Below are 68324 nucleotides of genomic sequence, written 5' to 3'. Positions count from 1 at the left end.
CTGCGCTGTGGAAAGCAGCCCCTTGGGCGTGCAGGGCTTCAGGAGCTGAGGCAGCTGCTCCCAGCTCTCCTGCCTCAGCTGCCCCAGTGCTTTGGCTCAGGCCTTTGGCCTGTGGGCCCTGCGGCAGCAGCAGCAGCAGCAGCAGCAGCAGCAGCAGCAGCAGCAGCAGCAGCAGCAGCAGCAGCAGCAGCAGGGTGGGCTTGCAGTGCCAGGGCGGTGTTGGCGGTGCAGCCGTCCATGGCTTTGCAGCGCAGCCTTGTGTTCCACGCAGGCCAGGAGAATGTGCAGCCTTTCTGAGAGCCTTCTGGAGCTGCTGGGTGAGGCCGATGGAAAGGTGGTCAGCATGTCCATGCATGTGTTGACAAATGTGCTCCAGGCAGACATGCTGGTATCCAGCTCCACTGCCCCCAAGCTGGCTGAGGCACTGCTGCTGCTCTTTGACCACGTAAGGCTCTGTGTGCCCAGCTGCGGGCACTGGCTGCTGCCCAGAAACTTTGGCCAGGTGAGCGTGGAGTATTTGGTGTAAAGGCCTGATCCTCTTGCATTCCTCCAGGACAACAGCTATGTGCAAGTGCTCTCCCTTGAGCTCTTCTTCAGGGTGATGGAGTCGGTAGTGGAGGAGGGAAGAAAGCCCCTTGCGAAGGTTTTGAGCCAAAGCCTCCTTCCACTCTTCTTCCAGTGCCATGATGAGAAGCGGTGTGTGGCAAAGGTGAGGTTTTGTGTGATGCTGGTGGATCTTGGGGAGGGGGCTGGGCTGCCTCCTGCCCTGGCACCTCCAGGAGTGCAGCCTGGTGCAGGCCTTGGCACAGGGATGTGGGTCCTGTGCCTTGGCCCGTGGGGCCATCTGTGGGTGTCTGGTGCCCTGCAGGCCTCTCGGGAAACGCTGCTTGGTGTGGCCAAGTTCCTGAAGAGGAGGAAGCTGAAGCAGCTGGTGAAGAAGGGGCAGCTGTCAAAGTTCAGCGAGGTGCTGGTAAGGAGGGCCTGGAAGGCCCAGGCTGAGGCTGGAGAAGGCCCCTGAGGGCGGTGCTCAGGGTGCGGGGCCGGGCAGCTGTGCCCCTGGCCGCTGCTGCAGGCAGAGGCCGCGCGGGCTCTTCTCCAGGCTCCCGTGGGCCCGAGGCGGGTGCCCATGGAGCCCCGGCCCGGCGGGGCTGCGGGGCGGCACGGCGGCTCCCCGGGCAGCAGCCGTCCCTCTGCCCCCTCCCCTCGGGAGCCCTTGGCCAGCGGCTGCTGTGGCCACGCCTCAGGGCGGTGCGGGCAGGGGAGGCCGGGGCTGGGCGCAGGCAGCGCCCGGCCCAGGGGCTGAGCCCGCGCCAACGCTTCCCTCCTGCCGCTCTCTGCAGCTGGCAGAGGACAGGAGCCGAGCGGCCGAGCACCTGCGCGGGGCCCTGCGCTACCTGCAGAGCCCACAGGAGCCCCTGCGAGAGGCGGCCGTCAGGATCATCGGTGAGTGCCGAGCCCGGGCTCCCTCCCCGGGCCGCCGCAGCTCGGCCCCGGCCCCGCCTGCTGCCCCGGCAGCGCCGGCCGGGCCCGGCGCCGTGGAGCCCCGGCCGGGCTGGGGGCTGCTGCCGCCCTCTGGCAGCCGCGCTCTGGGGCGGCAGCGTGCGGCAAGGGTGCGGGCTGAGCCCTGCCGGGCCAGCAGCCCGTGTGGCCGCGGCGCCGGCAGCGGCGCTGGCAGGGAGCTGCGCCGCTGGGGCCGTGACAGGCTCTGTTTTGGCAGGGATGGCCGGGATGGTCATGAGGGGCCGCAAGGAAGAGCTCCAGCTCCTCAATGAGGGTGAGTGCGGGCAGCGGGCTGACAGCGGGGGCTGCCGCTGGGGGAACTGCAAATCCTGGCCTGGCTGCGGCAGGCTTCGCTCCCTGTGTGGACAAGCACAGAGAGATCTCAGGGAGACGCGCAGGGGAGATTGGTGGCCAGCACCTTCTAAGCCATCTCATTGTCTCCTGCTGCCTCCTGTCCATGGCCAGAGTTAGGAGCTATGGCCCTGGCAGGAAGGCCTCCTTGGCTACCTGCAGATCCAGGCTCTGACCGTGGCTCTGCTCATGTCTCTTGCAGCCCTTCAAGGCCTGAGAAGAGATGACAGCCCTTCCCAAAGGAACATAGCGCTTCAGCAGAGAATCATGGAGAGATCTGCAGAACTCCGTTTATCTGGCGGCTCAGAAGAACCATTGCTGCTAAAAGGCCTGAAGACACCATGGAAGAGGAGATCACCTGGAGAGACCAGAAGAGACCAGGAGAGACCAGCTGGAGCTTCAGGCACAGCTGATGATTGGCACAGCTGAGCCTGTGGGAAGTTGCCATAGCTCCTGCCTTCTCCCTGCCTGTTGACAACTGCGTGCCTCCCCAGCCCTCAGACCCTGCCCGTCCCCTTTCTTCCCTCACCACTCCTCCCTTTGCTTGGCCTTCCGTGAATAAACAGTTTGGCTTCTTCACTTTGCCCGCATGCCTGTGGAGGTGAAGCAAATCCGGGGCCCTGGGACACACAGGCCCCTGCTGCCGTTCTCTGCCACGCCGTGTTTTGTGCACAGAGCCAGAGGAACAAGGGCAGGCCAGGCTGGAAAGGTCCCTGTGCTGAAGGTGCAGTTGCAGAGCACTGTGCAGTTCCAGATCTTGCTGAGCACACTGGAGGCCAGCAGTGGCACAAGGAGCCTGTGTGTCAGGACCAAAGTGGTGTCAAAGGCCCTGCCATATTTGGACACACGCTGTTGTGCGTGTCAACAAGATAATGAAGAACAGACAATGAAGGAAACCTTATGGTTTAACTGGTGGGAATTTGACCCTTGAGGGAAACAATGGACTGGTCAATGGATGGGAAGCTGTGCCACAATGGAGCTGTGCTTGGCATGGAGGGAGTATCACAAGTCATTGCAGCCTCATCTCACGCACTGGCCAAGCGTGAGATGACGTTGTAACGGGAAAAGCTCCATTCCAGAGGAGGAGATGTCAGGCCTGGTTCTGGGCTGGAGGGATGAAAAGGACAAAATGCCCGTCCTTTTGACGCAGGGCATGGCCTGCATGTGGGTGGCCGGCCTGCCCCTCCCACTGGAGCAGCATGCTGCGATAGGCTGAGAGCAGCCCGGTGCTCCTTGCTCCTCTCTGCTGAGCCGGGAGCGTTTGTCTGCTTTCGGCATGGCCCTGGCTGTGTGTCAGGGCTGCTGCGTGGACACGAGACAGCCGGTCCTGTCCTGCTGGGTGCCAGCGGTGCCTGGCAGCAGCCCTGCATCCACATCAGGATGCTGGCCAAGAGAGGCCCTGGAAGCTGAGGCAGCTGATTTGAAGCTTTTGCGGATACGCACAGGAGATGGCCAGCAGCGTTCCCTCAGGATACAGCAGTGCTGAGGGGTCTCCCCAGAGCTGCCCGATGCCACCCAGTTCTTGTGGCAGCAGTGTCTTTCCTGTGGGATGTTCTAGCTCCCCCAAGAGTGAAGAAGGAGCTGGAGAAAGAGCTTGCCAGGCTGCTCTGGATCCTTTCCCAGCAGGCCTGCCAGAGTGGAGAAGTGCGAGCTGAGCGCAGATGTGCCCATGGAAGAGCCGTGCACGGGAAGGCTGGCTGGCAAGGATGACCCAGGAACCATAGGCCTGGCAGGCTGGCTTTGCTCCAAGCCAGGGAAGGCCTTGGAGCAGATCCTCCTGAGTGCCATCCCACGGCAGGTGCAGGGAAGCAGGGGCCCTGCTGGAGGCTGGGAAAGCTCTGCGGAGGGACGGGCAGAGCTGGGGGTCCTGGCAGGGTGTTGAGGGCTTCTGTGGGGGTGTTTGGGGGGGTGGGTTTTGGGGAAGGAGTTTTCTGGAAGGTGAGAGGTCTGGGCTTGAATTTGAGTCCCTTTGAAGGCAGCATCTGTGCTTTGGCACAGCTTTGGTTCTGGAGGGCAGAAAAAAATCTCTGTGACTATTTCTTTTCCTGGTCCTGTTTCTCCTGCAGGGAACAAGAGGGGAGAGCTGTACTTTCTTGGCCACTTAGATATCTGTACTGGGGGAGGATTAGCCCTTTTGCCATCTACTCATTTGTTTGGGTTACTCTTGTAACGCTGAGTGGTCTTTCATTTCTTGAGAGCTTTTATTCCTTTAAGAGAATGAGGAGATGATCATCCCTTCTTGGAAAAGCACTTGCCAATCAAAGAATGGCCTTCTTTTTGGCTCTGTGTAGTGTTATGTTTGGTCAAGTGACTTGCAGTGGATGATGTTAAGGCAAAGGAGTTGCTGCTTTGAGAAGGGAAGAAACTTCCAAAGCATTCCCATTCTCGTGGCTATTCATTGGAGAAGTTTGCAACTTTTGCAAGTGCTTGAGTTGAGCAATGGGAAGTAAAGCTTTCCTGAAGTGAGGATTCTGAACTGGCCCGAGCCCACAGAGCAGGGCAGCATTTGCTGATGTTTGGAGCAGTTGCAAGAGATCCTGTGGGGCTGCCTGAGACACGTGGGCGCAGGGATTGCTTCCAGCCTGGGCCACTTTGGCCGGGCTGGGGGCGGCCCCGGGGCAGGCGGCAGTGTGTGCAAGGGCCCTGGCTGGCACGCTGCAGCAGGGTCGGCGTTGCATGGAATGGAAGCCGGTGACCAAGGGCCCTTTGTGACACGTGGGAAATAGAAGCTTGCCCGGGTGCTCGGAACAGGCGACGGGACAGAAGGGGACAGAGCGGTGCCGTGAGGAGCCCCCGCACAGCTCGCTCCTTCCCGTCTCAGCCGGAGCTTTTCCGCAGCGTCATTCCCGCAGCTGAGCTCGAGGCCAGCCTGCGGGACTCTGTGACTCGGAGCTTTTCCGAGGCGTCTGCCATTCCTGCGGCCAGCGCCATCAGGTCCAGACGGTGGGATTTGGTCACCTGAATGGCTTAGGAGGAGTCTCCTGTCATTGTGGCAGGAGCCCTCAAGACCACAGTGCAGGACTTGCTGTCCTGCAGCCTTCCTGAGGCTTGTCTGTCACAGGTGCCTTGAAGGCACAAGCGCAGTTGTTGACTTGGTGATATCCTGAGGCATCTCTCTTGAAGGCACCCTCAAGAATAGACTCTGGCATGGCAGCCAGATTGCCCAGCTTGTTGAAAGTGTTCAGGGGGGAAAAAAAGAGAAGGCCTGGAGCCGCCCCAGCACAAGAGCCTGAAGACCCGGAGCAGATCCAGACGCTGCAGGATGGTGAGTAGCAGAGCTGGGCCATAGGGCTGATGGCTACAGCCAGCACGGCCCCATGCCATCCCATCCCATGCCCTGGGGACATGCCCATGGACAGGATGGACGAGGGGCAGAGCAGACAGCCCACAATGGCCGCGCTCCATCGCCTGGGTCATGCCGGGGCTCTCCCTGCCTGGGGAGCGCAGGGCTGGGCTGTGTTCTCCGGCCTCTCCCGCAGCCCCTCAGCTCTGGCCGCGCTCGCTCTTTGCCAGGTGCAGCCCTGGAGAAGACACAAGAGCAGGAAGCCGGCCGCAGCCGCTTGCTCAAAACCCTGAAGGTACCTGCAGTTACTCCCGGCTGGGCTGGGCCTGCTGTCCCTGCTCAGCCCAGCAGCACGCTTGGAGCATGCCACGGAGCATGCCTGGCTTCCCTGCCCTTTATTCTCCTGCAGATGTTTGGGAAATTGCTGCGCATTCGACGACGTAGAAAGGTGGGCCCCACAGCAGCTGAGGGCACAGCCCAGCCTGCCTCGGGGCTGACCGAGCTCCAGGCAGAGCCTGATGTCAACCCAGATTGGGCTGAGCGCTCAGCAGACTCTGAGGCTGCAACGAACGAGGACAGGGCAAAGGCAGACGAGGCAGCGAGTGAGGATGTGGCCGTGACGAACAGCAACACCGCCGAGACCGAGGACATCTCAAATACTGGCAGCGGGCCCACTCTCACTGGGATTCATTCTCCCACTAGGGATCTTTTGGAGGACAGTGCTGCTCCTTCTCAGGAGCAGGTAAGCAGCCTGGGGCCGGGCCTGGAGGCCTGCCAGGATGGTGTGTCCCCTCAAGCCATGGTCCCTGGGCCCCTCAGCCTTTGAGGCCAGCAGAGTGTGGCGGGAAGGGAAGCACTTCTTGGGGGAAGCTGGGCAAGTTGCTCCCTTGGACAGCACTCCAAATCTCCCCCATGCCTCCTCCAGGTGCCGGCCATGGTAAGAAACATCCACCAGACTCTACTGTCCCATGGCACTGTGGATGCCAGGCTGCACAGCCACATTGTGAGGCTGGCTGAAGAGCACCCTGCCGACGTGGTGCTGACCCTCCTGCGCTGTGCCCCAACATGTGACAGGTACGGGGCCCACGTGCCTGGAGAGCTCAGGGCTCAGCAGCCTTTAGGGCCCGTGGCCCTGCGCAGCCTGTGCTATGGGGTCTGCCGGACAGGCAGAGAGGTCCAGGAGCCTCGGGCCCCTCTGTTTCCTGAGCCTGCTGCCAATGCTCCCCCCTGCCCCCCAGGGCACCGGGGCTCTTTCACCTGCACTCGCACAGCTGCACAGGGCACGGTACTGTGACTGAGATGCCCCTGACACAGAGATCTGATCCCACAGAGCTGCTGCGAGGATATGGAGAAGCATTGGCTCGTCAGGAGTAACAATGCAGAAAGTGCTGCCAACACTGCTCCGTGTAATGGAGGATTGGCCACTGCACAGCGCATGCGCCTCTGCTGGGGACGACAGGGACGTTTTTGCCCTGGCTGTGAGTTTCTGGGCCCATGCTCAGGGCCGCCAGGTGGCCTCTGCAGTAGCTCTCAGTGCTCTCAGTGCCGGAGTCACTGGGCTGAAAGCTGGGCTAGGGGCAGGCTCAGGGGACACCAGGCCCGCTGCTCCTCCTGCACCTGCCCTTGGGCCCTGCCCCATGGACACCTTGGCACTGAGCGCTGTCTCTGGCTGCTTCTTTTGCAGGCAGCTCTAGTGACTGTGCAGGTGCCCGGGTTGCTCAAGGCCATGATCCCTTATTCTGAGCAACTGTTTCTGGCACTGCTCTTCCATATTGTCATCACTACGCAGCAGCCGCCAGCAGAGGAAGTTGATAGCTTCTGGGGAGCGTGCCAGGAGGAGCAGCGCCTTCCCATCACGCTTAACAGGTGCCAGTCCTCCTGTCCTTGCCATGCCCTTGTGGCCAGCGCCAGCGCTCCTAGTGTGACCTGGGCTTTGCTCTGCACACAGGTTTGCAGTGCAGGCCATGAAGGTTCTGCTCTGCCGACTGCGGTGTGAGCACGTGGTGATGTCTATGGAGCGCAAGTGTGCCTGGGAGACGCTGCTGTGTGCTGACAGCCAGCACTATGCCATGGCTCTGCTGGCCAGGTGAGACCCCCTTGTCCCCGCTGTCCCCGGCATTTGTGCCCTGTGCTCCAGGCAGTCCCTGTGGTCATGGGCCACAGAGGCTCGTCACTGAGGGACGGCCAAGGAGGCTGAAAAAGGCTGGGAGAGGAGAGTGCCCAGAAGGGGCCACCTCCCAGAGCAGCCACATCCCCTGCAGGGATGCTGGGGAAAGAGCAGGCCTCTGTGAGTCAGTTCTGGGAGAGGTTTGTCCCCCACCTCAGGCTCTCGGTGCCTTTGTTCCCCCTGCCAGGGAGATGCGTTATGACTTGAGCCCACTGTGTTCCCATGTGGCATATCGCCTTCTCCTGCTGCTCAGCAGTGAAAAGCCAAGCTGGGATCTGCCCTTGCTGGCATTCCTTGTGGAGGTGAGCCTGGTGGCCAGCAGTGCCTGGCTGAGCTGCCTCGCAGCTCTCTGGCCTCTCAGAGCCACAGCTGCCTGGGCCAGTGGCCACGCCCTGTGCTGCTGCCTGGGCCCGGCCCTGTGGGGTTCTGGGCTCCTGCTGGATGGTTCCCCTGTCACTGCCCCGTGCCTTTCAGGTCCTCGAGTGCCTGCACTTGAGGAAATGTGCTGGCACTGTTGTGAAGATGATGTCAAGTTGCCTGCAGATGGAGTGCAGGGAGCGGCGGCGCCTGGCGCTCAGAGGCCTGGTGGTGCTCAGCAGGGAGCCCTGGATGGTGAGAAGGGGGCTGCGGCTGAAGCTGCGCTGTGCAAGGCAGCCCCTTGGGCGTGCAGGGCTTCAGGAGCTGAGGCAGCTGCTCCCAGCTCTCCTGCCTCAGCTGCCCCAGTGCTTTGGCTCAGGCCTTTGGCCTGTGGGCCCTGCAGCAGCAGCAGCAGCAGCAGCAGCAGCAGCAGCAGCAGCAGCAGCAGCAGCAGCAGCAGGGTGGGCTTGCAGTGCCAGGGCGGTGTTGGCGGTGCAGCCGTCCATGGCTTTGCAGCGCAGCCTTGTGTTCCACGCAGGCCAGGAGAATGTGCAGCCTTTCTGAGAGCCTTCTGGAGCTGCTGGGTGAGGCCGATGGAAAGGTGGTCAGCATGTCCATGCATGTGTTGACAAATGTGCTCCAGGCAGACATGCTGGTATCCAGCTCCACTGCCCCCAAGCTGGCTGAGGCACTGCTGCTGCTCTTTGACCACGTAAGGCTCTGTGTGCCCAGCTGCGGGCACTGGCTGCTGCCCAGAAACTTTGGCCAGGTGAGCGTGGAGTATTTGGTGTAAAGGCCTGATCCTCTTGCATTCCTCCAGGACAACAGCTATGTGCAAGTGCTCTCCCTTGAGCTCTTCTTCAGGGTGATGGAGTCGGTAGTGGAGGAGGGAAGAAAGCCCCTTGCGAAGGTTTTGAGCCAAAGCCTCCTTCCACTCTTCTTCCAGTGCCATGATGAGAAGCGGTGTGTGGCAAAGGTGAGGTTTTGTGTGATGCTGGTGGATCTTGGGGAGGGGGCTGGGCTGCCTCCTGCCCTGGCACCTCCAGGAGTGCAGCCTGGTGCAGGCCTTGGCACAGGGATGTGGGTCCTGTGCCTTGGCCCGTGGGGCCATCTGTGGGTGTCTGGTGCCCTGCAGGCCTCTCGGGAAACGCTGCTTGGTGTGGCCAAGTTCCTGAAGAGGAGGAAGCTGAAGCAGCTGGTGAAGAAGGGGCAGCTGTCAAAGTTCAGCGAGGTGCTGGTAAGGAGGGCCTGGAAGGCCCAGGCTGAGGCTGGAGAAGGCCCCTGAGGGCGGTGCTCAGGGTGCGGGGCCGGGCAGCTGTGCCCCTGGCCGCTGCTGCAGGCAGAGGCCGCGCGGGCTCTTCTCCAGGCTCCCGTGGGCCCGAGGCGGGTGCCCATGGAGCCCCGGCCCGGCGGGGCTGCGGGGCGGCACGGCGGCTCCCCGGGCAGCAGCCGTCCCTCTGCCCCCTCCCCTCGGGAGCCCTTGGCCAGCGGCTGCTGTGGCCACGCCTCAGGGCGGTGCGGGCAGGGGAGGCCGGGGCTGGGCGCAGGCAGCGCCCGGCCCAGGGGCTGAGCCCGCGCCAACGCTTCCCTCCTGCCGCTCTCTGCAGCTGGCAGAGGACAGGAGCCGAGCGGCCGAGCACCTGCGCGGGGCCCTGCGCTACCTGCAGAGCCCACAGGAGCCCCTGCGAGAGGCGGCCGTCAGGATCATCGGTGAGTGCCGAGCCCGGGCTCCCTCCCCGGGCCGCCGCAGCTCGGCCCCGGCCCCGCCTGCTGCCCCGGCAGCGCCGGCCGGGCCCGGCGCCGTGGAGCCCCGGCCGGGCTGGGCGCTGCTGCCGCCCTCTGGCAGCCGCGCTCTGGGGCGGCAGCGTGCGGCAAGGGTGCGGGCTGAGCCCTGCCGGGCCAGCAGCCCGTGTGGCCGCGGCGCCGGCAGCGGCGCTGGCAGGGAGCTGCGCCGCTGGGGCCGTGACAGGCTCTGTTTTGGCAGGGATGGCCGGGATGGTCATGAGGGGCCGCAAGGAAGAGCTCCAGCTCCTCAATGAGGGTGAGTGCGGGCAGCGGGCTGACAGCGGGGGCTGCCGCTGGGGGAACTGCAAATCCTGGCCTGGCTGCGGCAGGCTTCGCTCCCTGTGTGGACAAGCACAGAGAGATCTCAGGGAGACGCGCAGGGGAGATTGGTGGCCAGCACCTTCTAAGCCATCTCATTGTCTCCTGCTGCCTCCTGTCCATGGCCAGAGTTAGGAGCTATGGCCCTGGCAGGAAGGCCTCCTTGGCTACCTGCAGATCCAGGCTCTGACCGTGGCTCTGCTCATGTCTCTTGCAGCCCTTCAAGGCCTGAGAAGAGATGACAGCCCTTCCCAAAGGAACATAGCGCTTCAGCAGAGAATCATGGAGAGATCTGCAGAACTCCGTTTATCTGGCGGCTCAGAAGAACCATTGCTGCTAAAAGGCCTGAAGACACCATGGAAGAGGAGATCACCTGGAGAGACCAGAAGAGACCAGGAGAGACCAGCTGGAGCTTCAGGCACAGCTGATGATTGGCACAGCTGAGCCTGTGGGAAGTTGCCATAGCTCCTGCCTTCTCCCTGCCTGTTGACAACTGCGTGCCTCCCCAGCCCTCAGACCCTGCCCGTCCCCTTTCTTCCCTCACCACTCCTCCCTTTGCTTGGCCTTCCGTGAATAAACAGTTTGGCTTCTTCACTTTGCCCGCATGCCTGTGGAGGTGAAGCAAATCCGGGGCCCTGGGACACACAGGCCCCTGCTGCCGTTCTCTGCCACGCCGTGTTTTGTGCACAGAGCCAGAGGAACAAGGGCAGGCCAGGCTGGAAAGGTCCCTGTGCTGAAGGTGCAGTTGCAGAGCACTGTGCAGTTCCAGATCTTGCTGAGCACACTGGAGGCCAGCAGTGGCACAAGGAGCCTGTGTGTCAGGACCAAAGTGGTGTCAAAGGCCCTGCCATATTTGGACACACGCTGTTGTGCGTGTCAACAAGATAATGAAGAACAGACAATGAAGGAAACCTTATGGTTTAACTGGTGGGAATTTGACCCTTGAGGGAAACAATGGACTGGTCAATGGATGGGAAGCTGTGCCACAATGGAGCTGTGCTTGGCATGGAGGGAGTATCACAAGTCATTGCAGCCTCATCTCACGCACTGGCCAAGCGTGAGATGACGTTGTAACGGGAAAAGCTCCATTCCAGAGGAGGAGATGTCAGGCCTGGTTCTGGGCTGGAGGGATGAAAAGGACAAAATGCCCGTCCTTTTGACGCAGGGCATGGCCTGCATGTGGGTGGCCGGCCTGCCCCTCCCACTGGAGCAGCATGCTGCGATAGGCTGAGAGCAGCCCGGTGCTCCTTGCTCCTCTCTGCTGAGCCGGGAGCGTTTGTCTGCTTTCGGCATGGCCCTGGCTGTGTGTCAGGGCTGCTGCGTGGACACGAGACAGCCGGTCCTGTCCTGCTGGGTGCCAGCGGTGCCTGGCAGCAGCCCTGCATCCACATCAGGATGCTGGCCAAGAGAGGCCCTGGAAGCTGAGGCAGCTGATTTGAAGCTTTTGCGGATACACACAGGAGATGGCCAGCAGCGTTCCCTCAGGATACAGCAGTGCTGAGGGGTCTCCCCAGAGCTGCCCGATGCCACCCAGTTCTTGTGGCAGCAGTGTCTTTCCTGTGGGATGTTCTAGCTCCCCCAAGAGTGAAGAAGGAGCTGGAGAAAGAGCTTGCCAGGCTGCTCTGGATCCTTTCCCAGCAGGCCTGCCAGAGTGGAGAAGTGCGAGCTGAGCGCAGATGTGCCCATGGAAGAGCCGTGCACGGGAAGGCTGGCTGGCAAGGATGACCCAGGAACCATAGGCCTGGCAGGCTGGCTTTGCTCCAAGCCAGGGAAGGCCTTGGAGCAGATCCTCCTGAGTGCCATCCCACGGCAGGTGCAGGGAAGCAGGGGCCCTGCTGGAGGCTGGGAAAGCTCTGCGGAGGGACGGGCAGAGCTGGGGGTCCTGGCAGGGTGTTGAGGGCTTCTGTGGGGGTGTTTGGGGGGGTGGGTTTTGGGGAAGGAGTTTTCTGGAAGGTGAGAGGTCTGGGCTTGAATTTGAGTCCCTTTGAAGGCAGCATCTGTGCTTTGGCACAGCTTTGGTTCTGGAGGGCAGAAAAAAATCTCTGTGACTATTTCTTTTCCTGGTCCTGTTTCTCCTGCAGGGAACAAGAGGGGAGAGCTGTACTTTCTTGGCCACTTAGATATCTGTACTGGGGGAGGATTAGCCCTTTTGCCATCTACTCATTTGTTTGGGTTACTCTTGTAACGCTGAGTGGTCTTTCATTTCTTGAGAGCTTTTATTCCTTTAAGAGAATGAGGAGATGATCATCCCTTCTTGGAAAAGCACTTGCCAATCAAAGAATGGCCTTCTTTTTGGCTCTGTGTAGTGTTATGTTTGGTCAAGTGACTTGCAGTGGATGATGTTAAGGCAAAGGAGTTGCTGCTTTGAGAAGGGAAGAAACTTCCAAAGCATTCCCATTCTCGTGGCTATTCATTGGAGAAGTTTGCAACTTTTGCAAGTGCTTGAGTTGAGCAATGGGAAGTAAAGCTTTCCTGAAGTGAGGATTCTGAACTGGCCCGAGCCCACAGAGCAGGGCAGCATTTGCTGATGTTTGGAGCAGTTGCAAGAGATCCTGTGGGGCTGCCTGAGACACGTGGGCGCAGGGATTGCTTCCAGCCTGGGCCACTTTGGCCGGGCTGGGGGCGGCCCCGGGGCAGGCGGCAGTGTGTGCAAGGGCCCTGGCTGGCACGCTGCAGCAGGGTCGGCGTTGCATGGAATGGAAGCCGGTGACCAAGGGCCCTTTGTGACACGTGGGAAATAGAAGCTTGCCCGGGTGCTCGGAACAGGCGACGGGACAGAAGGGGACAGAGCGGTGCCGTGAGGAGCCCCCGCACAGCTCGCTCCTTCCCGTCTCAGCCGGAGCTTTTCCGCAGCGTCATTCCCGCAGCTGAGCTCGAGGCCAGCCTGCGGGACTCTGTGACTCGGAGCTTTTCCGAGGCGTCTGCCATTCCTGCGGCCAGCGCCATCAGGTCCAGACGGTGGGATTTGGTCACCTGAATGGCTTAGGAGGAGTCTCCTGTCATTGTGGCAGGAGCCCTCAAGACCACAGTGCAGGACTTGCTGTCCTGCAGCCTTCCTGAGGCTTGTCTGTCACAGGTGCCTTGAAGGCACAAGCGCAGTTGTTGACTTGGTGATATCCTGAGGCATCTCTCTTGAAGGCACCCTCAAGAATAGACTCTGGCATGGCAGCCAGATTGCCCAGCTTGTTGAAAGTGTTCAGGGGGGAAAAAAAGAGAAGGCCTGGAGCCGCCCCAGCACAAGAGCCTGAAGACCCGGAGCAGATCCAGACGCTGCAGGATGGTGAGTAGCAGAGCTGGGCCATAGGGCTGATGGCTACAGCCAGCACGGCCCCATGCCATCCCATCCCATGCCCTGGGGACATGCCCATGGACAGGATGGACGAGGGGCAGAGCAGACAGCCCACAATGGCCGCGCTCCATCGCCTGGGTCATGCCGGGGCTCTCCCTGCCTGGGGAGCGCAGGGCTGGGCTGTGTTCTCCGGCCTCTCCCGCAGCCCCTCAGCTCTGGCCGCGCTCGCTCTTTGCCAGGTGCAGCCCTGGAGAAGACACAAGAGCAGGAAGCCGGCCGCAGCCGCTTGCTCAAAACCCTGAAGGTACCTGCAGTTACTCCCGGCTGGGCTGGGCCTGCTGTCCCTGCTCAGCCCAGCAGCACGCTTGGAGCATGCCACGGAGCATGCCTGGCTTCCCTGCCCTTTATTCTCCTGCAGATGTTTGGGAAATTGCTGCGCATTCGACGACCTAGAAAGGTGGGCCCCACAGCAGCTGAGGGCACAGCCCAGCCTGCCTCGGGGCTGACCGAGGTCCAGGCAGAGCCTGATGTCAACCCAGATTGGGCTGAGCGCTCAGCAGACTCTGAGGCTGCAACGAACGAGGACAGGGCAAAGGCAGACGAGGCAGCGAGTGAGGATGTGGCCGTGACGAACAGCAACACCGCCGAGACCGAGGACATCTCAAATACTGGCAGCGGGCCCACTCTCACTGGGATTCATTCTCCCACTAGGGATCTTTTGGAGGACAGTGCTGCTCCTTCTCAGGAGCAGGTAAGCAGCCTGGGGCCGGGCCTGGAGGCCTGCCAGGATGGTGTGTCCCCTCAAGCCATGGTCCCTGGGCCCCTCAGCCTTTGAGGCCAGCAGAGTGTGGCGGGAAGGGAAGCACTTCTTGGGGGAAGCTGGGCAAGTTGCTCCCTTGGACAGCACTCCAAATCTCCCCCATGCCTCCTCCAGGTGCCGGCCATGGTAAGAAACATCCACCAGACTCTACTGTCCCATGGCACTGTGGATGCCAGGCTGCACAGCCACATTGTGAGGCTGGCTGAAGAGCACCCTGCCGACGTGGTGCTGACCCTCCTGCGCTGTGCCCCAACATGTGACAGGTACGGGGCCCACGTGCCTGGAGAGCTCAGGGCTCAGCAGCCTTTAGGGCCCGTGGCCCTGCGCAGCCTGTGCTATGGGGTCTGCCGGACAGGCAGAGAGGTCCAGGAGCCTCGGGCCCCTCTGTTTCCTGAGCCTGCTGCCAATGCTCCCCCCTGCCCCCCAGGGCACCGGGGCTCTTTCACCTGCACTCGCACAGCTGCACAGGGCACGGTACTGTGACTGAGATGCCCCTGACACAGAGATCTGATCCCACAGAGCTGCTGCGAGGATATGGAGAAGCATTGGCTCGTCAGGAGTAACAATGCAGAAAGTGCTGCCAACACTGCTCCGTGTAATGGAGGATTGGCCACTGCACAGCGCATGCGCCTCTGCTGGGGACGACAGGGACGTTTTTGCCCTGGCTGTGAGTTTCTGGGCCCATGCTCAGGGCCGCCAGGTGGCCTCTGCAGTAGCTCTCAGTGCTCTCAGTGCCGGAGTCACTGGGCTGAAAGCTGGGCTAGGGGCAGGCTCAGGGGACACCAGGCCCGCTGCTCCTCCTGCACCTGCCCTTGGGCCCTGCCCCATGGACACCTTGGCACTGAGCGCTGTCTCTGGCTGCTTCTTTTGCAGGCAGCTCTAGTGACTGTGCAGGTGCCCGGGTTGCTCAAGGCCATGATCCCTTATTCTGAGCAACTGTTTCTGGCACTGCTCTTCCATATTGTCATCACTACGCAGCAGCCGCCAGCAGAGGAAGTTGATAGCTTCTGGGGAGCGTGCCAGGAGGAGCAGCGCCTTCCCATCACGCTTAACAGGTGCCAGTCCTCCTGTCCTTGCCATGCCCTTGTGGCCAGCGCCAGCGCTCCTAGTGTGACCTGGGCTTTGCTCTGCACACAGGTTTGCAGTGCAGGCCATGAAGGTTCTGCTCTGCCGACTGCGGTGTGAGCACGTGGTGATGTCTATGGAGCGCAAGTGTGCCTGGGAGACGCTGCTGTGTGCTGACAGCCAGCACTATGCCATGGCTCTGCTGGCCAGGTGAGACCCCCTTGTCCCCGCTGTCCCCGGCATTTGTGCCCTGTGCTCCAGGCAGTCCCTGTGGTCATGGGCCACAGAGGCTCGTCACTGAGGGACGGCCAAGGAGGCTGAAAAAGCCTGGGAGAGGAGAGTGCCCAGAAGGGGCCACCTCCCAGAGCAGCCACATCCCCTGCAGGGATGCTGGGGAAAGAGCAGGCCTCTGTGAGTCAGTTCTGGGAGAGGTTTGTCCCCCACCTCAGGCTCTCGGTGCCTTTGTTCCCCCTGCCAGGGAGATGCGTTATGACTTGAGCCCACTGTGTTCGCATGTGGCATATCGCCTTCTCCTGCTGCTCAGCAGTGAAAAGCCAAGCTGGGATCTGCCCTTGCTGGCATTCCTTGTGGAGGTGAGCCTGGTGGCCAGCAGTGCCTGGCTGAGCTGCCTCGCAGCTCTCTGGCCTCTCAGAGCCACAGCTGCCTGGGCCAGTGGCCACGCCCTGTGCTGCTGCCTGGGCCCGGCCCTGTGGGGTTCTGGGCTCCTGCTGGATGGTTCCCCTGTCACTGCCCCGTGCCTTTCAGGTCCTCGAGTGCCTGCACTTGAGGAAATGTGCTGGCACTGTTGTGAAGATGATGTCAAGTTGCCTGCAGATGGAGTGCAGGGAGCGGCGGCGCCTGGCGCTCAGAGGCCTGGTGGTGCTCAGCAGGGAGCCCTGGATGGTGAGAAGGGGGCTGCGGCTGAAGCTGCGCTGTGCAAAGCAGCCCCTTGGGCGTGCAGGGCTTCAGGAGCTGAGGCAGCTGCTCCCAGCTCTCCTGCCTCAGCTGCCCCAGTGCTTTGGCTCAGGCCTTTGGCCTGTGGGCCCTGCGGCAGCAGCAGCAGCAGCAGCAGCAGCAGCAGCAGCAGCAGCAGGGTGGGCTTGCAGTGCCAGGGCGGTGTTGGCGGTGCAGCCGTCCATGGCTTTGCAGCGCAGCCTTGTGTTCCACGCAGGCCAGGAGAATGTGCAGCCTTTCTGAGAGCCTTCTGGAGCTGCTGGGTGAGGCCGATGGAAAGGTGGTCAGCATGTCCATGCATGTGTTGACAAATGTGCTCCAGGCAGACATGCTGGTATCCAGCTCCACTGCCCCCAAGCTGGCTGAGGCACTGCTGCTGCTCTTTGACCACGTAAGGCTCTGTGTGCCCAGCTGCGGGCACTGGCTGCTGCCCAGAAACTTTGGCCAGGTGAGCGTGGAGTATTTGGTGTAAAGGCCTGATCCTCTTGCATTCCTCCAGGACAACAGCTATGTGCAAGTGCTCTCCCTTGAGCTCTTCTTCAGGGTGATGGAGTCGGTAGTGGAGGAGGGAAGAAAGCCCCTTGCGAAGGTTTTGAGCCAAAGCCTCCTTCCACTCTTCTTCCAGTGCCATGATGAGAAGCGGTGTGTGGCAAAGGTGAGGTTTTGTGTGATGCTGGTGGATCTTGGGGAGGGGGCTGGGCTGCCTCCTGCCCTGGCACCTCCAGGAGTGCAGCCTGGTGCAGGCCTTGGCACAGGGATGTGGGTCCTGTGCCTTGGCCCGTGGGGCCATCTGTGGGTGTCTGGTGCCCTGCAGGCCTCTCGGGAAACGCTGCTTGGTGTGGCCAAGTTCCTGAAGAGGAGGAAGCTGAAGCAGCTGGTGAAGAAGGGGCAGCTGTCAAAGTTCAGCGAGGTGCTGGTAAGGAGGGCCTGGAAGGCCCAGGCTGAGGCTGGAGAAGGCCCCTGAGGGCGGTGCTCAGGGTGCGGGGCCGGGCAGCTGTGCCCCTGGCCGCTGCTGCAGGCAGAGGCCGCGCGGGCTCTTCTCCAGGCTCCCGTGGGCCCGAGGCGGGTGCCCATGGAGCCCCGGCCCGGCGGGGCTGCGGGGCGGCACGGCGGCTCCCCGGGCAGCAGCCGTCCCTCTGCCCCCTCCCCTCGGGAGCCCTTGGCCAGCGGCTGCTGTGGCCACGCCTCAGGGCGGTGCGGGCAGGGGAGGCCGGGGCTGGGCGCAGGCAGCGCCCGGCCCAGGGGCTGAGCCCGCGCCAACGCTTCCCTCCTGCCGCTCTCTGCAGCTGGCAGAGGACAGGAGCCGAGCGGCCGAGCACCTGCGCGGGGCCCTGCGCTACCTGCAGAGCCCACAGGAGCCCCTGCGAGAGGCGGCCGTCAGGATCATCGGTGAGTGCCGAGCCCGGGCTCCCTCCCCGGGCCGCCGCAGCTCGGCCCCGGCCCCGCCTGCTGCCCCGGCAGCGCCGGCCGGGCCCGGCGCCGTGGAGCCCCGGCCGGGCTGGGCGCTGCTGCCGCCCTCTGGCAGCCGCGCCCTGGGGCGGCAGCGTGCGGCAAGGGCCCCGGCTGAGCCCTGCCGGGCCAGCAGCCCGTGTGGCCGCGGCGCCGGCAGCGGCGCTGGCAGGGAGCTGCGCCGCTGGGGCCGTGACAGGCTCTGTTTTGGCAGGGATGGCCGGGATGGTCATGAGGGGCCGCAAGGAAGAGCTCCAGCTCCTCAATGAGGGTGAGTGCGGGCAGCGGGCTGACAGCGGGGGCTGCCGCTGGGGGAACTGCAAATCCTGGCCTGGCTGCGGCAGGCTTCGCTCCCTGTGTGGACAAGCACAGAGAGATCTCAGGGAGACGCGCAGGGGAGATTGGCGGCCAGCACCTTCTAACCCATCTCATTGTCTCCTGCTGCCTCCTGTCCATGGCCAGAGTTAGGAGCTATGGCCCTGGCAGGAAGGCCTCCTTGGCTACCTGCAGATCCAGGCTCTGACCGTGGCTCTGCTCATGTCTCTTGCAGCCCTTCAAGGCCTGAGAAGAGATGACAGCCCTTCCCAAAGGAACATAGCGCTTCAGCAGAGAATCATGGAGAGATCTGCAGAACTCCGTTTATCTGGCGGCTCAGAAGAACCATTGCTGCTAAAAGGCCTGAAGACACCATGGAAGAGGAGATCACCTGGAGAGACCAGAAGAGACCAGGAGAGACCAGCTGGAGCTTCAGGCACAGCTGATGATTGGCACAGCTGAGCCTGTGGGAAGTTGCCATAGCTCCTGCCTTCTCCCTGCCTGTTGACAACTGCGTGCCTCCCCAGCCCTCAGACCCTGCCCGTCCCCTTTCTTCCCTCACCACTCCTCCCTTTGCTTGGCCTTCCGTGAATAAACAGTTTGGCTTCTTCACTTTGCCCGCATGCCTGTGGAGGTGAAGCAAATCCGGGGCCCTGGGACACACAGGCCCCTGCTGCCGTTCTCTGCCACGCCGTGTTTTGTGCACAGAGCCAGAGGAACAAGGGCAGGCCAGGCTGGAAAGGTCCCTGTGCTGAAGGTGCAGTTGCAGAGCACTGTGCAGTTCCAGATCTTGCTGAGCACACTGGAGGCCAGCAGTGGCACAAGGAGCCTGTGTGTCAGGACCAAAGTGGTGTCAAAGGCCCTGCCATATTTGGACACACGCTGTTGTGCGTGTCAACAAGATAATGAAGAACAGACAATGAAGGAAACCTTATGGTTTAACTGGTGGGAATTTGACCCTTGAGGGAAACAATGGACTGGTCAATGGATGGGAAGCTGTGCCACAATGGAGCTGTGCTTGGCATGGAGGGAGTATCACAAGTCATTGCAGCCTCATCTCACGCACTGGCCAAGCGTGAGATGACGTTGTAACGGGAAAAGCTCCATTCCAGAGGAGGAGATGTCAGGCCTGGTTCTGGGCTGGAGGGATGAAAAGGACAAAATGCCCGTCCTTTTGACGCAGGGCATGGCCTGCATGTGGGTGGCCGGCCTGCCCCTCCCACTGGAGCAGCATGCTGCGATAGGCTGAGAGCAGCCCGGTGCTCCTTGCTCCTCTCTGCTGAGCCGGGAGCGTTTGTCTGCTTTCGGCATGGCCCTGGCTGTGTGTCAGGGCTGCTGCGTGGACACGAGACAGCCGGTCCTGTCCTGCTGGGTGCCAGCGGTGCCTGGCAGCAGCCCTGCATCCACATCAGGATGCTGGCCAAGAGAGGCCCTGGAAGCTGAGGCAGCTGATTTGAAGCTTTTGCGGATACGCACAGGAGATGGCCAGCAGCGTTCCCTCAGGATACAGCAGTGCTGAGGGGTCTCCCCAGAGCTGCCCGATGCCACCCAGTTCTTGTGGCAGCAGTGTCTTTCCTGTGGGATGTTCTAGCTCCCCCAAGAGTGAAGAAGGAGCTGGAGAAAGAGCTTGCCAGGCTGCTCTGGATCCTTTCCCAGCAGGCCTGCCAGAGTGGAGAAGTGCGAGCTGAGCGCAGATGTGCCCATGGAAGAGCCGTGCACGGGAAGGCTGGCTGGCAAGGATGACCCAGGAACCATAGGCCTGGCAGGCTGGCTTTGCTCCAAGCCAGGGAAGGCCTTGGAGCAGATCCTCCTGAGTGCCATCCCACGGCAGGTGCAGGGAAGCAGGGGCCCTGCTGGAGGCTGGGAAAGCTCTGCGGAGGGACGGGCAGAGCTGGGGGTCCTGGCAGGGTGTTGAGGGCTTCTGTGGGGGTGTTTGGGGGGGTGGGTTTTGGGGAAGGAGTTTTCTGGAAGGTGAGAGGTCTGGGCTTGAATTTGAGTCCCTTTGAAGGCAGCATCTGTGCTTTGGCACAGCTTTGGTTCTGGAGGGCAGAAAAAAATCTCTGTGACTATTTCTTTTCCTGGTCCTGTTTCTCCTGCAGGGAACAAGAGGGGAGAGCTGTACTTTCTTGGCCACTTAGATATCTGTACTGGGGGAGGATTAGCCCTTTTGCCATCTACTCATTTGTTTGGGTTACTCTTGTAACGCTGAGTGGTCTTTCATTTCTTGAGAGCTTTTATTCCTTTAAGAGAATGAGGAGATGATCATCCCTTCTTGGAAAAGCACTTGCCAATCAAAGAATGGCCTTCTTTTTGGCTCTGTGTAGTGTTATGTTTGGTCAAGTGACTTGCAGTGGATGATGTTAAGGCAAAGGAGTTGCTGCTTTGAGAAGGGAAGAAACTTCCAAAGCATTCCCATTCTCGTGGCTATTCATTGGAGAAGTTTGCAACTTTTGCAAGTGCTTGAGTTGAGCAATGGGAAGTAAAGCTTTCCTGAAGTGAGGATTCTGAACTGGCCCGAGCCCACAGAGCAGGGCAGCATTTGCTGATGTTTGGAGCAGTTGCAAGAGATCCTGTGGGGCTGCCTGAGACACGTGGGCGCAGGGATTGCTTCCAGCCTGGGCCACTTTGGCCGGGCTGGGGGCGGCCCCGGGGCAGGCGGCAGTGTGTGCAAGGGCCCTGGCTGGCACGCTGCAGCAGGGTCGGCGTTGCATGGAATGGAAGCCGGTGACCAAGGGCCCTTTGTGACACGTGGGAAATAGAAGCTTGCCCGGGTGCTCGGAACAGGCGACGGGACAGAAGGGGACAGAGCGGTGCCGTGAGGAGCCCCCGCACAGCTCGCTCCTTCCCGTCTCAGCCGGAGCTTTTCCGCAGCGTCATTCCCGCAGCTGAGCTCGAGGCCAGCCTGCGGGACTCTGTGACTCGGAGCTTTTCCGAGGCGTCTGCCATTCCTGCGGCCAGCGCCATCAGGTCCAGACGGTGGGATTTGGTCACCTGAATGGCTTAGGAGGAGTCTCCTGTCATTGTGGCAGGAGCCCTCAAGACCACAGTGCAGGACTTGCTGTCCTGCAGCCTTCCTGAGGCTTGTCTGTCACAGGTGCCTTGAAGGCACAAGCGCAGTTGTTGACTTGGTGATATCCTGAGGCATCTCTCTTGAAGGCACCCTCAAGAATAGACTCTGGCATGGCAGCCAGATTGCCCAGCTTGTTGAAAGTGTTCAGGGGGGAAAAAAAGAGAAGGCCTGGAGCCGCCCCAGCACAAGAGCCTGAAGACCCGGAGCAGATCCAGACGCTGCAGGATGGTGAGTAGCAGAGCTGGGCCATAGGGCTGATGGCTACAGCCAGCACGGCCCCATGCCATCCCATCCCATGCCCTGGGGACATGCCCATGGACAGGATGGACGAGGGGCAGAGCAGACAGCCCACAATGGCCGCGCTCCATCGCCTGGGTCATGCCGGGGCTCTCCCTGCCTGGGGAGCGCAGGGCTGGGCTGTGTTCTCCGGCCTCTCCCGCAGCCCCTCAGCTCTGGCCGCGCTCGCTCTTTGCCAGGTGCAGCCCTGGAGAAGACACAAGAGCAGGAAGCCGGCCGCAGCCGCTTGCTCAAAACCCTGAAGGTACCTGCAGTTACTCCCGGCTGGGCTGGGCCTGCTGTCCCTGCTCAGCCCAGCAGCACGCTTGGAGCATGCCACGGAGCATGCCTGGCTTCCCTGCCCTTTATTCTCCTGCAGATGTTTGGGAAATTGCTGCGCATTCGACGACGTAGAAAGGTGGGCCCCACAGCAGCTGAGGGCACAGCCCAGCCTGCCTCGGGGCTGACCGAGCTCCAGGCAGAGCCTGATGTCAACCCAGATTGGGCTGAGCGCTCAGCAGACTCTGAGGCTGCAACGAACGAGGACAGGGCAAAGGCAGACGAGGCAGCGAGTGAGGATGTGGCCGTGACGAACAGCAACACCGCCGAGACCGAGGACATCTCAAATACTGGCAGCGGGCCCACTCTCACTGGGATTCATTCTCCCACTAGGGATCTTTTGGAGGACAGTGCTGCTCCTTCTCAGGAGCAGGTAAGCAGCCTGGGGCCGGGCCTGGAGGCCTGCCAGGATGGTGTGTCCCCTCAAGCCATGGTCCCTGGGCCCCTCAGCCTTTGAGGCCAGCAGAGTGTGGCGGGAAGGGAAGCACTTCTTGGGGGAAGCTGGGCAAGTTGCTCCCTTGGACAGCACTCCAAATCTCCCCCATGCCTCCTCCAGGTGCCGGCCATGGTAAGAAACATCCACCAGACTCTACTGTCCCATGGCACTGTGGATGCCAGGCTGCACAGCCACATTGTGAGGCTGGCTGAAGAGCACCCTGCCGACGTGGTGCTGACCCTCCTGCGCTGTGCCCCAACATGTGACAGGTACGGGGCCCACGTGCCTGGAGAGCTCAGGGCTCAGCAGCCTTTAGGGCCCGTGGCCCTGCGCAGCCTGTGCTATGGGGTCTGCCGGACAGGCAGAGAGGTCCAGGAGCCTCGGGCCCCTCTGTTTCCTGAGCCTGCTGCCAATGCTCCCCCCTGCCCCCCAGGGCACCGGGGCTCTTTCACCTGCACTCGCACAGCTGCACAGGGCACGGTACTGTGACTGAGATGCCCCTGACACAGAGATCTGATCCCACAGAGCTGCTGCGAGGATATGGAGAAGCATTGGCTCGTCAGGAGTAACAATGCAGAAAGTGCTGCCAACACTGCTCCGTGTAATGGAGGATTGGCCACTGCACAGCGCATGCGCCTCTGCTGGGGACGACAGGGACGTTTTTGCCCTGGCTGTGAGTTTCTGGGCCCATGCTCAGGGCCGCCAGGTGGCCTCTGCAGTAGCTCTCAGTGCTCTCAGTGCCGGAGTCACTGGGCTGAAAGCTGGGCTAGGGGCAGGCTCAGGGGACACCAGGCCCGCTGCTCCTCCTGCACCTGCCCTTGGGCCCTGCCCCATGGACACCTTGGCACTGAGCGCTGTCTCTGGCTGCTTCTTTTGCAGGCAGCTCTAGTGACTGTGCAGGTGCCCGGGTTGCTCAAGGCCATGATCCCTTATTCTGAGCAACTGTTTCTGGCACTGCTCTTCCATATTGTCATCACTACGCAGCAGCCGCCAGCAGAGGAAGTTGATAGCTTCTGGGGAGCGTGCCAGGAGGAGCAGCGCCTTCCCATCACGCTTAACAGGTGCCAGTCCTCCTGTCCTTGCCATGCCCTTGTGGCCAGCGCCAGCGCTCCTAGTGTGACCTGGGCTTTGCTCTGCACACAGGTTTGCAGTGCAGGCCATGAAGGTTCTGCTCTGCCGACTGCGGTGTGAGCACGTGGTGATGTCTATGGAGCGCAAGTGTGCCTGGGAGACGCTGCTGTGTGCTGACAGCCAGCACTATGCCATGGCTCTGCTGGCCAGGTGAGACCCCCTTGTCCCCGCTGTCCCCGGCATTTGTGCCCTGTGCTCCAGGCAGTCCCTGTGGTCATGGGCCACAGAGGCTCGTCACTGAGGGACGGCCAAGGAGGCTGAAAAAGCCTGGGAGAGGAGAGTGCCCAGAAGGGGCCACCTCCCAGAGCAGCCACATCCCCTGCAGGGATGCTGGGGAAAGAGCAGGCCTCTGTGAGTCAGTTCTGGGAGAGGTTTGTCCCCCACCTCAGGCTCTCGGTGCCTTTGTTCCCCCTGCCAGGGAGATGCGTTATGACTTGAGCCCACTGTGTTCGCATGTGGCATATCGCCTTCTCCTGCTGCTCAGCAGTGAAAAGCCAAGCTGGGATCTGCCCTTGCTGGCATTCCTTGTGGAGGTGAGCCTGGTGGCCAGCAGTGCCTGGCTGAGCTGCCTCGCAGCTCTCTGGCCTCTCAGAGCCACAGCTGCCTGGGCCAGTGGCCACGCCCTGTGCTGCTGCCTGGGCCCAGCCCTGTGGGGTTCTGGGCTCCTGCTGGATGGTTCCCCTGTCACTGCCCCGTGCCTTTCAGGTCCTCGAGTGCCTGCACTTGAGGAAATGTGCTGGCACTGTTGTGAAGATGATGTCAAGTTGCCTGCAGATGGAGTGCAGGGAGCGGCGGCGCCTGGCGCTCAGAGGCCTGGTGGTGCTCAGCAGGGAGCCCTGGATGGTGAGAAGGGGGCTGCGGCTGAAGCTGCGCTGTGCAAAGCAGCCCCTTGGGCGTGCAGGGCTTCAGGAGCTGAGGCAGCTGCTCCCAGCTCTCCTGCCTCAGCTGCCCCAGTGCTTTGGCTCAGGCCTTTGGCCTGTGGGCCCTGCGGCAGCAGCAGCAGCAGCAGCAGCAGCAGCAGCAGCAGCAGCAGCAGCAGCAGGGTGGGCTTGCAGTGCCAGGGCGGTGTTGGCGGTGCAGCCGTCCATGGCTTTGCAGCGCAGCCTTGTGTTCCACGCAGGCCAGGAGAATGTGCAGCCTTTCTGAGAGCCTTCTGGAGCTGCTGGGTGAGGCCGATGGAAAGGTGGTCAGCATGTCCATGCATGTGTTGACAAATGTGCTCCAGGCAGACATGCTGGTATCCAGCTCCACTGCCCCCAAGCTGGCTGAGGCACTGCTGCTGCTCTTTGACCACGTAAGGCTCTGTGTGCCCAGCTGCGGGCACTGGCTGCTGCCCAGAAACTTTGGCCAGGTGAGCGTGGAGTATTTGGTGTAAAGGCCTGATCCTCTTGCATTCCTCCAGGACAACAGCTATGTGCAAGTGCTCTCCCTTGAGCTCTTCTTCAGGGTGATGGAGTCGGTAGTGGAGGAGGGAAGAAAGCCCCTTGCGAAGGTTTTGAGCCAAAGCCTCCTTCCACTCTTCTTCCAGTGCCATGATGAGAAGCGGTGTGTGGCAAAGGTGAGGTTTTGTGTGATGCTGGTGGATCTTGGGGAGGGGGCTGGGCTGCCTCCTGCCCTGGCACCTCCAGGAGTGCAGCCTGGTGCAGGCCTTGGCACAGGGATGTGGGTCCTGTGCCTTGGCCCGTGGGGCCATCTGTGGGTGTCTGGTGCCCTGCAGGCCTCTCGGGAAACGCTGCTTGGTGTGGCCAAGTTCCTGAAGAGGAGGAAGCTGAAGCAGCTGGTGAAGAAGGGGCAGCTGTCAAAGTTCAGCGAGGTGCTGGTAAGGAGGGCCTGGAAGGCCCAGGCTGAGGCTGGAGAAGGCCCCTGAGGGCGGTGCTCAGGGTGCGGGGCCGGGCAGCTGTGCCCCTGGCCGCTGCTGCAGGCAGAGGCCGCGCGGGCTCTTCTCCAGGCTCCCGTGGGCCCGAGGCGGGTGCCCATGGAGCCCCGGCCCGGCGGGGCTGCGGGGCGGCACGGCGGCTCCCCGGGCAGCAGCCGTCCCTCTGCCCCCTCCCCTCGGGAGCCCTTGGCCAGCGGCTGCTGTGGCCACGCCTCAGGGCGGTGCGGGCAGGGGAGGCCGGGGCTGGGCGCAGGCAGCGCCCGGCCCAGGGGCTGAGCCCGCGCCAACGCTTCCCTCCTGCCGCTCTCTGCAGCTGGCAGAGGACAGGAGCCGAGCGGCCGAGCACCTGCGCGGGGCCCTGCGCTACCTGCAGAGCCCACAGGAGCCCCTGCGAGAGGCGGCCGTCAGGATCATCGGTGAGTGCCGAGCCCGGGCTCCCTCCCCGGGCCGCCGCAGCTCGGCCCCGGCCCCGCCTGCTGCCCCGGCAGCGCCGGCCGGGCCCGGCGCCGTGGAGCCCCGGCCGGGCTGGGCGCTGCTGCCGCCCTCTGGCAGCCGCGCCCTGGGGCGGCAGCGTGCGGCAAGGGCCCCGGCTGAGCCCTGCCGGGCCAGCAGCCCGTGTGGCCGCGGCGCCGGCAGCGGCGCTGGCAGGGAGCTGCGCCGCTGGGGCCGTGACAGGCTCTGTTTTGGCAGGGATGGCCGGGATGGTCATGAGGGGCCGCAAGGAAGAGCTCCAGCTCCTCAATGAGGGTGAGTGCGGGCAGCGGGCTGACAGCGGGGGCTGCCGCTGGGGGAACTGCAAATCCTGGCCTGGCTGCGGCAGGCTTCGCTCCCTGTGTGGACAAGCACAGAGAGATCTCAGGGAGACGCGCAGGGGAGATTGGCGGCCAGCACCTTCTAACCCATCTCATTGTCTCCTGCTGCCTCCTGTCCATGGCCAGAGTTAGGAGCTATGGCCCTGGCAGGAAGGCCTCCTTGGCTACCTGCAGATCCAGGCTCTGACCGTGGCTCTGCTCATGTCTCTTGCAGCCCTTCAAGGCCTGAGAAGAGATGACAGCCCTTCCCAAAGGAACATAGCGCTTCAGCAGAGAATCATGGAGAGATCTGCAGAACTCCGTTTATCTGGCGGCTCAGAAGAACCATTGCTGCTAAAAGGCCTGAAGACACCATGGAAGAGGAGATCACCTGGAGAGACCAGAAGAGACCAGGAGAGACCAGCTGGAGCTTCAGGCACAGCTGATGATTGGCACAGCTGAGCCTGTGGGAAGTTGCCATAGCTCCTGCCTTCTCCCTGCCTGTTGACAACTGCGTGCCTCCCCAGCCCTCAGACCCTGCCCGTCCCCTTTCTTCCCTCACCACTCCTCCCTTTGCTTGGCCTTCCGTGAATAAACAGTTTGGCTTCTTCACTTTGCCCGCATGCCTGTGGAGGTGAAGCAAATCCGGGGCCCTGGGACACACAGGCCCCTGCTGCCGTTCTCTGCCACGCCGTGTTTTGTGCACAGAGCCAGAGGAACAAGGGCAGGCCAGGCTGGAAAGGTCCCTGTGCTGAAGGTGCAGTTGCAGAGCACTGTGCAGTTCCAGATCTTGCTGAGCACACTGGAGGCCAGCAGTGGCACAAGGAGCCTGTGTGTCAGGACCAAAGTGGTGTCAAAGGCCCTGCCATATTTGGACACACGCTGTTGTGCGTGTCAACAAGATAATGAAGAACAGACAATGAAGGAAACCTTATGGTTTAACTGGTGGGAATTTGACCCTTGAGGGAAACAATGGACTGGTCAATGGATGGGAAGCTGTGCCACAATGGAGCTGTGCTTGGCATGGAGGGAGTATCACAAGTCATTGCAGCCTCATCTCACGCACTGGCCAAGCGTGAGATGACGTTGTAACGGGAAAAGCTCCATTCCAGAGGAGGAGATGTCAGGCCTGGTTCTGGGCTGGAGGGATGAAAAGGACAAAATGCCCGTCCTTTTGACGCAGGGCATGGCCTGCATGTGGGTGGCCGGCCTGCCCCTCCCACTGGAGCAGCATGCTGCGATAGGCTGAGAGCAGCCCGGTGCTCCTTGCTCCTCTCTGCTGAGCCGGGAGCGTTTGTCTGCTTTCGGCATGGCCCTGGCTGTGTGTCAGGGCTGCTGCGTGGACACGAGACAGCCGGTCCTGTCCTGCTGGGTGCCAGCGGTGCCTGGCAGCAGCCCTGCATCCACATCAGGATGCTGGCCAAGAGAGGCCCTGGAAGCTGAGGCAGCTGATTTGAAGCTTTTGCGGATACGCACAGGAGATGGCCAGCAGCGTTCCCTCAGGATACAGCAGTGCTGAGGGGTCTCCCCAGAGCTGCCCGATGCCACCCAGTTCTTGTGGCAGCAGTGTCTTTCCTGTGGGATGTTCTAGCTCCCCCAAGAGTGAAGAAGGAGCTGGAGAAAGAGCTTGCCAGGCTGCTCTGGATCCTTTCCCAGCAGGCCTGCCAGAGTGGAGAAGTGCGAGCTGAGCGCAGATGTGCCCATGGAAGAGCCGTGCACGGGAAGGCTGGCTGGCAAGGATGACCCAGGAACCATAGGCCTGGCAGGCTGGCTTTGCTCCAAGCCAGGGAAGGCCTTGGAGCAGATCCTCCTGAGTGCCATCCCACGGCAGGTGCAGGGAAGCAGGGGCCCTGCTGGAGGCTGGGAAAGCTCTGCGGAGGGACGGGCAGAGCTGGGGGTCCTGGCAGGGTGTTGAGGGCTTCTGTGGGGGTGTTTGGGGGGGTGGGTTTTGGGGAAGGAGTTTTCTGGAAGGTGAGAGGTCTGGGCTTGAATTTGAGTCCCTTTGAAGGCAGCATCTGTGCTTTGGCACAGCTTTGGTTCTGGAGGGCAGAAAAAAATCTCTGTGACTATTTCTTTTCCTGGTCCTGTTTCTCCTGCAGGGAACAAGAGGGGAGAGCTGTACTTTCTTGGCCACTTAGATATCTGTACTGGGGGAGGATTAGCCCTTTTGCCATCTACTCATTTGTTTGGGTTACTCTTGTAACGCTGAGTGGTCTTTCATTTCTTGAGAGCTTTTATTCCTTTAAGAGAATGAGGAGATGATCATCCCTTCTTGGAAAAGCACTTGCCAATCAAAGAATGGCCTTCTTTTTGGCTCTGTGTAGTGTTATGTTTGGTCAAGTGACTTGCAGTGGATGATGTTAAGGCAAAGGAGTTGCTGCTTTGAGAAGGGAAGAAACTTCCAAAGCATTCCCATTCTCGTGGCTATTCATTGGAGAAGTTTGCAACTTTTGCAAGTGCTTGAGTTGAGCAATGGGAAGTAAAGCTTTCCTGAAGTGAGGATTCTGAACTGGCCCGAGCCCACAGAGCAGGGCAGCATTTGCTGATGTTTGGAGCAGTTGCAAGAGATCCTGTGGGGCTGCCTGAGACACGTGGGCGCAGGGATTGCTTCCAGCCTGGGCCACTTTGGCCGGGCTGGGGGCGGCCCCGGGGCAGGCGGCAGTGTGTGCAAGGGCCCTGGCTGGCACGCTGCAGCAGGGTCGGCGTTGCATGGAATGGAAGCCGGTGACCAAGGGCCCTTTGTGACACGTGGGAAATAGAAGCTTGCCCGGGTGCTCGGAACAGGCGACGGGACAGAAGGGGACAGAGCGGTGCCGTGAGGAGCCCCCGCACAGCTCGCTCCTTCCCGTCTCAGCCGGAGCTTTTCCGCAGCGTCATTCCCGCAGCTGAGCTCGAGGCCAGCCTGCGGGACTCTGTGACTCGGAGCTTTTCCGAGGCGTCTGCCATTCCTGCGGCCAGCGCCATCAGGTCCAGACGGTGGGATTTGGTCACCTGAATGGCTTAGGAGGAGTCTCCTGTCATTGTGGCAGGAGCCCTCAAGACCACAGTGCAGGACTTGCTGTCCTGCAGCCTTCCTGAGGCTTGTCTGTCACAGGTGCCTTGAAGGCACAAGCGCAGTTGTTGACTTGGTGATATCCTGAGGCATCTCTCTTGAAGGCACCCTCAAGAATAGACTCTGGCATGGCAGCCAGATTGCCCAGCTTGTTGAAAGTGTTCAGGGGGGAAAAAAAGAGAAGGCCTGGAGCCGCCCCAGCACAAGAGCCTGAAGACCCGGAGCAGATCCAGACGCTGCAGGATGGTGAGTAGCAGAGCTGGGCCATAGGGCTGATGGCTACAGCCAGCACAGCCCCATGCCATCCCATCCCATGCCCTGGGGACATGCCCATGGACAGGATGGACGAGGGGCAGAGCAGACAGCCCACAATGGCCGCGCTCCATCGCCTGGGTCATGCCGGGGCTCTCCCTGCCTGGGGAGCGCAGGGCTGGGCTGTGTTCTCCGGCCTCTCCCACAGCCCCTCAGCTCTGGCTGCGCTCGCTCTTTGCCAGGTGCAGCCCTGGAGAAGACACAAGAGCAGGAAGCCGGCCGCAGCCGCTTGCTCAAAACCCTGAAGGTACCTGCAGTTACTCCCGGCTGGGCTGGGCCTGCTGTCCCTGCTCAGCCCAGCAGCACGCTTGGAGCATGCCACGGAGCATGCCTGGCTTCCCTGCCCTTTATTCTCCTGCAGATGTTTGGGAAATTGCTGCGCATTCGACGACCTAGAAAGGTGGGCCCCACAGCAGCTGAGGGCACAGCCCAGCCTGCCTCGGGGCTGACCGAGGTCCAGGCAGAGCCTGATGTCAACCCAGATTGGGCTGAGCGCTCAGCAGACTCTGAGGCTGCAACGAACGAGGACAGGGCAAAGGCAGACGAGGCAGCGAGTGAGGATGTGGCCGTGACGAACAGCAACACCGCCGAGACCGAGGACATCTCAAATACTGGCAGCGGGCCCACTCTCACTGGGATTCATTCTCCCACTAGGGATCTTTTGGAGGACAGTGCTGCTCCTTCTCAGGAGCAGGTAAGCAGCCTGGGGCCAGGCCTGGAGGCCTGCCAGGATGGTGTGTCCCCTCAAGCCATGGTCCCTGGGCCCCTCAGCCTTTGAGGCCAGCAGAGTGTGGCGGGAAGGGAAGCACTTCTTGGGGGAAGCTGGGCAAGTTGCTCCCTTGGACAGCACTCCAAATCTCCCCCATGCCTCCTCCAGGTGCCGGCCATGGTAAGAAACATCCACCAGACTCTACTGTCCCATGGCACTGTGGATGCCAGGCTGCACAGCCACATTGTGAGGCTGGCTGAAGAGCAGCCTGCCGACGTGGTGCTGACCCTCCTGCGCTGTGCCCCAACATGTGACAGGTACGGGGCCCACGTGCCTGGAGAGCTCAGGGCTCAGCAGCCTTTAGGGCCCGTGGCCCTGCGCAGCCTGTGCTATGGGGTCTGCCGGACAGGCAGAGAGGTCCAGGAGCCTCGGGCCCCTCTGTTTCCTGAGCCTGCTGCCAATGCTCCCCCCTGCCCCCCAGGGCACCGGGGCTCTTTCACCTGCACTCGCACAGCTGCACAGGGCACGGTACTGTGACTGAGATGCCCCTGACACAGAGATCTGATCCCACAGAGCTGCTGCGAGGATATGGAGAAGCATTGGCTCGTCAGGAGTAACAATGCAGAAAGTGCTGCCAACACTGCTCCGTGTAATGGAGGATTGGCCACTGCACAGCGCATGCGCCTCTGCTGGGGACGACAGGGACGTTTTTGCCCTGGCTGTGAGTTTCTGGGCCCATGCTCAGGGCCGCCAGGTGGCCTCTGCAGTAGCTCTCAGTGCTCTCAGTGCCGGAGTCACTGGGCTGAAAGCTGGGCTAGGGGCAGGCTCAGGGGACACCAGGCCCGCTGCTCCTCCTGCACCTGCCCTTGGGCCCTGCCCCATGGACACCTTGGCACTGAGCGCTGTCTCTGGCTGCTTCTTTTGCAGGCAGCTCTAGTGACTGTGCAGGTGCCCGGGTTGCTCAAGGCCATGATCCCTTATTCTGAGCAACTGTTTCTGGCACTGCTCTTCCATATTGTCATCACTACGCAGCAGCCGCCAGCAAAGGAAGTTGATAGCTTCTGGGGAGCGTGCCAGGAGGAGCAGCGCCTTCCCATCACGCTTAACAGGTGCCAGTCCTCCTGTCCTTGCCATGCCCTTGTGGCCAGCGCCAGCGCTCCTAGTGTGACCTGGGCTTTGCTCTGCACACAGGTTTGCAGTGCAGGCCATGAAGGTTCTGCTCTGCCGACTGCGGTGTGAGCACGTGGTGATGTCTATGGAGCGCAAGTGTGCCTGGGAGACGCTGCTGTGTGCTGACAGCCAGCACTATGCCATGGCTCTGCTGGCCAGGTGAGACCCCCTTGTCCCCGCTGTCCCCGGCATTTGTGCCCTGTGCTCCAGGCAGTCCCTGTGGTCATGGGCCACAGAGGCTCGTCACTGAGGGACGGCCAAGGAGGCTGAAAAAGCCTGGGAGAGGAGAGTGCCCAGAAGGGGCCACCTCCCAGAGCAGCCACATCCCCTGCAGGGATGCTGGGGAAAGAGCAGGCCTCTGTGAGTCAGTTCTGGGAGAGGTTTGTCCCCCACCTCAGGCTCTCGGTGCCTTTGTTCCCCCTGCCAGGGAGATGCGTTATGACTTGAGCCCACTGTGTTCGCATGTGGCATATCGCCTTCTCCTGCTGCTCAGCAGTGAAAAGCCAAGCTGGGATCTGCCCTTGCTGGCATTCCTTGTGGAGGTGAGCCTGGTGGCCAGCAGTGCCTGGCTGAGCTGCCTCGCAGCTCTCTGGCCTCTCAGAGCCACAGCTGCCTGGGCCAGTGGCCACGCCCTGTGCTGCTGCCTGGGCCCGGCCCTGTGGGGTTCTGGGCTCCTGCTGGATGGTTCCCCTGTCACTGCCCCGTGCCTTTCAGGTCCTCGAGTGCCTGCACTTGAGGAAATGTGCTGGCACTGTTGTGAAGATGATGTCAAGTTGCCTGCAGATGGAGTGCAGGGAGCGGCGGCGCCTGGCGCTCAGAGGCCTGGTGGTGCTCAGCAGGGAGCCCTGGATGGTGAGAAGGGGGCTGCGGCTGAAGCTGCGCTGTGCAAAGCAGCCCCTTGGGCGTGCAGGGCTTCAGGAGCTGAGGCAGCTGCTCCCAGCTCTCCTGCCTCAGCTGCCCCAGTGCTTTGGCTCAGGCCTTTGGCCTGTGGGCCCTGCGGCACCAGCAGCAGCAGCAGCAGCAGCAGCAGCAGCAGCAGCAGCAGCAGCAGCAGCAGCAGCAGCAGCAGCAGCAGGGTGGGCTTGCAGTGCCAGGGCGGTGTTGGCAGTGCAGCCGTCCATGGCTTTGCAGCGCAGCCTTGTGTTCCACGCAGGCCAGGAGAATGTGTAGCCTTTCTGAGAGCCTTCTGGAGCTGCTGGCTGAGGCCGATGGAAAGGTGGTCAGCATGTCCATGCATGTGTTGACAAATGTGCTCCAGGCAGACATGCTGGTATCCAGCTCCACTGCCCCCAAGCTGGCTGAGGCACTGCTGCTGCTCTTTGACCACGTAAGGCTCTGTGTGCCCAGCTGCGGGCACTGGCTGCTGCCCAGAAACTTTGGCCAGGTGAGCGTGGAGTATTTGGTGTAAAGGCCTGATCCTCTTGCATTCCTCCAGGACAACAGCTATGTGCAAGTGCTCTCCCTTGAGCTCTTCTTCAGGGTGATGGAGTCGGTAGTGGAGGAGGGAAGAAAGCCCCTTGCGAAGGTTTTGAGCCAAAGCCTCCTTCCACTCTTCTTCCAGTGCCATGATGAGAAGCGGTGTGTGGCAAAGGTGAGGTTTTGTGTGATGCTGGTGGATCTTGGGGAGGGGGCTGGGCTGCCTCCTGCCCTGGCACCTCCAGGAGTGCAGCCTGGTGCAGGCCTTGGCACAGGGATGTGGGTCCTGTGCCTTGGCCCGTGGGGCCATCTGTGGGTGTCTGGTGCCCTGCAGGCCTCTCGGGAAACGCTGCTTGGTGTGGCCAAGTTCCTGAAGAGGAGGAAGCTGAAGCAGCTGGTGAAGAAGGGGCAGCTGTCAAAGTTCAGCGAGGTGCTGGTAAGGAGGGCCTGGAAGGCCCAGGCTGAGGCTGGAGAAGGCCCCTGAGGGCGGTGCTCAGGGTGCGGGGCCGGGCAGCTGTGCCCCTGGCCGCTGCTGCAGGCAGAGGCCGCGCGGGCTCTTCTCCAGGCTCCCGTGGGCCCGAGGCGGGTGCCCATGGAGCCCCGGCCCGGCGGGGCTGCGGGGCGGCACGGCGGCTCCCCGGGCAGCAGCCGTCCCTCTGCCCCCTCCCCTCGGGAGCCCTTGGCCAGCGGCTGCTGTGGCCACGCCTCAGGGCGGTGCGGGCAGGGGAGGCCGGGGCTGGGCGCAGGCAGCGCCCGGCCCAGGGGCTGAGCCCGCGCCAACGCTTCCCTCCTGCCGCTCTCTGCAGCTGGCAGAGGACAGGAGCCGAGCGGCCGAGCACCTGCGCGGGGCCCTGCGCTACCTGCAGAGCCCACAGGAGCCCCTGCGAGAGGCGGCCGTCAGGATCATCGGTGAATGCCGAGCCCGGGCTCCCTCCCCGGGCCGCCGCAGCTCGGCCCCGGCCCCGCCTGCTGCCCCGGCAGCGCCGGCCGGGCCCGGCGCCGTGGAGCCCCGGCCGGGCTGGGGGCTGCTGCCGCCCTCTGGCAGCCGCGCCCTGGGGCGGCAGCGTGCGGCAAGGGTGCGGGCTGAGCCCTGCCGGGCCAGCAGCCCGTGTGGCCGCGGCGCCGGCAGCGGCGCTGGCAGGGAGCTGCGCCGCTGGGGCCGTGACAGGCTCTGTTTTGGCAGGGATGGCCGGGATGGTCATGAGGGGCCGCAAGGAAGAGCTCCAGCTCCTCAATGAGGGTGAGTGCGGGCAGCGGGCTGACAGCGGGGGCTGCCGCTGGGGGAACTGCAAATCCTGGCCTGGCTGCGGCAGGCTTCGCTCCCTGTGTGGACAAGCACAGAGAGATCTCAGGGAGACGCGCAGGGGAGATTGGTGGCCAGCACCTTCTAAGCCATCTCATTGTCTCCTGCTGCCTCCTGTCCATGGCCAGAGTTAGGAGCTATGGCCCTGGCAGGAAGGCCTCCTTGGCTACCTGCAGATCCAGGCTCTGACCGTGGCTCTGCTCATGTCTCTTGCAGCCCTTCAAGGCCTGAGAAGAGATGACAGCCCTTCCCAAAGGAACATAGCGCTTCAGCAGAGAATCATGGAGAGATCTGCAGAACTCCGTTTATCTGGCGGCTCAGAAGAACCATTGCTGCTAAAAGGCCTGAAGACACCATGGAAGAGGAGATCACCTGGAGAGACCAGAAGAGACCAGGAGAGACCAGCTGGAGCTTCAGGCACAGCTGATGATTGGCACAGCTGAGCCTGTGGGAAGTTGCCATAGCTCCTGCCTTCTCCCTGCCTGTTGACAACTGCGTGCCTCCCCAGCCCTCAGACCCTGCCCGTCCCCTTTCTTCCCTCACCACTCCTCCCTTTGCTTGGCCTTCCGTGAATAAACAGTTTGGCTTCTTCACTTTGCCCGCATGCCTGTGGAGGTGAAGCAAATCCGGGGCCCTGGGACACACAGGCCCCTGCTGCCGTTCTCTGCCACGCCGTGTTTTGTGCACAGAGCCAGAGGAACAAGGGCAGGCCAGGCTGGAAAGGTCCCTGTGCTGAAGGTGCAGTTGCAGAGCACTGTGCAGTTCCAGATCTTGCTGAGCACACTGGAGGCCAGCAGTGGCACAAGGAGCCTGTGTGTCAGGACCAAAGTGGTGTCAAAGGCCCTGCCATATTTGGACACACGCTGTTGTGCGTGTCAACAAGATAATGAAGAACAGACAATGAAGGAAACCTTATGGTTTAACTGGTGGGAATTTGACCCTTGAGGGAAACAATGGACTGGTCAATGGATGGGAAGCTGTGCCACAATGGAGCTGTGCTTGGCATGGAGGGAGTATCACAAGTCATTGCAGCCTCATCTCACGCACTGGCCAAGCGTGAGATGACGTTGTAACGGGAAAAGCTCCATTCCAGAGGAGGAGATGTCAGGCCTGGTTCTGGGCTGGAGGGATGAAAAGGACAAAATGCCCGTCCTTTTGACGCAGGGCTTGGCCTGAATGTGGGTGGCCGGCCTGCCCCTCCCACTGGAGCAGCATGCTGCGATAGGCTGAGAGCAGCCCGGTGCTCCTTGCTCCTCTCTGCTGAGCCGGGAGCGTTTGTCTGCTTTCGGCATGGCCCTGGCTGTGTGTCAGGGCTGCTGCGTGGACACGAGACAGCCGGTCCTGTCCTGCTGGGTGCCAGCGGTGCCTGGCAGCAGCCCTGCATCCACATCAGGATGCTGGCCAAGAGAGGCCCTGGAAGCTGAGGCAGCTGATTTGAAGCTTTTGCGGATACGCACAGGGGATGGCCAGCAGCGTTCCCTCAGGATACAGCAGTGCTGAGGGGTCTCCCCAGAGCTGCCCGATGCCACCCAGTTCTTGTGGCAGCAGTGTCTTTCCTGTGGGATGTTCTAGCTCCCCCAAGAGTGAAGAAGGAGCTGGAGAAAGAGCTTGCCAGGCTGCTCTGGATCCTTTCCCAGCAGGCCTGCCAGAGTGGAGAAGTGCGAGCTGAGCGCAGATGTGCCCATGGAAGAGCCGTGCACGGGAAGGCTGGCTGGCAAGGATGACCCAGGAACCATAGGCCTGGCAGGCTGGCTTTGCTCCAAGCCAGGGAAGGCCTTGGAGCAGATCCTCCTAAGTGCCATCCCACGGCAGGTGCAGGGAAGCAGGGGCCCTGCTGGAGGCTGGGAAAGCTCTGCGGAGGGACGGGCAGAGCTGGGGGTCCTGGCAGGGTGTTGAGGGCTTCTGTGGGGGTGTTTGGGGGGGTGGGTTTTGGGGAAGGAGTTTTCTGGAAGGTGAGAGGTCTGGGCTTGAATTTGAGTCCCTTTGAAGGCAGCATCTGTGCTTTGGCACAGCTTTGGTTCTGGAGGGCAGAAAAAAATCTCTGTGACTATTTCTTTTCCTGGTCCTGTTTCTCCTGCAGGGAACAAGAGGGGAGAGCTGTACTTTCTTGGCCACTTAGATATCTGTACTGGGGGAGGATTAGCCCTTTTGCCATCTACTCATTTGTTTGGGTTACTCTTGTAACGCTGAGTGGTCTTTCATTTCTTGAGAGCTTTTATTCCTTTAAGAGAATGAGGAGATGATCATCCCTTCTTGGAAAAGCACTTGCCAATCAAAGAATGGCCTTCTTTTTGGCTCTGTGTAGTGTTATGTTTGGTCAAGTGACTTGCAGTGGATGATGTTAAGGCAAAGGAGTTGCTGCTTTGAGAAGGGAAGAAACTTCCAAAGCATTCCCATTCTCGTGGCTATTCATTGGAGAAGTTTGCAACTTTTGCAAGTGCTTGAGTTGAGCAATGGGAAGTAAAGCTTTCCTGAAGTGAGGATTCTGAACTGGCCCGAGCCCACAGAGCAGGGCAGCATTTGCTGATGTTTGGAGCAGTTGCAAGAGATCCTGTGGGGCTGCCTGAGACACGTGGGCGCAGGGATTGCTTCCAGCCTGGGCCACTTTGGCCGGGCTGGGGGCGGCCCCGGGGCAGGCGGCAGTGTGTGCAAGGGCCCTGGCTGGCACGCTGCAGCAGGGTCGGCGTTGCATGGAATGGAAGCCGGTGACCAAGGGCCCTTTGTGACACGTGGGAAATAGAAGCTTGCCCGGGTGCTCGGAACAGGCGACGGGACAGAAGGGGACAGAGCGGTGCCGTGAGGAGCCCCCGCACAGCTCGCTCCTTCCCGTCTCAGCCGGAGCTTTTCCGCAGCGTCATTCCCGCAGCTGAGCTCGAGGCCAGCCTGCGGGACTCTGTGACTCGGAGCTTTTCCGAGGCGTCTGCCATTCCTGCGGCCAGTGCCATCAGGTCCAGACGGTGGGATTTGGTCACCTGAATGGCTTAGGAGGAGTCTCCTGTCATTGTGGCAGGAGCCCTCTAGACCACAGTGCAGGACTTGCTGTCCTGCAGCCTTCCTGAGGCTTGTCTGTCACAGGTGCCTTGAAGGCACAAGCGCAGTTGTTGACTTGGTGATATCCTGAGGCATCTCTCTTGAAGGCACCCTCAAGAATAGACTCTGGCATGGCAGCCAGATTGCCCAGCTTGTTGAAAGTGTTCAGGGGGGAAAAAAAGAGAAGGCCTGGAGCCGCCCCAGCACAAGAGCCTGAAGACCCGGAGCAGATCCAGACGCTGCAGGATGGTGAGTAGCAGAGCTGGGCCATAGGGCTGATGGCTACAGCCAGCATGGCCCCATGCCATCCCATCCCATGCCCTGGGGACATGCCCATGGACAGGATGGACGAGGGGCAGAGCAGACAGCCCACAATGGCTGCGCTCCATCGCCTGGGTCATGCCGGGGCTCTCCCTGCCTGGGGAGCGCAGGGCTGGGCTGTGTTCTCCGGCCTCTCCCGCAGCCCCTCAGCTCTGGCTGCGCTCGCTCTTTGCCAGGTGCAGCCCTGGAGAAGACACAAGAGCAGGAAGCCGGCCGCAGCCGCTTGCGCAAAACCCTGAAGGTACCTGCAGTTACCCCCGGCTGGGCTGGGCCTGCTGTCCCTGCTGAGCCCAGCAGCACGCTTGGAGCATGCCACGGAGCATGCCTGGCTTCCCTGCCCTTTATTCTCCTGCAGATGTTTGGGAAATTGCTGCGCATTCGACGACCTAGAAAGGTGGGCCCCACAGCAGCTGAGGGCACAGCCCAGCCTGCCTCGGGGCTGACCGAGGTCCAGGCAGAGCCTGATGTCAACCCAGATTGGGCTGAGCGCTCAGCAGACTCTGAGGCTGCAACGAACGAGGACAGGGCAAAGGCAGACGAGGCAGCGAGTGAGGATGTGGCCGTGACGAACAGCAACACCGCCGAGACCGAGGACATCTCAAATACTGGCAGCGGGCCCACTCTCACTGGGATTCATTCTCCCACTAGGGATCTTTTGGAGGACAGTGCTGCTCCTTCTCAGGAGCAGGTAAGCAGCCTGGGGCCGGGCCTGGAGGCCTGCCAGGATGGTGTGTCCCCTCAAGCCATGGTCCCTGGGCCCCTCAGCCTTTGAGGCCAGCAGAGTGTGGCGGGAAGGGAAGCACTTCTTGGGGGAAGCTGGGCAAGTTGCTCCCTTGGACAGCACTCCAAATCTCCCCCATGCCTCCTCCAGGTGCCGGCCATGGTAAGAAACATCCACCAGACTCTACTGTCCCATGGCACTGTGGATGCCAGGCTGCACAGCCACATTGCGAGGCTGGCTGAAGAGCACCCTGCCGACGTGGTGCTGACCCTCCTGCGCTGTGCCCCAACATGTGACAGGTACGGGGCCCACGTGCCTGGAGAGCTCAGGGCTCAGCAGCCTTTAGGGCCCGTGGCCCTGCGCAGCCTGTGCTATGGGGTCTGCCGGACAGGCAGAGAGGTCCAGGAGCCTCGGGCCCCTCTGTTTCCCGAGCCTGCTGCCAATGCTCCCCCCTGCCCCCCCAGGGCACCGGGGCTCTTTCACCTGCACTCGCACAGCTGCACAGGGCACGGTACTGTGACTGAGATGCCCCTGACACAGAGATCTGATCCCACAGAGCTGCTGCGAGGATATGGAGAAGCATTGGCTCGTCAGGAGTAACAGTGGAGAAAGTGCTGCCAACACTGCTCCGTGTAATGGAGGATTGGCCACTGCACAGCGCATGCGCCTCTGCTGGAGACGACAGGGACGTTTTTGCCCTGGCTGTGAGTTTCTGGGCCCATGCTCAGGGCCGCCAGGTGGCCTCTGCAGTAGCTCTCAGTGCTCTCAGTGCCGGAGTCACTGGGCTGAAAGCTGGGCTAGGGGCAGGCTCAGGGGACACCAGGCCCGCTGCTCCTCCTGCATCTGCCCTTGGGCCCTGCCCCATGGACACCTTGGCACTGAGCGCTGTCTCTGGCTGCTTCTTTTGCAGGCAGCTCTGGTGACTGTGCAGGTGCCCGGGTTGCTCAAGGCCATGATCCCTTATTCTGAGCAACTGTTTCTGGCACTGCTCTTCCATATTGTCATCACTACGCAGCAGCCGCCAGCAGAGGAAGTTGATAGCTTCTGGGGAGCGTGCCAGGAGGAGCAGCGCCTTCCCATCACGCTTAACAGGTGCCAGTCCTCCTGTCCTTGCCATGCCCTTGGGGCCAGCGCCAGCGCTCCTAGTGTGACCTGGGCTTTGCTCTGCACACAGGTTTGCAGTGCAGGCCATGAAGGTTCTGCTCTGCCGACTGCGGTGTGAGCACGTGGTGATGTCTATGGAGCGCAAGTGTGCCTGGGAGACGCTGCTGTGTGCTGACAGCCAGCACTATGCCATGGCTCTGCTGGCCAGGTGAGACCCCCTTGTCCCCGCTGTCCCCGGCATTTGTGCCCTGTGCTCCAGGCAGTCCCTGTGGTCATGGGCCACAGAGGCTCGTCACTGAGGGACGGCCAAGGAGGCTGAAAAAGGCTGGGAGAGGAGAGTGCCCAGAAGGGGCCGCCTCCCAGAGCGGCCACATCCCCTGCAGGGATGCTGGGGAAAGAGCAGGCCTCTGGGAGTCAGTTCTGGGAGAGGTTTGTCCCCCACCTCAGGCTCTCGGTGCCTTTGTTCCCCCTGCCAGGGAGATGCGTTATGACTTGAGCCCACTGTGTTCGCATGTGGCATATCGCCTTCTCCTGCTGCTCAGCAGTGAAAAGCCAAGCTGGGATCTGCCCTTGCTGGCATTCCTTGTGGAGGTGAGCCTGGTGGCCAGCAGTGCCTGGCTGAGCTGCCTCGCAGCTCTCTGGCCTCTCAGAGCCACAGCTGCCTGGGCCAGTGGCCACGCCCTGTGCTGCTGCCTGGGCCCGGCCCTGTGGGGTTCTGGGCTCCTGCTGGATGGTTCCCCTGTCACTGCCCCGTGCCTTTCAGGTCCTCGAGTGCCTGCACTTGAGGAAATGTGCTGGCACTGTTGTGAAGATGATGTCAAGTTGCCTGCAGATGGAGTGCAGGGAGCGGCGGCGCCTGGCGCTCAGAGGCCTGGTGGTGCTCAGCAGGGAGCCCTGGATGGTGAGAAGGGGGCTGCGGCTGAAGCTGCGCTGTGCAAAGCAGCCCCTTGGGCGTGCAGGGCTTCAGGAGCTGAGGCAGCTGCTCCCAGCTCTCCTGCCTCAGCTGCCCCAGTGCTTTGGCTCAGGCCTTTGGCCTGTGGGCCCTGCAGCAGCAGCAGCAGCAGCAGCAGCAGCAGCAGCAGGGTGGGCTTGCAGTGCCAGGGCGGTGTTGGCGGTGCAGCCGTCCATGGCTTTGCAGCGCAGCCTTGTGTTCCACGCAGGCCAGGAGAATGTGCAGCCTTTCTGAGAGCCTTCTGGAGCTGCTGGGTGAGGCCGATGGAAAGGTGGTCAGCATGTCCATGCATGTGTTGACAAATGTGCTCCAGGCAGACATGCTGGTATCCAGCTCCACTGCCCCCAAGCTGGCTGAGGCACTGCTGCTGCTCTTTGACCACGTAAGGCTCTGTGTGCCCAGCTGCGGGCACTGGCTGCTGCCCAGAAACTTTGGCCAGGTGAGCGTGGAGTATTTGGTGTAAAGGCCTGATCCTCTTGCATTCCTCCAGGACAACAGCTATGTGCAAGTGCTCTCCCTTGAGCTCTTCTTCAGGGTGATGGAGTCGGTAGTGGAGGAGGGAAGAAAGCCCCTTGCGAAGGTTTTGAGCCAAAGCCTCCTTCCACTCTTCTTCCAGTGCCATGATGAGAAGCGGTGTGTGGCAAAGGTGAGGTTTTGTGTGATGCTGGTGGATCTTGGGGAGGGGGCTGGGCTGCCTCCTGCCCTGGCACCTCCAGGAGTGCAGCCTGGTGCAGGCCTTGGCACAGGGATGTGGGTCCTGTGCCTTGGCCCGTGGGGCCATCTGTGGGTGTCTGGTGCCCTGCAGGCCTCTCGGGAAACGCTGCTTGGTGTGGCCAAGTTCCTGAAGAGGAGGAAGCTGAAGCAGCTGGTGAAGAAGGGGCAGCTGTCAAAGTTCAGCGAGGTGCTGGTAAGGAGGGCCTGGAAGGCCCAGGCTGAGGCTGGAGAAGGCCCCTGAGGGCGGTGCTCAGGGTGCGGGGCCGGGCAGCTGCGCCCCTGGCCGCTGCTGCAGGCAGAGGCCGCGCGGGCTCTTCTCCAGGCTCCCGTGGGCCCGAGGCGGGTGCCCATGGAGCCCCGGCCCGGCAGGGCTGCGGGGCGGCACGGCGGCTCCCCGGGCAGCAGCCGTCCCTCTGCCCCCTCCCCTCGGGAGCCCTTGGCCAGCGGCTGCTGTGGCCACGCCTCAGGGCGGTGCGGGCAGGGGAGGCCGGGGCTGGGCGCAGGCAGCGCCCGGCCCAGGGGCTGAGCCCGCGCCAACGCTTCCCTCCTGCCGCTCTCTGCAGCTGGCAGAGGACAGGAGCCGAGCGGCCGAGCACCTGCGCGGGGCCCTGCGCTACCTGCAGAGCCCACAGGAGCCCCTGCGAGAGGCGGCCGTCAGGATCATCGGTGAGTGCCGAGCCCGGGCTCCCTCCCCGGGCCGCCGCAGCTCGGCCCCGGCCCCGCCTGCTGCCCCGGCAGCGCCGGCCGGGCCCGGCGCCGTGGAGCCCCGGCCGGGCTGGGGGCTGCTGCCGCCCTCTGGCAGCCGCGCTCTGGGGCGGCAGCGTGCGGCAAGGGTGCGGGCTGAGCCCTGCCGGGCCAGCAGCCCGTGTGGCCGCGGCGCCGGCAGCGGCGCTGGCAGGGAGCTGCGCCGCTGGGGCCGTGACAGGCTCTGTTTTGGCAGGGATGGCCGGGATGGTCATGAGGGGCCGCAAGGAAGAGCTCCAGCTCCTCAATGAGGGTGAGTGCGGGCAGCGGGCTGACAGCGGGGGCTGCCGCTGGGGGAACTGCAAATCCTGGCCTGGCTGCGGCAGGCTTCGCTCCCTGTGTGGACAAGCACAGAGAGATCTCAGGGAGACGCGCAGGGGAGACTGGTGGCCAGCACCTTCTAAGCCATCTCATTGTCTCCTGCTGCCTCCTGTCCATGGCCAGAGTTAGGAGCTATGGCCCTGGCAGGAAGGCCTCCTTGGCTACCTGCAGATCCAGGCTCTGACCGTGGCTCTGCTCATGTCTCTTGCAGCCCTTCAAGGCCTGAGAAGAGATGACAGCCCTTCCCAAAGGAACATAGCGCTTCAGCAGAGAATCATGGAGAGATCTGCAGAACTCCGTTTATCTGGCGGCTCAGAAGAACCATTGCTGCTAAAAGGCCTGAAGACACCATGGAAGAGGAGATCACCTGGAGAGACCAGAAGAGACCAGGAGAGACCAGCTGGAGCTTCAGGCACAGCTGATGATTGGCACAGCTGAGCCTGTGGGAAGTTGCCATAGCTCCTGCCTTCTCCCTGCCTGTTGACAACTGCGTGCCTCCCCAGCCCTCAGACCCTGCCCGTCCCCTTTCTTCCCTCACCACTCCTCCCTTTGCTTGGCCTTCCGTGAATAAACAGTTTGGCTTCTTCACTTTGCCCGCATGCCTGTGGAGGTGAAGCAAATCCGGGGCCCTGGGACACACAGGCCCCTGCTGCCGTTCTCTGCCACGCCGTGTTTTGTGCACAGAGCCAGAGGAACAAGGGCAGGCCAGGCTGGAAAGGTCCCTGTGCTGAAGGTGCAGTTGTAGAGCACTGTGCAGTTCCAGATCTTGCTGAGCACACTGGAGGCCAGCAGTGGCACAAGGAGCCTGTGTGTCAGGACCAAAGTGGTGTCAAAGGCCCTGCCATATTTGGACACACGCTGTTGTGCGTGTCAACAAGATAATGAAGAACAGACAATGAAGGAAACCTTATGGTTTAACTGGTGGGAATTTGACCCTTGAGGGAAACAATGGACTGGTCAATGGATGGGAAGCTGTGCCACAATGGAGCTGTGCTTGGCATGGAGGGAGTATCACAAGTCATTGCAGCCTCATCTCACGCACTGGCCAAGCGTGAGATGACGTTGTAACGGGAAAAGCTCCATTCCAGAGGAGGAGATGTCAGGCCTGGTTCTGGGCTGGAGGGATGAAAAGGACAAAATGCCCGTCCTTTTGACGCAGGGCTTGGCCTGAATGTGGGTGGCCGGCCTGCCCCTCCCACTGGAGCAGCATGCTGCGATAGGCTGAGAGCAGCCCGGTGCTCCTTGCTCCTCTCTGCTGAGCCGGGAGCGTTTGTCTGCTTTCGGCATGGCCCTGGCTGTGTGTCAGGGCTGCTGCGTGGACACGAGACAGCCGGTCCTGTCCTGCTGGGTGCCAGCGGTGCCTGGCAGCAGCCCTGCATCCACATCAGGATGCTGGCCAAGAGAGGCCCTGGAAGCTGAGGCAGCTGATTTGAAGCTTTTGCGGATACGCACAGGGGATGGCCAGCAGCGTTCCCTCAGGATACAGCAGTGCTGAGGGGTCTCCCCAGAGCTGCCCGATGCCACCCAGTTCTTGTGGCAGCAGTGTCTTTCCTGTGGGATGTTCTAGCTCCCCCAAGAGTGAAGAAGGAGCTGGAGAAAGAGCTTGCCAGGCTGCTCTGGATCCTTTCCCAGCAGGCCTGCCAGAGTGGAGAAGTGCGAGCTGAGCGCAGATGTGCCCATGGAAGAGCCGTGCACGGGAAGGCTGGCTGGCAAGGATGACCCAGGAACCATAGGCCTGGCAGGCTGGCTTTGCTCCAAGCCAGGGAAGGCCTTGGAGCAGATCCTCCTGAGTGCCATCCCACGGCAGGTGCAGGGAAGCAGGGGCCCTGCTGGAGGCTGGGAAAGCTCTGCGGAGGGACGGGCAGAGCTGGGGGTCCTGGCAGGGTGTTGAGGGCTTCTGTGGGGGTGTTTGGGGGGGTGGGTTTTGGGGAAGGAGTTTTCTGGAAGGTGAGAGGTCTGGGCTTGAATTTGAGTCCCTTTGAAGGCAGCATCTGTGCTTTGGCACAGCTTTGGTTCTGGAGGGCAGAAAAAAATCTCTGTGACTATTTCTTTTCCTGGTCCTGTTTCTCCTGCAGGGAACAAGAGGGGAGAGCTGTACTTTCTTGGCCACTTAGATATCTGTACTGGGGGAGGATTAGCCCTTTTGCCATCTACTCATTTGTTTGGGTTACTCTTGTAACGCTGAGTGGTCTTTCATTTCTTGAGAGCTTTTATTCCTTTAAGAGAATGAGGAGATGATCATCCCTTCTTGGAAAAGCACTTGCCAATCAAAGAATGGCCTTCTTTTTGGCTCTGTGTAGTGTTATGTTTGGTCAAGTGACTTGCAGTGGATGATGTTAAGGCAAAGGAGTTGCTGCTTTGAGAAGGGAAGAAACTTCCAAAGCATTCCCATTCTCGTGGCTATTCATTGGAGAAGTTTGCAACTTTTGCAAGTGCTTGAGTTGAGCAATGGGAAGTAAAGCTTTCCTGAAGTGAGGATTCTGAACTGGCCCGAGCCCACAGAGCAGGGCAGCATTTGCTGATGTTTGGAGCAGTTGCAAGAGATCCTGTGGGGCTGCCTGAGACACGTGGGCGCAGGGATTGCTTCCAGCCTGGGCCACTTTGGCCGGGCTGGGGGCGGCCCCGGGGCAGGCGGCAGTGTGTGCAAGGGCCCTGGCTGGCACGCTGCAGCAGGGTCGGCGTTGCATGGAATGGAAGCCGGTGACCAAGGGCCCTTTGTGACACGTGGGAAATAGAAGCTTGCCCGGGTGCTCGGAACAGGCGACGGGACAGAAGGGGACAGAGCGGTGCCGTGAGGAGCCCCCGCACAGCTCGCTCCTTCCCGTCTCAGCCGGAGCTTTTCCGCAGCGTCATTCCCGCAGCTGAGCTCGAGGCCAGCCTGCGGGACTCTGTGACTCGGAGCTTTTCCGAGGCGTCTGCCATTCCTGCGGCCAGTGCCATCAGGTCCAGACGGTGGGATTTGGTCACCTGAATGGCTTAGGAGGAGTCTCCTGTCATTGTGGCAGGAGCCCTCAAGACCACAGTGCAGGACTTGCTGTCCTGCAGCCTTCCTGAGGCTTGTCTGTCACAGGTGCCTTGAAGGCACAAGCGCAGTTGTTGACTTGGTGATATCCTGAGGCATCTCTCTTGAAGGCACCCTCAAGAATAGACTCTGGCATGGCAGCCAGATTGCCCAGCTTGTTGAAAGTGTTCAGGGGGGAAAAAAAGAGAAGGCCTGGAGCCGCCCCAGCACAAGAGCCTGAAGACCCGGAGCAGATCCAGACGCTGCAGGATGGTGAGTAGCAGAGCTGGGCCATAGGGCTGATGGCTACAGCCAGCACGGCCCCATGCCATCCCATCCCATGCCCTGGGGACATGCCCATGGACAGGATGGACGAGGGGCAGAGCAGACAGCCCACAATGGCTGCGCTCCATCGCCTGGGTCATGCCGGGGCTCTCCCTGCCTGGGGAGCGCAGGGCTGGGCTGTGTTCTCCGGCCTCTCCCGCAGCCCCTCAGCTCTGGCTGCGCTCGCTCTTTGCCAGGTGCAGCCCTGGAGAAGACACAAGAGCAGGAAGCCGGCCGCAGCCGCTTGCGCAAAACCCTGAAGGTACCTGCAGTTACCCCCGGCTGGGCTGGGCCTGCTGTCCCTGCTGAGCCCAGCAGCACGCTTGGAGCATGCCACGGAGCATGCCTGGCTTCCCTGCCCTTTATTCTCCTGCAGATGTTTGGGAAATTGCTGCGCATTCGACGACCTAGAAAGGTGGGCCCCACAGCAGCTGAGGGCACAGCCCAGCCTGCCTCGGGGCTGACCGAGGTCCAGGCAGAGCCTGATGTCAACCCAGATTGGGCTGAGCGCTCAGCAGACTCTGAGGCTGCAACGAACGAGGACAGGGCAAAGGCAGACGAGGCAGCGAGTGAGGATGTGGCCGTGACGAACAGCAACACCGCCGAGACCGAGGACATCTCAAATACTGGCAGCGGGCCCACTCTCACTGGGATTCATGCTGCCACGAAGGATCTTTTGGAGGACAGTGCTGCTCCTTCTCAGGAGCAGGTAAGCAGCCTGGGGCCGGGCCTGGAGGCCTGCCAGGATGGTGTGTCCCCTCAAGCCATGGTCCCTGGGCCCCTCAGCCTTTGAGGCCAGCAGAGTGTGGCGGGAAGGGAAGCACTTCTTGGGGGAAGCTGGGCAAGTTGCTCCCTTGGACAGCACTCCAAATCTCCCCCATGCCTCCTCCAGGTGCCGGCCATGGTAAGAAACATCCACCAGACTCTACTGTCCCATGGCACTGTGGATGCCAGGCTGCACAGCCACATTGTGAGGCTGGCTGAAGAGCACCCTGCCGACGTGGTGCTGACCCTCCTGCGCTGTGCCCCAACATGTGACAGGTACGGGGCCCACGTGCCTGGAGAGCTCAGGGCTCAGCAGCCTTTAGGGCCCGTGGCCCTGCGCAGCCTGTGCTATGGGGTCTGCCGGACAGGCAGAGAGGTCCAGGAGCCTCGGGCCCCTCTGTTTCCCGAGCCTGCTGCCAATGCTCCCCCCTGCCCCCCCAGGGCACCGGGGCTCTTTCACCTGCACTCGCACAGCTGCACAGGGCACGGTACTGTGACTGAGATGCCCCTGACACAGAGATCTGATCCCACAGAGCTGCTGCGAGGATATGGAGAAGCATTGGCTCGTCAGGAGTAACAATGCAGAAAGTGCTGCCAACACTGCTCCGTGTAATGGAGGATTGGCCACTGCACAGCGCATGCGCCTCTGCTGGGGACGACAGGGACGTTTTTGCCCTGGCTGTGAGTTTCTGGGCCCATGCTCAGGGCCGCCAGGTGGCCTCTGCAGTAGCTCTCAGTGCTCTCAGTGCCGGAGTCACTGGGCTGAAAGCTGGGCTAGGGGCAGGCTCAGGGGACACCAGGCCCGCTGCTCCTCCTGCACCTGCCCTTGGGCCCTGCCCCATGGACACCTTGGCACTGAGCGCTGTCTCTGGCTGCTTCTTTTGCAGGCAGCTCTAGTGACTGTGCAGGTGCCCGGGTTGCTCAAGGCCATGATCCCTTATTCTGAGCAACTGTTTCTGGCACTGCTCTTCCATATTGTCATCACTACGCAGCAGCCGCCAGCAGAGGAAGTTGATAGCTTCTGGGGAGCGTGCCAGGAGGAGCAGCGCCTTCCCATCACGCTTAACAGGTGCCAGTCCTCCTGTCCTTGCCATGCCCTTGGGGCCAGCGCCAGCGCTCCTAGTGTGACCTGGGCTTTGCTCTGCACACAGGTTTGCAGTGCAGGCCATGAAGGTTCTGCTCTGCCGACTGCGGTGTGAGCACGTGGTGATGTCTATGGAGCGCAAGTGTGCCTGGGAGACGCTGCTGTGTGCTGACAGCCAGCACTATGCCATGGCTCTGCTGGCCAGGTGAGACCCCCTTGTCCCCGCTGTCCCCGGCATTTGTGCTCTGTGCTCCAGGCAGTCCCTGTGGTCATGGGCCACAGAGGCTCGTCACTGAGGGACGGCCAAGGAGGCTGAAAAAGGCTGGGAGAGGAGAGTGCCCAGAAGGGGCCGCCTCCCAGAGCGGCCACATCCCCTGCAGGGATGCTGGGGAAAGAGCAGGCCTCTGGGAGTCAGTTCTGGGAGAGGTTTGTCCCCCACCTCAGGCTCTCGGTGCCTTTGTTCCCCCTGCCAGGGAGATGCGTTATGACTTGAGCCCACTGTGTTCCCATGTGGCATATCGCCTTCTCCTGCTGCTCAGCAGTGAAAAGCCAAGCTGGGATCTGCCCTTGCTGGCATTCCTTGTGGAGGTGAGCCTGGTGGCCAGCAGTGCCTGGCTGAGCTGCCTCGCAGCTCTCTGGCCTCTCAGAGCCACAGCTGCCTGGGCCAGTGGCCACGCCCTGTGCTGCTGCCTGGGCCCGGCCCTGTGGGGTTCTGGGCTCCTGCTGGATGGTTCCCCTGTCACTGCCCCGTGCCTTTCAGGTCCTCGAGTGCCTGCACTTGAGGAAATGTGCTGGCACTGTTGTGAAGATGATGTCAAGTTGCCTGCAGATGGAGTGCAGGGAGCGGCGGCGCCTGGCGCTCAGAGGCCTGGTGGTGCTCAGCAGGGAGCCCTGGATGGTGAGAAGGGGGCTGCGGCTGAAGCTGCGCTGTGCAAAGCAGCCCCTTGGGCGTGCAGGGCTTCAGGAGCTGAGGCAGCTGCTCCCAGCTCTCCTGCCTCAGCTGCCCCAGTGCTTTGGCTCAGGCCTTTGGCCTGTGGGCCCTGCAGCAGCAGCAGCAGCAGCAGCAGCAGCAGCAGCAGCAGCAGCAGCAGCAGCAGCAGGGTGGGCTTGCAGTGCCAGGGCGGTGTTGGCGGTGCAGCCGTCCATGGCTTTGCAGCGCAGCCTTGTGTTCCACGCAGGCCAGGAGAATGTGCAGCCTTTCTGAGAGCCTTCTGGAGCTGCTGGGTGAGGCCGATGGAAAGGTGGTCAGCATGTCCATGCATGTGTTGACAAATGTGCTCCAGGCAGACATGCTGGTATCCAGCTCCACTGCCCCCAAGCTGGCTGAGGCACTGCTGCTGCTCTTTGACCACGTAAGGCTCTGTGTGCCCAGCTGCGGGCACTGGCTGCTGCCCAGAAACTTTGGCCAGGTGAGCGTGGAGTATTTGGTGTAAAGGCCTGATCCTCTTGCATTCCTCCAGGACAACAGCTATGTGCAAGTGCTCTCCCTTGAGCTCTTCTTCAGGGTGATGGAGTCGGTAGTGGAGGAGGGAAGAAAGCCCCTTGCGAAGGTTTTGAGCCAAAGCCTCCTTCCACTCTTCTTCCAGTGCCATGATGAGAAGCGGTGTGTGGCAAAGGTGAGGTTTTGTGTGATGCTGGTGGATCTTGGGGAGGGGGCTGGGCTGCCTCCTGCCCTGGCACCTCCAGGAGTGCAGCCTGGTGCAGGCCTTGGCACAGGGATGTGGGTCCTGTGCCTTGGCCCGTGGGGCCATCTGTGGGTGTCTGGTGCCCTGCAGGCCTCTCGGGAAACGCTGCTTGGTGTGGCCAAGTTCCTGAAGAGGAGGAAGCTGAAGCAGCTGGTGAAGAAGGGGCAGCTGTCAAAGTTCAGCGAGGTGCTGGTAAGGAGGGCCTGGAAGGCCCAGGCTGAGGCTGGAGAAGGCCCCTGAGGGCGGTGCTCAGGGTGCGGGGCCGGGCAGCTGTGCCCCTGGCCGCTGCTGCAGGCAGAGGCCGCGCCGGCTCTTCTCCAGGCTCCCGTGGGCCCGAGGCGGGTGCCCATGGAGCCCCGGCCCGGCAGGGCTGCGGGGCGGCACGGCGGCTCCCCGGGCAGCAGCCGTCCCTCTGCCCCCTCCCCTCGGGAGCCCTTGGCCAGCGGCTGCTGTGGCCACGCCTCAGGGCGGTGCGGGCAGGGGAGGCCGGGGCTGGGCGCAGGCAGCGCCCGGCCCAGGGGCTGAGCCCGCGCCAACGCTTCCCTCCTGCCGCTCTCTGCAGCTGGCAGAGGACAGGAGCCGAGCGGCCGAGCACCTGCGCGGGGCCTTGCGCTACCTGCAGAGCCCACAGGAGCCCCTGCGAGAGGCGGCCGTCAGGATCATCGGTGAGTGCCGAGCCCGGGCTCCCTCCCCGGGCCGCCGCAGCTCGGCCCCGGCCCCGCCTGCTGCCCCGGCAGCGCCGGCCGGGCCCGGCGCCGTGGAGCCCCGGCCGGGCTGGGGGCTGCTGCCGCCCTCTGGCAGCCGCGCCCTGGGGCGGCAGCGTGCGGCAAGGGTGCGGGCTGAGCCCTGCCGGGCCAGCAGCCCGTGTGGCCGCGGCGCCGGCAGCGGCGCTGGCAGGGAGCTGCGCCGCTGGGGCCGTGACAGGCTCTGTTTTGGCAGGGATGGCCGGGATGGTCATGAGGGGCCGCAAGGAAGAGCTCCAGCTCCTCAATGAGGGTGAGTGCGGGCAGCGGGCTGACAGCGGGGGCTGCCGCTGGGGGAACTGCAAATCCTGGCCTGGCTGCGGCAGGCTTCGCTCCCTGTGTGGACAAGCACAGAGAGATCTCAGGGAGACGCGCAGGGGAGATTGGTGGCCAGCACCTTCTAACCCATCTCATTGTCTCCTGCTGCCTCCTGTCCATGGCCAGAGTTAGGAGCTATGGCCCTGGCAGGAAGGCCTCCTTGGCTACCTGCAGATCCAGGCTCTGACCGTGGCTCTGCTCATGTCTCTTGCAGCCCTTCAAGGCCTGAGAAGAGATGACAGCCCTTCCCAAAGGAACATAGCGCTTCAGCAGAGAATCATGGAGAGATCTGCAGAACTCCGTTTATCTGGCGGCTCAGAAGAACCATTGCTGCTAAAAGGCCTGAAGACACCATGGAAGAGGAGATCACCTGGAGAGACCAGAAGAGACCAGGAGAGACCAGCTGGAGCTTCAGGCACAGCTGATGATTGGCACAGCTGAGCCTGTGGGAAGTTGCCATAGCTCCTGCCTTCTCCCTGCCTGTTGACAACTGCGTGCCTCCCCAGCCCTCAGACCCTGCCCGTCCCCTTTCTTCCCTCACCACTCCTCCCTTTGCTTGGCCTTCCGTGAATAAACAGTTTGGCTTCTTCACTTTGCCCGCATGCCTGTGGAGGTGAAGCAAATCCGGGGCCCTGGGACACACAGGCCCCTGCTGCCGTTCTCTGCCACGCCGTGTTTTGTGCACAGAGCCAGAGGAACAAGGGCAGGCCAGGCTGGAAAGGTCCCTGTGCTGAAGGTGCAGTTGTAGAGCACTGTGCAGTTCCAGATCTTGCTGAGCACACTGGAGGCCAGCAGTGGCACAAGGAGCCTGTGTGTCAGGACCAAAGTGGTGTCAAAGGCCCTGCCATATTTGGACACACGCTGTTGTGCGTGTCAACAAGATAATGAAGAACAGACAATGAAGGAAACCTTATGGTTTAACTGGTGGGAATTTGACCCTTGAGGGAAACAATGGACTGGTCAATGGATGGGAAGCTGTGCCACAATGGAGCTGTGCTTGGCATGGAGGGAGTATCACAAGTCATTGCAGCCTCATCTCACGCACTGGCCAAGCGTGAGATGACGTTGTAACGGGAAAAGCTCCATTCCAGAGGAGGAGATGTCAGGCCTGGTTCTGGGCTGGAGGGATGAAAAGGACAAAATGCCCGTCCTTTTGACGCAGGGCTTGGCCTGAATGTGGGTGGCCGGCCTGCCCCTCCCACTGGAGCAGCATGCTGCGATAGGCTGAGAGCAGCCCGGTGCTCCTTGCTCCTCTCTGCTGAGCCGGGAGCGTTTGTCTGCTTTCGGCATGGCCCTGGCTGTGTGTCAGGGCTGCTGCGTGGACACGAGACAGCCGGTCCTGTCCTGCTGGGTGCCAGCGGTGCCTGGCAGCAGCCCTGCATCCACATCAGGATGCTGGCCAAGAGAGGCCCTGGAAGCTGAGGCAGCTGATTTGAAGCTTTTGCGGATACGCACAGGGGATGGCCAGCAGCGTTCCCTCAGGATACAGCAGTGCTGAGGGGTCTCCCCAGAGCTGCCCGATGCCACCCAGTTCTTGTGGCAGCAGTGTCTTTCCTGTGGGATGTTCTAGCTCCCCCAAGAGTGAAGAAGGAGCTGGAGAAAGAACTTGCCAGGCTGCTCTGGATCCTTTCCCAGCAGGCCTGCCAGAGTGGAGAAGTGCGAGCTGAGCGCAGATGTGCCCATGGAAGAGCCGTGCACGGGAAGGCTGGCTGGCAAGGATGACCCAGGAACCATAGGCCTGGCAGGCTGGCTTTGCTCCAAGCCAGGGAAGGCCTTGGAGCAGATCCTCCTGAGTGCCATCCCACGGCAGGTGCAGGGAAGCAGGGGCCCTGCTGGAGGCTGGGAAAGCTCTGCGGAGGGACGGGCAGAGCTGGGGGTCCTGGCAGGGTGTTGAGGGCTTCTGTGGGGGTGTTTGGGGGGGTGGGTTTTGGGGAAGGAGTTTTCTGGAAGGTGAGAGGTCTGGGCTTGAATTTGAGTCCCTTTGAAGGCAGCATCTGTGCTTTGGCACAGCTTTGGTTCTGGAGGGCAGAAAAAAATCTCTGTGACTATTTCTTTTCCTGGTCCTGTTTCTCCTGCAGGGAACAAGAGGGGAGAGCTGTACTTTCTTGGCCACTTAGATATCTGTACTGGGGGAGGATTAGCCCTTTTGCCATCTACTCATTTGTTTGGGTTACTCTTGTAACGCTGAGTGGTCTTTCATTTCTTGAGAGCTTTTATTCCTTTAAGAGAATGAGGAGATGATCATCCCTTCTTGGAAAAGCACTTGCCAATCAAAGAATGGCCTTCTTTTTGGCTCTGTGTAGTGTTATGTTTGGTCAAGTGACTTGCAGTGGATGATGTTAAGGCAAAGGAGTTGCTGCTTTGAGAAGGGAAGAAACTTCCAAAGCATTCCCATTCTCGTGGCTATTCATTGGAGAAGTTTGCAACTTTTGCAAGTGCTTGAGTTGAGCAATGGGAAGTAAAGCTTTCCTGAAGTGAGGATTCTGAACTGGCCCGAGCCCACAGAGCAGGGCAGCATTTGCTGATGTTTGGAGCAGTTGCAAGAGATCCTGTGGGGCTGCCTGAGACACGTGGGCGCAGGGATTGCTTCCAGCCTGGGCCACTTTGGCCGGGCTGGGGGCGGCCCCGGGGCAGGCGGCAGTGTGTGCAAGGGCCCTGGCTGGCACGCTGCAGCAGGGTCGGCGTTGCATGGAATGGAAGCCGGTGACCAAGGGCCCTTTGTGACACGTGGGAAATAGAAGCTTGCCCGGGTGCTCGGAACAGGCGACGGGACAGAAGGGGACAGAGCGGTGCCGTGAGGAGCCCCCGCACAGCTCGCTCCTTCCCGTCTCAGCCGGAGCTTTTCCGCAGTGTCATTCCCGCAGCTGAGCTCGAGGCCAGCCTGCGGGACTCTGTGACTCGGAGCTTTTCCGAGGCGTCTGCCATTCCTGCGGCCAGCGCCATCAGGTCCAGACGGTGGGATTTGGTCACCTGAATGGCTTAGGAGGAGTCTCCTGTCATTGTGGCAGGAGCCCTCAAGACCACAGTGCAGGACTTGCTGTCCTGCAGCCTTCTTGAGGCTTGTCTGTCACAGGTGCCTTGAAGGCACAAGCGCAGTTGTTGACTTGGTGATATCCTGAGGCATCTCTCTTGAAGGCACCCTCAAGAATAGACTCTGGCATGGCAGCCAGATTGCCCAGCTTGTTGAAAGTGTTCAGGGGGGAAAAAAAGAGAAGGCCTGGAGCCGCCCCAGCACAAGAGCCTGAAGACCCGGAGCAGATCCAGACGCTGCAGGATGGTGAGTAGCAGAGCTGGGCCATAGGGCTGATGGCTACAGCCAGCACGGCCCCATGCCATCCCATCCCATGCCCTGGGGACATGCCCATGGACAGGATGGACGAGGGGCAGAGCAGACAGCCCACAATGGCCGCGCTCCATCGCCTGGGTCATGCCGGGGCTCTCCCTGCCTGGGGAGCGCAGGGCTGGGCTGTGTTCTCCGGCCTCTCCCGCAGCCCCTCAGCTCTGGCTGCGCTCGCTCTTTGCCAGGTGCAGCCCTGGAGAAGACACAAGAGCAGGAAGCCGGCCGCGGCCGCTTGCGCAAAACCCTGAAGGTACCTGCAGTTACCCCCGGCTGGGCTGGGCCTGCTGTCCCTGCTGAGCCCAGCAGCACGCTTGGAGCATGCCACGGAGCATGCCTGGCTTCCCTGCCCTTTATTCTCCTGCAGATGTTTGGGAAATTGCTGCGCATTCGACGACCTAGAAAGGTGGGCCCCACAGCAGCTGAGGGCACAGCCCAGCCTGCCTCGGGGCTGACCGAGGTCCAGGCAGAGCCTGATGTCAACCCAGATTGGGCTGAGCGCTCAGCAGACTCTGAGGCTGCAACGAACGAGGACAGGGCAAAGGCAGACGAGGCAGCGAGTGAGGATGTGGCCGTGACGAACAGCAACACCGCCGAGACCGAGGACATCTCAAATACTGGCAGCGGGCCCACTCTCACTGGGATTCATTCTCCCACTAGGGATCTTTTGGAGGACAGTGCTGCTCCTTCTCAGGAGCAGGTAAGCAGCCTGGGGCCGGGCCTGGAGGCCTGCCAGGATGGTGTGTCCCCTCAAGCCATGGTCCCTGGGCCCCTCAGCCTTTGAGGCCAGCAGAGTGTGGCGGGAAGGGAAGCACTTCTTGGGGGAAGCTGGGCAAGTTGCTCCCTTGGACAGCACTCCAAATCTCCCCCATGCCTCCTCCAGGTGCCGGCCATGGTAAGAAACATCCACCAGACTCTACTGTCCCATGGCACTGTGGATGCCAGGCTGCACAGCCACATTGCGAGGCTGGCTGAAGAGCACCCTGCCGACGTGGTGCTGACCCTCCTGCGCTGTGCCCCAACATGTGACAGGTACGGGGCCCACGTGCCTGGAGAGCTCAGGGCTCAGCAGCCTTTAGGGCCCGTGGCCCTGCGCAGCCTGTGCTATGGGGTCTGCCGGACAGGCAGAGAGGTCCAGGAGCCTCGGGCCCCTCTGTTTCCCGAGCCTGCTGCCAATGCTCCCCCCTGCCCCCCCAGGGCACCGGGGCTCTTTCACCTGCACTCGCACAGCTGCACAGGGCACGGTACTGTGACTGAGATGCCCCTGACACAGAGATCTGATCCCACAGAGCTGCTGCGAGGATATGGAGAAGCATTGGCTCGTCAGGAGTAACAGTGGAGAAAGTGCTGCCAACACTGCTCCGTGTAATGGAGGATTGGCCACTGCACAGCGCATGCGCCTCTGCTGGGGACGACAGGGACGTTTTTGCCCTGGCTGTGAGTTTCTGGGCCCATGCTCAGGGCCGCCAGGTGGCCTCTGCAGTAGCTCTCAGTGCTCTCAGTGCCGGAGTCACTGGGCTGAAAGCTGGGCTAGGGGCAGGCTCAGGGGACACCAGGCCCGCTGCTCCTCCTGCATCTGCCCTTGGGCCCTGCCCCATGGACACCTTGGCACTGAGCGCTGTCTCTGGCTGCTTCTTTTGCAGGCAGCTCTGGTGACTGTGCAGGTGCCCGGGTTGCTCAAGGCCATGATCCCTTATTCTGAGCAACTGTTTCTGGCACTGCTCTTCCATATTGTCATCACTACGCAGCAGCCGCCAGCAGAGGAAGTTGATAGCTTCTGGGGAGCGTGCCAGGAGGAGCAGCGCCTTCCCATCACGCTTAACAGGTGCCAGTCCTCCTGTCCTTGCCATGCCCTTGGGGCCAGCGCCAGCGCTCCTAGTGTGACCTGGGCTTTGCTCTGCACACAGGTTTGCAGTGCAGGCCATGAAGGTTCTGCTCTGCCGACTGCGGTGTGAGCACGTGGTGATGTCTATGGAGCGCAAGTGTGCCTGGGAGACGCTGCTGTGTGCTGACAGCCAGCACTATGCCATGGCTCTGCTGGCCAGGTGAGACCCCCTTGTCCCCGCTGTCCCCGGCATTTGTGCTCTGTGCTCCAGGCAGTCCCTGTGGTCATGGGCCACAGAGGCTCGTCACTGAGGGACGGCCAAGGAGGCTGAAAAAGGCTGGGAGAGGAGAGTGCCCAGAAGGGGCCGCCTCCCAGAGCGGCCACATCCCCTGCAGGGATGCTGGGGAAAGAGCAGGCCTCTGGGAGTCAGTTCTGGGAGAGGTTTGTCCCCCACCTCAGGCTCTCGGTGCCTTTGTTCCCCCTGCCAGGGAGATGCGTTATGACTTGAGCCCACTGTGTTCCCATGTGGCATATCGCCTTCTCCTGCTGCTCAGCAGTGAAAAGCCAAGCTGGGATCTGCCCTTGCTGGCATTCCTTGTGGAGGTGAGCCTGGTGGCCAGCAGTGCCTGGCTGAGCTGCCTCGCAGCTCTCTGGCCTCTCAGAGCCACAGCTGCCTGGGCCAGTGGCCACGCCCTGTGCTGCTGCCTGGGCCCGGCCCTGTGGGGTTCTGGGCTCCTGCTGGATGGTTCCCCTGTCACTGCCCCGTGCCTTTCAGGTCCTCGAGTGCCTGCACTTGAGGAAATGTGCTGGCACTGTTGTGAAGATGATGTCAAGTTGCCTGCAGATGGAGTGCAGGGAGCGGCGGCGCCTGGCGCTCAGAGGCCTGGTGGTGCTCAGCAGGGAGCCCTGGATGGTGAGAAGGGGGCTGCGGCTGAAGCTGCGCTGTGGAAAGCAGCCCCTTGGGCGTGCAGGGCTTCAGGAGCTGAGGCAGCTGCTCCCAGCTCTCCTGCCTCAGCTGCCCCAGTGCTTTGGCTCAGGCCTTTGGCCTGTGGGCCCTGCAGCAGCAGCAGCAGCAGCAGCAGCAGCAGCAGCAGCAGCAGCAGCAGCAGCAGCAGCAGCAGCAGGGTGGGCTTGCAGTGCCAGGGCGGTGTTGGCGGTGCAGCCGTCCATGGCTTTGCAGCGCAGCCTTGTGTTCCACGCAGGCCAGGAGAATGTGCAGCCTTTCTGAGAGCCTTCTGGAGCTGCTGGGTGAGGCCGATGGAAAGGTGGTCAGCATGTCCATGCATGTGTTGACAAATGTGCTCCAGGCAGACATGCTGGTATCCAGCTCCACTGCCCCCAAGCTGGCTGAGGCACTGCTGCTGCTCTTTGACCACGTAAGGCTCTGTGTGCCCAGCTGCGGGCACTGGCTGCTGCCCAGAAACTTTGGCCAGGTGAGCGTGGAGTATTTGGTGTAAAGGCCTGATCCTCTTGCATTCCTCCAGGACAACAGCTATGTGCAAGTGCTCTCCCTTGAGCTCTTCTTCAGGGTGATGGAGTCGGTAGTGGAGGAGGGAAGAAAGCCCCTTGCGAAGGTTTTGAGCCAAAGCCTCCTTCCACTCTTCTTCCAGTGCCATGATGAGAAGCGGTGTGTGGCAAAGGTGAGGTTTTGTGTGATGCTGGTGGATCTTGGGGAGGGGGCTGGGCTGCCTCCTGCCCTGGCACCTCCAGGAGTGCAGCCTGGTGCAGGCCTTGGCACAGGGATGTGGGTCCTGTGCCTTGGCCCGTGGGGCCATCTGTGGGTGTCTGGTGCCCTGCAGGCCTCTCGGGAAACGCTGCTTGGTGTGGCCAAGTTCCTGAAGAGGAGGAAGCTGAAGCAGCTGGTGAAGAAGGGGCAGCTGTCAAAGTTCAGCGAGGTGCTGGTAAGGAGGGCCTGGAAGGCCCAGGCTGAGGCTGGAGAAGGCCCCTGAGGGCGGTGCTCAGGGTGCGGGGCTGGCAGCTGTGCCCCTGGCCGCTGCTGCAGGCAGAGGCCGCGCGGGCTCTTCTCCAGGCTCCCGTGGGCCCGAGGCGGGTGCCCATGGAGCCCCGGCCCGGCGGGGCTGCGGGGCGGCACGGCGGCTCCCCGGGCAGCAGCCGTCCCTCTGCCCCCTCCCCTCGGGAGCCCTTGGCCAGCGGCTGCTGTGGCCACGCCTCAGGGCGGTGCGGGCAGGGGAGGCCGGGGCTGGGCGCAGGCAGCGCCCGGCCCAGGGGCTGAGCCCGCGCCAACGCTTCCCTCCTGCCGCTCTCTGCAGCTGGCAGAGGACAGGAGCCGAGCGGCCGAGCACCTGCGCGGGGCCCTGCGCTACCTGCAGAGCCCACAGGAGCCCCTGCGAGAGGCGGCCGTCAGGATCATCGGTGAGTGCCGAGCCCGGGCTCCCTCCCCGGGCCGCCGCAGCTCGGCCCCGGCCCCGCCTGCTGCCCCGGCAGCGCCGGCCGGGCCCGGCGCCGTGGAGCCCCGGCCGGGCTGGGGGCTGCTGCCGCCCTCTGGCAGCCGCGCCCTGGGGCGGCAGCGTGCGGCAAGGGTGCGGGCTGAGCCCTGCCGGGCCAGCAGCCCGTGTGGCCGCGGCGCCGGCAGCGGCGCTGGCAGGGAGCTGCGCCGCTGGGGCCGTGACAGGCTCTGTTTTGGCAGGGATGGCCGGGATGGTCATGAGGGGCCGCAAGGAAGAGCTCCAGCTCCTCAATGAGGGTTAGTGCGGGCAGCGGGCTGACAGCGGGGGCTGCCGCTGGGGGAACTGCAAATCCTGCCCTGGCTGCGGCAGGCTTCGCTCCCTGTGTGGACAAGCACAGAGAGATCTCAGGGAGACGCGCAGGGGAGATTGGTGGCCAGCACCTTCTAAGCCATCTCATTGTCTCCTGCTGCCTCCTGTCCATGGCCAGAGTTAGGAGCTATGGCCCTGGCAGGAAGGCCTCCTTGGCTACCTGCAGATCCAGGCTCTGACCGTGGCTCTGCTCATGTCTCTTGCAGCCCTTCAAGGCCTGAGAAGAGATGACAGCCCTTCCCAAAGGAACATAGCGCTTCAGCAGAGAATCATGGAGAGATCTGCAGAACTCCGTTTATCTGGCGGCTCAGAAGAACCATTGCTGCTAAAAGGCCTGAAGACACCATGGAAGAGGAGATCACCTGGAGAGACCAGAAGAGACCAGGAGAGACCAGCTGGAGCTTCAGGCACAGCTGATGATTGGCACAGCTGAGCCTGTGGGAAGTTGCCATAGCTCCTGCCTTCTCCCTGCCTGTTGACAACTGCGTGCCTCCCCAGCCCTCAGACCCTGCCCGTCCCCTTTCTTCCCTCACCACTCCTCCCTTTGCTTGGCCTTCCGTGAATAAACAGTTTGGCTTCTTCACTTTGCCCGCATGCCTGTGGAGGTGAAGCAAATCCGGGGCCCTGGGACACACAGGCCCCTGCTGCCGTTCTCTGCCACGCCGTGTTTTGTGCACAGAGCCAGAGGAACAAGGGCAGGCCAGGCTGGAAAGGTCCCTGTGCTGAAGGTGCAGTTGTAGAGCACTGTGCAGTTCCAGATCTTGCTGAGCACACTGGAGGCCAGCAGTGGCACAAGGAGCCTGTGTGTCAGGACCAAAGTGGTGTCAAAGGCCCTGCCATATTTGGACACACGCTGTTGTGCGTGTCAACAAGATAATGAAGAACAGACAATGAAGGAAACCTTATGGTTTAACTGGTGGGAATTTGACCCTTGAGGGAAACAATGGACTGGTCAATGGATGGGAAGCTGTGCCACAATGGAGCTGTGCTTGGCATGGAGGGAGTATCACAAGTCATTGCAGCCTCATCTCACGCACTGGCCAAGCGTGAGATGACGTTGTAACGGGAAAAGCTCCATTCCAGAGGAGGAGATGTCAGGCCTGGTTCTGGGCTGGAGGGATGAAAAGGACAAAATGCCCGTCCTTTTGACGCAGGGCTTGGCCTGAATGTGGGTGGCCGGCCTGCCCCTCCCACTGGAGCAGCATGCTGCGATAGGCTGAGAGCAGCCCGGTGCTCCTTGCTCCTCTCTGCTGAGCCGGGAGCGTTTGTCTGCTTTCGGCATGGCCCTGGCTGTGTGTCAGGGCTGCTGCGTGGACACGAGACAGCCGGTCCTGTCCTGCTGGGTGCCAGCGGTGCCTGGCAGCAGCCCTGCATCCACATCAGGATGCTGGCCAAGAGAGGCCCTGGAAGCTGAGGCAGCTGATTTGAAGCTTTTGCGGATACGCACAGGGGATGGCCAGCAGCGTTCCCTCAGGATACAGCAGTGCTGAGGGGTCTCCCCAGAGCTGCCCGATGCCACCCAGTTCTTGTGGCAGCAGTGTCTTTCCTGTGGGATGTTCTAGCTCCCCCAAGAGTGAAGAAGGAGCTGGAGAAAGAGCTTGCCAGGCTGCTCTGGATCCTTTCCCAGCAGGCCTGCCAGAGTGGAGAAGTGCGAGCTGAGCGCAGATGTGCCCATGGAAGAGCCGTGCACGGGAAGGCTGGCTGGCAAGGATGACCCAGGAACCATAGGCCTGGCAGGCTGGCTTTGCTCCAAGCCAGGGAAGGCCTTGGAGCAGATCCTCCTGAGTGCCATCCCACGGCAGGTGCAGGGAAGCAGGGGCCCTGCTGGAGGCTGGGAAAGCTCTGCGGAGGGACGGGCAGAGCTGGGGGTCCTGGCAGGGTGTTGAGGGCTTCTGTGGGGGTGTTTGGGGGGGTGGGTTTTGGGGAAGGAGTTTTCTGGAAGGTGAGAGGTCTGGGCTTGAATTTGAGTCCCTTTGAAGGCAGCATCTGTGCTTTGGCACAGCTTTGGTTCTGGAGGGCAGAAAAAAATCTCTGTGACTATTTCTTTTCCTGGTCCTGTTTCTCCTGCAGGGAACAAGAGGGGAGAGCTGTACTTTCTTGGCCACTTAGATATCTGTACTGGGGGAGGATTAGCCCTTTTGCCATCTACTCATTTGTTTGGGTTACTCTTGTAACGCTGAGTGGTCTTTCATTTCTTGAGAGCTTTTATTCCTTTAAGAGAATGAGGAGATGATCATCCCTTCTTGGAAAAGCACTTGCCAATCAAAGAATGGCCTTCTTTTTGGCTCTGTGTAGTGTTATGTTTGGTCAAGTGACTTGCAGTGGATGATGTTAAGGCAAAGGAGTTGCTGCTTTGAGAAGGGAAGAAACTTCCAAAGCATTCCCATTCTCGTGGCTATTCATTGGAGAAGTTTGCAACTTTTGCAAGTGCTTGAGTTGAGCAATGGGAAGTAAAGCTTTCCTGAAGTGAGGATTCTGAACTGGCCCGAGCCCACAGAGCAGGGCAGCATTTGCTGATGTTTGGAGCAGTTGCAAGAGATCCTGTGGGGCTGCCTGAGACACGTGGGCGCAGGGATTGCTTCCAGCCTGGGCCACTTTGGCCGGGCTGGGGGCGGCCCCGGGGCAGGCGGCAGTGTGTGCAAGGGCCCTGGCTGGCACGCTGCAGCAGGGTCGGCGTTGCATGGAATGGAAGCCGGTGACCAAGGGCCCTTTGTGACACGTGGGAAATAGAAGCTTGCCCGGGTGCTCGGAACAGGCGACGGGACAGAAGGGGACAGAGCGGTGCCGTGAGGAGCCCCCGCACAGCTCGCTCCTTCCCGTCTCAGCCGGAGCTTTTCCGCAGCGTCATTCCCGCAGCTGAGCTCGAGGCCAGCCTGCGGGACTCTGTGACTCGGAGCTTTTCCGAGGCGTCTGCCATTCCTGCGGCCAGCGCCATCAGGTCCAGACGGTGGGATTTGGTCACCTGAATGGCTTAGGAGGAGTCTCCTGTCATTGTGGCAGGAGCCCTCAAGACCACAGTGCAGGACTTGCTGTCCTGCAGCCTTCCTGAGGCTTGTCTGTCACAGGTGCCTTGAAGGCACAAGCGCAGTTGTTGACTTGGTGATATCCTGAGGCATCTCTCTTGAAGGCACCCTCAAGAATAGACTCTGGCATGGCAGCCAGATTGCCCAGCTTGTTGAAAGTGTTCAGGGGGGAAAAAAAGAGAAGGCCTGGAGCCGCCCCAGCACAAGAGCCTGAAGACCCGGAGCAGATCCAGACGCTGCAGGATGGTGAGTAGCAGAGCTGGGCCATAGGGCTGATGGCTACAGCCAGCACGGCCCCATGCCATCCCATCCCCTGCCCTGGGGACGTGCCCATGGACAGGATGGACGAGGGGCAGAGCAGACAGCCCACAATGGCCGCGCTCCATCGCCTGGGTCATGCCGGGGCTCTCCCTGCCTGGGGAGCGCAGGGCTGGGCTGTGTTCTCCGGCCTCTCCCGCAGCCCCTCAGCTCTGGCTGCGCTCGCTCTTTGCCAGGTGCAGCCCTGGAGAAGACACAAGAGCAGGAAGCCGGCCGCGGCCGCTTGCGCAAAACCCTGAAGGTACCTGCAGTTACCCCCGGCTGGGCTGGGCCTGCTGTCCCTGCTGAGCCCAGCAGCACGCTTGGAGCATGCCACGGAGCATGCCTGGCTTCCCTGCCCTTTATTCTCCTGCAGATGTTTGGGAAATTGCTGCGCATTCGACGACCTAGAAAGGTGGGCCCCACAGCAGCTGAGGGCACAGCCCAGCCTGCCTCGGGGCTGACCGAGGTCCAGGCAGAGCCTGATGTCAACCCAGATTGGGCTGAGCGCTCAGCAGACTCTGAGGCTGCAACGAACGAGGACAGGGCAAAGGCAGACGAGGCAGCGAGTGAGGATGTGGCCGTGACGAACAGCAACACCGCCGAGACCGAGGACATCTCAAATACTGGCAGCGGGCCCACTCTCACTGGGATTCATTCTCCCACTAGGGATCTTTTGGAGGACAGTGCTGCTCCTTCTCAGGAGCAGGTAAGCAGCCTGGGGCCGGGCCTGGAGGCCTGCCAGGATGGTGTGTCCCCTCAAGCCATGGTCCCTGGGCCCCTCAGCCTTTGAGGCCAGCAGAGTGTGGCGGGAAGGGAAGCACTTCTTGGGGGAAGCTGGGCAAGTTGCTCCCTTGGACAGCACTCCAAATCTCCCCCATGCCTCCTCCAGGTGCCGGCCATGGTAAGAAACATCCACCAGACTCTACTGTCCCATGGCACTGTGGATGCCAGGCTGCACAGCCACATTGTGAGGCTGGCTGAAGAGCACCCTGCCGACGTGGTGCTGACCCTCCTGCGCTGTGCCCCAACATGTGACAGGTACGGGGCCCACGTGCCTGGAGAGCTCAGGGCTCAGCAGCCTTTAGGGCCCGTGGCCCTGCGCAGCCTGTGCTATGGGGTCTGCCGGACAGGCAGAGAGGTCCAGGAGCCTCGGGCCCCTCTGTTTCCCGAGCCTGCTGCCAATGCTCCCCCCTGCCCCCCCAGGGCACCGGGGCTCTTTCACCTGCACTCGCACAGCTGCACAGGGCACGGTACTGTGACTGAGATGCCCCTGACACAGAGATCTGATCCCACAGAGCTGCTGCGAGGATATGGAGAAGCATTGGCTCGTCAGGAGTAACAGTGGAGAAAGTGCTGCCAACACTGCTCCGTGTAATGGAGGATTGGCCACTGCACAGCGCATGCGCCTCTGCTGGGGACAACAGGGACGTTCTTGCCCTGGCTGTGAGTTTCTGGGCCCATGCTCAGGGCCGCCAGGTGGCCTCTGCAGTAGCTCTCAGTGCTCTCAGTGCCGGAGTCACTGGGCTGAAAGCTGGGCTAGGGGCAGGCTCAGGGGACACCAGGCCCGCTGCTCCTCCTGCATCTGCCCTTGGGCCCTGCCCCATGGACACCTTGGCACTGAGCGCTGTCTCTGGCTGCTTCTTTTGCAGGCAGCTCTGGTGACTGTGCAGGTGCCCGGGTTGCTCAAGGCCATGATCCCTTATTCTGAGCAACTGTTTCTGGCACTGCTCTTCCATATTGTCATCACTACGCAGCAGCCGCCAGCAGAGGAAGTTGATAGCTTCTGGGGAGCGTGCCAGGAGGAGCAGCGCCTTCCCATCACGCTTAACAGGTGCCAGTCCTCCTGTCCTTGCCATGCCCTTGGGGCCAGCGCCAGCGCTCCTAGTGTGACCTGGGCTTTGCTCTGCACACAGGTTTGCAGTGCAGGCCATGAAGGTTCTGCTCTGCCGACTGCGGTGTGAGCACGTGGTGATGTCTATGGAGCGCAAGTGTGCCTGGGAGACGCTGCTGTGTGCTGACAGCCAGCACTATGCCATGGCTCTGCTGGCCAGGTGAGACCCCCTTGTCCCCGCTGTCCCCGGCATTTGTGCCCTGTGCTCCAGGCAGTCCCTGTGGTCATGGGCCACAGAGGCTCGTCACTGAGGGACGGCCAAGGAGGCTGAAAAAGGCTGGGAGAGGAGAGTGCCCAGAAGGGGCCGCCTCCCAGAGCGGCCACATCCCCTGCAGGGATGCTGGGGAAAGACCAGGCATCTGTGAGTCAGTTCTGGGAAAGGTTTGTCCCCCACCTCAGGCTCTCGGTGCCTTTGTTCCCCCTGCCAGGGAGATGCGTTATGACTTGAGCCCACTGTGTTCGCATGTGGCATATCGCCTTCTCCTGCTGCTCAGCAGTGAAAAGCCAAGCTGGGATCTGCCCTTGCTGGCATTCCTTGTGGAGGTGAGCCTGGTGGCCAGCAGTGCCTGGCTGAGCTGCCTCGCAGCTCTCTGGCCTCTCAGAGCCACAGCTGCCTGGGCCAGTGGCCACGCCCTGTGCTGCTGCCTGGGCCCGGCCCTGTGGGGTTCTGGGCTCCTGCTGGATGGTTCCCCTGTCACTGCCCCGTGCCTTTCAGGTCCTCGAGTGCCTGCACTTGAGGAAATGTGCTGGCACTGTTGTGAAGATGATGTCAAGTTGCCTGCAGATGGAGTGCAGGGAGCGGCGGCGCCTGGCGCTCAGAGGCCTGGTGGTGCTCAGCAGGGAGCCCTGGATGGTGAGAAGGGGGCTGCGGCTGAAGCTGCGCTGTGCAAGGCAGCCCCTTGGGCGTGCAGGGCTTCAGGAGCTGAGGCAGCTGCTCCCAGCTCTCCTGCCTCAGCTGCCCCAGTGCTTTGGCTCAGGCCTTTGGCCTGTGGGCCCTGCAGCAGCAGCAGCAGCAGCAGGGTGGGCTTGCAGTGCCAGGGCGGTGTTGGCGGTGCAGCCGTCCATGGCTTTGCAGCGCAGCCTTGTGTTCCACGCAGGCCAGGAGAATGTGCAGCCTTTCTGAGAGCCTTCTGGAGCTGCTGGGTGAGGCCGATGGAAAGGTGGTCAGCATGTCCATGCATGTGTTGACAAATGTGCTCCAGGCAGACATGCTGGTATCCAGCTCCACTGCCCCCAAGCTGGCTGAGGCACTGCTGCTGCTCTTTGACCACGTAAGGCTCTGTGTGCCCAGCTGCGGGCACTGGCTGCTGCCCAGAAACTTTGGCCAGGTGAGCGTGGAGTATTTGGTGTAAAGGCCTGATCCTCTTGCATTCCTCCAGGACAACAGCTATGTGCAAGTGCTCTCCCTTGAGCTCTTCTTCAGGGTGATGGAGTCGGTAGTGGAGGAGGGAAGAAAGCCCCTTGCGAAGGTTTTGAGCCAAAGCCTCCTTCCACTCTTCTTCCAGTGCCATGATGAGAAGCGGTGTGTGGCAAAGGTGAGGTTTTGTGTGATGCTGGTGGATCTTGGGGAGGGGGCTGGGCTGCCTCCTGCCCTGGCACCTCCAGGAGTGCAGCCTGGTGCAGGCCTTGGCACAGGGATGTGGGTCCTGTGCCTTGGCCCGTGGGGCCATCTGTGGGTGTCTGGTGCCCTGCAGGCCTCTCGGGAAACGCTGCTTGGTGTGGCCAAGTTCCTGAAGAGGAGGAAGCTGAAGCAGCTGGTGAAGAAGGGGCAGCTGTCAAAGTTCAGCGAGGTGCTGGTAAGGAGGGCCTGGAAGGCCCAGGCTGAGGCTGGAGAAGGCCCCTGAGGGCGGTGCTCAGGGTGCGGGGCCGGGCAGCTGTGCCCCTGGCCGCTGCTGCAGGCAGAGGCCGCGCCGGCTCTTCTCCAGGCTCCCGTGGGCCCGAGGCGGGTGCCCATGGAGCCCCGGCCCGGCGGGGCTGCGGGGCGGCACGGCGGCTCCCCGGGCAGCAGCCGTCCCTCTGCCCCCTCCCCTCGGGAGCCCTTGGCCAGCGGCTGCTGTGGCCACGCCTCAGGGCGGTGCGGGCAGGGGAGGCCGGGGCTGGGCGCAGGCAGCGCCCGGCCCAGGGGCTGAGCCCGCGCCAACGCTTCCCTCCTGCCGCTCTCTGCAGCTGGCAGAGGACAGGAGCCGAGCGGCCGAGCACCTGCGCGGGGCCCTGCGCTACCTGCAGAGCCCACAGGAGCCCCTGCGAGAGGCGGCCGTCAGGATCATCGGTGAGTGCCGAGCCCGGGCTCCCTCCCCGGGCCGCCGCAGCTCGGCCCCGGCCCCGCCTGCTGCCCCGGCAGCGCCGGCCGGGCCCGGCGCCGTGGAGCCCCGGCCGGGCTGGGGGCTGCTGCCGCCCTCTGGCAGCCGCGCCCTGGGGCGGCAGCGTGCGGCAAGGGTGCGGGCTGAGCCCTGCCGGGCCAGCAGCCCGTGTGGCCGCGGCGCCGGCAGCGGCGCTGGCAGGGAGCTGCGCCGCTGGGGCCGTGACAGGCTCTGTTTTGGCAGGGATGGCCGGGATGGTCATGAGGGGCCGCAAGGAAGAGCTCCAGCTCCTCAATGAGGGTGAGTGCGGGCAGCGGGCTGACAGCGGGGGCTGCCGCTGGGGGAACTGCAAATCCTGCCCTGGCTGCGGCAGGCTTCGCTCCCTGTGTGGACAAGCACAGAGAGATCTCAGGGAGACGCGCAGGGGAGATTGGTGGCCAGCACCTTCTAAGCCATCTCATTGTCTCCTGCTGCCTCCTGTCCATGGCCAGAGTTAGGAGCTATGGCCCTGGCAGGAAGGCCTCCTTGGCTACCTGCAGATCCAGGCTCTGACCGTGGCTCTGCTCATGTCTCTTGCAGCCCTTCAAGGCCTGAGAAGAGATGACAGCCCTTCCCAAAGGAACATAGCGCTTCAGCAGAGAATCATGGAGAGATCTGCAGAACTCCGTTTATCTGGCGGCTCAGAAGAACCATTGCTGCTAAAAGGCCTGAAGACACCATGGAAGAGGAGATCACCTGGAGAGACCAGAAGAGACCAGGAGAGACCAGCTGGAGCTTCAGGCACAGCTGATGATTGGCACAGCTGAGCCTGTGGGAAGTTGCCATAGCTCCTGCCTTCTCCCTGCCTGTTGACAACTGCGTGCCTCCCCAGCCCTCAGACCCTGCCCGTCCCCTTTCTTCCCTCACCACTCCTCCCTTTGCTTGGCCTTCCGTGAATAAACAGTTTGGCTTCTTCACTTTGCCCGCATGCCTGTGGAGGTGAAGCAAATCCGGGGCCCTGGGACACACAGGCCCCTGCTGCCGTTCTCTGCCACGCCGTGTTTTGTGCACAGAGCCAGAGGAACAAGGGCAGGCCAGGCTGGAAAGGTCCCTGTGCTGAAGGTGCAGTTGCAGAGCACTGTGCAGTTCCAGATCTTGCTGAGCACACTGGAGGCCAGCAGTGGCACAAGGAGCCTGTGTGTCAGGACCAAAGTGGTGTCAAAGGCCCTGCCATATTTGGACACACGCTGTTGTGCGTGTCAACAAGATAATGAAGAACAGACAATGAAGGAAACCTTATGGTTTAACTGGTGGGAATTTGACCCTTGAGGGAAACAATGGACTGGTCAATGGATGGGAAGCTGTGCCACAATGGAGCTGTGCTTGGCATGGAGGGAGTATCACAAGTCATTGCAGCCTCATCTCACGCACTGGCCAAGCGTGAGATGACGTTGTAACGGGAAAAGCTCCATTCCAGAGGAGGAGATGTCAGGCCTGGTTCTGGGCTGGAGGGATGAAAAGGACAAAATGCCCGTCCTTTTGACGCAGGGCATGGCCTGCATGTGGGTGGCCGGCCTGCCCCTCCCACTGGAGCAGCATGCTGCGATAGGCTGAGAGCAGCCCGGTGCTCCTTGCTCCTCTCTGCTGAGCCGGGAGCGTTTGTCTGCTTTCGGCATGGCCCTGGCTGTGTGTCAGGGCTGCTGCGTGGACACGAGACAGCCGGTCCTGTCCTGCTGGGTGCCAGCGGTGCCTGGCAGCAGCCCTGCATCCACATCAGGATGCTGGCCAAGAGAGGCCCTGGAAGCTGAGGCAGCTGATTTGAAGCTTTTGCGGATACGCACAGGGGATGGCCAGCAGCGTTCCCTCAGGATACAGCAGTGCTGAGGGGTCTCCCCAGAGCTGCCCGATGCCACCCAGTTCTTGTGGCAGCAGTGTCTTTCCTGTGGGATGTTCTAGCTCCCCCAAGAGTGAAGAAGGAGCTGGAGAAAGAGCTTGCCAGGCTGCTCTGGATCCTTTCCCAGCAGGCCTGCCAGAGTGGAGAAGTGCGAGCTGAGCGCAGATGTGCCCATGGAAGAGCCGTGCACGGGAAGGCTGGCTGGCAAGGATGACCCAGGAACCATAGGCCTGGCAGGCTGGCTTTGCTCCAAGCCAGGGAAGGCCTTGGAGCAGATCCTCCTAAGTGCCATCCCACGGCAGGTGCAGGGAAGCAGGGGCCCTGCTGGAGGCTGGGAAAGCTCTGCGGAGGGACGGGCAGAGCTGGGGGTCCTGGCAGGGTGTTGAGGGCTTCTGTGGGGGTGTTTGGGGGGGTGGGTTTTGGGGAAGGAGTTTTCTGGAAGGTGAGAGGTCTGGGCTTGAATTTGAGTCCCTTTGAAGGCAGCATCTGTGCTTTGGCACAGCTTTGGTTCTGGAGGGCAGAAAAAAATCTCTGTGACTATTTCTTTTCCTGGTCCTGTTTCTCCTGCAGGGAACAAGAGGGGAGAGCTGTACTTTCTTGGCCACTTAGATATCTGTACTGGGGGAGGATTAGCCCTTTTGCCATCTACTCATTTGTTTGGGTTACTCTTGTAACGCTGAGTGGTCTTTCATTTCTTGAGAGCTTTTATTCCTTTAAGAGAATGAGGAGATGATCATCCCTTCTTGGAAAAGCACTTGCCAATCAAAGAATGGCCTTCTTTTTGGCTCTGTGTAGTGTTATGTTTGGTCAAGTGACTTGCAGTGGATGATGTTAAGGCAAAGGAGTTGCTGCTTTGAGAAGGGAAGAAACTTCCAAAGCATTCCCATTCTCGTGGCTATTCATTGGAGAAGTTTGCAACTTTTGCAAGTGCTTGAGTTGAGCAATGGGAAGTAAAGCTTTCCTGAAGTGAGGATTCTGAACTGGCCCGAGCCCACAGAGCAGGGCAGCATTTGCTGATGTTTGGAGCAGTTGCAAGAGATCCTGTGGGGCTGCCTGAGACACGTGGGCGCAGGGATTGCTTCCAGCCTGGGCCACTTTGGCCGGGCTGGGGGCGGCCCCGGGGCAGGCGGCAGTGTGTGCAAGGGCCCTGGCTGGCACGCTGCAGCAGGGTCGGCGTTGCATGGAATGGAAGCCGGTCACCAAGGGCCCTTTGTGACACGTGGGAAATAGAAGCTTGCCCGGGTGCTCGGAACAGGCGACGGGACAGAAGGGGACAGAGCGGTGCCGTGAGGAGCCCCCGCACAGCTCGCTCCTTCCCGTCTCAGCCGGAGCTTTTCCGCAGCGTCATTCCCGCAGCTGAGCTCGAGGCCAGCCTGCGGGACTCTGTGACTCGGAGCTTTTCCGAGGCGTCTGCCATTCCTGCGGCCAGCGCCATCAGGTCCAGACGGTGGGATTTGGTCACCTGAATGGCTTAGGAGGAGTCTCCTGTCATTGTGGCAGGAGCCCTCAAGACCACAGTGCAGGACTTGCTGTCCTGCAGCCTTCCTGAGGCTTGTCTGTCACAGGTGCCTTGAAGGCACAAGCGCAGTTGTTGACTTGGTGATATCCTGAGGCATCTCTCTTGAAGGCACCCTCAA

The sequence above is a fragment of the Agelaius tricolor genome, unplaced genomic scaffold (genome assembly GCF_023055355.1).
Source record: "Agelaius tricolor isolate 1412-34295 unplaced genomic scaffold, bAgeTri1.0.p SCAF_52, whole genome shotgun sequence".
NCBI lineage: Eukaryota > Metazoa > Chordata > Aves > Passeriformes > Icteridae > Agelaius > Agelaius tricolor.
Note: the sequence above shows the minus strand (reverse complement) of the source record.